Source organism: Palaemon carinicauda, chromosome 11 (genome assembly GCF_036898095.1).
Source record: "Palaemon carinicauda isolate YSFRI2023 chromosome 11, ASM3689809v2, whole genome shotgun sequence".
In the NCBI taxonomy this organism is placed as follows: domain Eukaryota; kingdom Metazoa; phylum Arthropoda; class Malacostraca; order Decapoda; family Palaemonidae; genus Palaemon; species Palaemon carinicauda.
The window spans coordinates 125,000,897-125,055,903 of record NC_090735.1 but is presented as its reverse complement, the minus strand read 5'-3'; the positions used below and the strand labels follow the sequence as shown (position 1 = coordinate 125,055,903).

Sequence of the window (55,007 nt, the reverse complement as noted above, 5' to 3'; positions counted from 1 at the left end):
ACTTGAACGTTAAAGCCCATCACCCCAACGGAGGATGGGTGTCCGGGAGCATTGTCAAGGGTGAGGAGGACTTTAAACTATGTGCCCTTACTCTTAAGGTAGTCCTTCAACTCCTGCAAGAATCAGTACTAGAACCAACTCAAGAAGAGCTCTTTCACCATCCATGCCTTCTTGTGTATCCAATGCACAAGCAGCAAATTAATGTTGTGATGCTGAAGTGCACGGGGCCTTGCGGACTAATAAGCAAAGCTGGATTTAATAAGATGGTCAGCGGCGTTACAGCACATAATCAACGTACACCTGGGGAAGACAGAAAAGGGTACATTTATTAGAATAAGGTGACAATAGAAGAGCAAGAAAGTCAAAATTATATTAGTCATATAAATTTTAAAAATATAGTTCATTTTACAGTACCTGTATAGTATTTAATATTTAAATTAAAGACAGGAAAAATTTAAAGTTAGCCTACCTGTCATTTGGCACCATAAAACAGGGAACAAGGCATTCTCCTCTCCCTCCTACTCTCCTCCCTCCTTCTCCTCTTCCACTACCTCTTACTCCTTTCTTGTCTCCCTCACTCCTTGGCAATGAATGTCTTTTGAGGCATCTTCTTCCAAATCAAACCTGTCAAGAAATCCAAAAAAAAAAGTTTTTAATCAAAATACTGTACAGTAGATTATGTTAAGAAGAGTTTAGGTAAATCACATTTTTAAACATATAAACTTAAGAAAAAGTACATACGCTAATTAACATTTACGTTCAGCGTACATACATTCAAAATGCCAAAATTTAAATATCAAGTATAGCACGGTACAGTATAGAATTGGCAAAATTATAGATTCCTATAATACTGTACGTATCTACGGTAGACACGTGTCTCTACGTTAAGGAAATTAAACAAGATTTAAGCATTAATTACACAAACTGTACTGTATACGTACACTCAAAACTCAAAAATTTAAATTAATAAAATACAGAACAGTACTGGACTGTATCTACTACAGACATGTGTCTCTAAGTTAAGGCAAATTTTAAGCTTATATTAAACAAGATTTTAACAAATCAATTACCGGTATATATACTGTACAGTAACTACAGAACATAAGAATTTTGAATATATATGTCCATAAACTTACCAATTTCATTCATATTCCACACTTGTTCTGGCTTGTGACCCTTCTCCACGATATGCTTTTCAAGCTCGTCTGGGAAACTTTCTGTTACCTCATGGTCCGCAGAGGCTGACTGCCCAGTCATTTTCATATTTTTCAGCACAAAACACTATTTAAACTTATCAAACTAACCTTTGCTGGCTTGGAAAGGCGTCTGCATGGTAGCGGTGTCTCGACCGGTGGACTGCTGGGGATCATCATCGTGAAATTGTGAAGTAAATACTTGGCTTTTTCCCTTATAGTGAATGAGTCGGTGGTGATCACCTTACGATGCTGGTCCTCGATGCACACTAAAAGGGCGTTCTACATCTTTAGCTTGCCCTTTTCCCTCACCCTGAATACAACCTTCACACTGCGTTGGGTACTAGCAGCCATGACAACACAAATCTTAGCTGCATTATTCTCTATGTACCTCATGGTACTATAATTAATCCTAAAAAGTCTTCCTACATCTGTGTATTTCATCCCTTCCTTGCACTTATCAAGGACTTTCAGCTTTCTTGAAGTTTCAAGAACTTCCTCTGCCATTGTGTCAAGAACTTCCTCTGCCATTTAGCAGAACCTTTGGAAGTCAAAGCTACTCTCTTGGTGGCTATGATCTTGAAAAAATGAAAAAGGCAAGGTAAAAGTTGGGCAAAATACGTTTGGATGAAGCAGATGTATACATGAAGACATACGAAGAAAGAGTGAGACAGAGTCAGCAAGAGATGGAGTGTTGTGCTGGGTGGAGAGGCAAGTAAAACTTAGCAAGCCGGGTGTAAAGGAGTGAGGTCGGTTTGAAATCGTCACGCCCCGAGAGTACTTATCGCGAACCTGCACATGTGATTCTTTTATTAGATAGGGTATACAATTTTCTGTGTTGTGAATGAGTAAACTCACAAAGGCTGAACCTGCGAAAAGGGAGGGCCGACTGTATAACCTCGAAGTTTTGTTTTGTTTCATTTGTTGATGTCAGCTACCCCCCAAAATTGGGGGAAGTGCCTTGGTATATGTATGTATGTATGCATAAAATTTTTGGCAACCCTGATTCATAAAAGATCATTGATTGATTACAATAGCCTGTGACATTGACAGAAGGCGGATCTAAGGCCATATATATAAGGGAGAGAGGAAGGAAAAACTGCATCCACAAAACAGACTGTCGCATGTTGATAGCAGTTAATGCATCCATTATATGAACACGTTGTCTTTCTTGGGTTAATCATCAATAAATACACTACAGTATAGTATTTAAAAATAACTTTTTACTATCAAACATGCACAAAATACTTGTCAATGTGCTATATCACATTGTAACTCACCATAATATCAATATAATTGGAGAATTTAGAGATCGCCCAGATTATTTACTAGGAAAGAAATCAGGGCAACTTGTGAAATTACTGTAGAAGCATGAGTGGTCTTTTTTGCAATAACTTCCCCTAACCACCTTTCTAGTCTTCTTGTACTTGTACATTTAGCTTTAATACAGTTCAATGGGTTTCTAAATAAGTCTTTCCTATAAGTACCCTTTTTTATAAAGCCCTTTGAACAGCAATTTCTAAGACATTACTTATTCCCTATCTCTAAATCTGTTGCACGAAACTAATCTCCCAATATCCTCTGTTGGACAACGAAGGCTTACTATTTTTACATTTTTGTTTTTTTGCTTCAAATTGTAACATCTGGACTGTCGACCATTTAATAATTTCCCGTCATTTGCAAGTAAATATGTTTAGCTGATTAACTTTGGATTTGCCTGTGAATTTCTAGAAGTTTCTGTTGATATTCAATCTTGGCTTGTCAGCTATTTTTCTTTCTCAGTCTTCTGATCTTTTGTTCTTTTAAAATAAAATTCAAAATGGCCTCGTGTGGAAGGGGCTTTACTGTAACCTCAGCTTCGACTTGGTCCTCGTTCGAATCCTTGACCGACCAGAATTTATTATCATAGTTAATACAGTGAACCCTCGTTTATCGCGGTAGATAGGTTCCAGACCCGGCCGCGATAGGTGAAAATCCGCGAAGTAGTGATACCATATTTACCTATTTATTTAACATGTATGTTCAGACTTTTAAAACCTTCCCTTGTACGTAGTACTGTTAACAAACTACCTTTTAATGTACAGAACACTTAATGCATGTACTACAGTACCCTAAACTAAAACAGGCACAAATATTAAAGGCGATTTTTTATCATGCGTTTCCTAAACACGCCAAAAAGCACGATAAAAAATGGCAACCAATGTTTTGTTTACGATTCTCTGATCATAATGAAGAAACAAACGCATTTACACATCTGTGTATAGGTTAGTTTTTGCATCGATTATAATGATTATTCAGTACAGTATGTTGATTTTGTTATTACCAATATATTACCATATATATATATGGGTTATGAAAAAAATCCGCGAAGCGGTGAATCCGCGATGGTCGAACCGCAAGTAGCGAGGGTTCACTGTATATACAGTAGTACAGTATACATATACAGTAACTTGTTAATTTCCACTGTACAACATAACTGTCTCTCTATATCGCACTATACAATATAACTCTTTAAATTTTCCCATAGTCACGCCTTCACTGGTCCCATCCCATCTTTACCACTTCTCTTTCGGAAATTATTTTCCCTTTTATAATTTCCATTACCTGTTTCTTTGGATACATGTTGTTTGATTTTAACTTTTGGAATTACTAGTTCTTTTCTTAATGTAGATAAAGAGTGGCAATGTTAGATCTCGGAAAATTTTTCTTGTTATCTCATATTCAAATCTTGAGAGCCTTTTAATTTCCACTCTCTATTGAGTTCACAATATTGAGGGCCTCCAGAGCTCGCAGTGCTTTCTTTTTATGGCTTCACTGTCTTCTAAAAACACTTCTTTTCACATTAAAAAGGCTACTTGGATATATATAGACTAAAACTTTTAAAAATTTGTTCATAAATTGGTGAGATATGGGTTTGAAAATTGCCAATTATCAAAGGATTTTTTACTTGTGATTTTGATTTTTTCTGCTTGGCCCCTGTAGACCCTAGTATTGTGAACACATCTTGACATTGTGAAATACTGTTGGCAGTGCTCTTTGCAATGCCTCACTATTTCTTTATAGCGTTCATTCCGACCTAATTTAGTTTTACTAATGTTCTACGTACTTTTAAAATCTCTTTTGTAAACTTAACGAATAAATATGTTAGTGGAGATAGTAACATATGAAAAGGAATAACTCGTCCTGATTTTCTTGGGCTAGCAAAATGAGTTAGCAGCTAGAGTGGATATGAATGTGTTGAGGTGGTTTGGCCATGTTGAGAGAATGGAAAATGGCTGTCTGCTAAAGAAGGTGATGAATGCAAGAGTTGATGGGAGAAGTACGAGAGGAAGGCCAAGGTTTGGGTGGATGGATGGAGTGAAGGAAACTCTGGGTGATAGGAAGATAGATGTGAGCGAGGCAAGAGAGCGTGCTAGAAACAGGAATGAATGGCGAGCGATTGTGACGCAGTTCCGGTAGGCCCTGCTGCTGCCTCCGATGCCTTAGATGACCGCGGAGGTAGCAGCAGTAGGGGATTCAGCATTATGAAGCTTCATCTGTGGTGGATAATGTGGGAGGGTGGGCTGTGACACCCTAGCAGTACCAGCTGAACTCGGTTGAGTCCCTTGTTAGGCTGTGAGGAATGTAGAGAGTAGAGGTCCCCTTTTTGTTTTTGTTTCTTTGTTGATGTCGGCTACCCCCCAAAATTGGGGTAAATATGTATGTATGTTTTAGGTCTTGGTGAAATTCTTGAATAGAGAATTTACTTAAGTCACATGAAGTGGACAGAGCAGTTGTAAATCCTTCAGACTAAGTTTACATTAACCATTTCCTTTATGGAATTGATTTGATTCATGGAACTAGGGTTACATAACCCCATGCTGGGGTTTAAGGTGGCTCAGCACCCAAGAGCAACTTGGGGAAAGCCTACAGTTGCGGTATGAAATAAACATCGACCAGCTTAACATCAAGAAAGAACTAAAGCAGGAATGGAGGTAAATTAGAAGTGAGCACAGCAAGGTGCCGAGGTAGCACTGCAAAGATCCTTTAGCAACACCTACAAGATTTAAGAATTTAAGCCAGAAGGCCCAGCACAAAGTTCCTGGGAGGCCAATTAATGCCAATGTACAACTGGGGAAAAACTACAAATTTTAAAAACAATCTGTATTTTTTCTAGCTATACAAAATTGAGTCATTTAAATAGGATAGTTCCATTTTCTACAATCTGACAATAATAAAAAGAAGAAAGTTTGGTTGCATTTTAACCCTTTTACCCCCAAAAGACGTACTGGTACGTTTCACAAAACCCATCCCTTTACCCCCATGGACGTACTGGTACGTTCTTGCAAAAAAACTGCTATTTAAATTTTATTTTTTTTGCATATTTTTGATAATTTTTTGAGAAACTTCAGACATTTTCCAAAAGAATGAGACCAACCTGACCTCTCTATGACAAAAATTAAGGCTGTTAGAGCAATTTAAGAACAATATACTGCAAAATGTGCTGGGGGAAAAAATAACCCCCTGGGGGTTAAGGGTTGGAAATTTCCAAAGAGCCTGGGGTTAAAAGGGTTAACTGGTTGCCTATGAGATACCACTACATGGCAATGCTATGCGTTGCTGCGCGGCTTGCGTCACTCTATTCTGGTCAAAGACTTGTGGGGTGGTTAAGGTGGGGCCTTTGTTCAAATGATTCAGGTTTGTATCGCTATGAAAAATACACATTTCAAAATTCGTAGTTTATTACTATGCAGATACAAACTTCCAAGCCATTTAAATGGGAGTCTTCCTTAGGAGGGAGGAAGTCTGTTAACCCTTTTACCCCCAGGCTATTTGGAACTTTCCAACCCTTTACCCCCAGGGGTTATTTTTTTTCAAGCACATTTTGCAATATAATTTATTTAAATTGCTCTAACAGCGTTAATTTTCGTCCTAGAGAGGTCAGGTTGGTCTCATTCTCTTGGAAAATGCCTGAAGTTTCTGAATAAATTCTCAAAAATATGCAAAAAAAAATTCAAATAGCATTTTTTTTGCAAGGACGTACCGGAACGTCCATGGGGGTAAAGGGATGAGTTTTGTGAAACGTACCAGTACGTCCTTTGGGGTTAAAGGGTTAAGAGGTATTCACGGTTTTTGAAAGTTACAAGTACATAAAGGTACAGTATTGGCAAGTCAAAAGAGGATACATAGCGCCAGTTTAACTGGCTTGTTATGAGGCAAAGTTGTCGTGTCCAATCCTTTTAGGTCCAGTCTAAGACAGAGATGAAGCCACATGAACATTAAGCATCAAACAACTTTAGTGTATTGGATATATACATTTATAACTGATAACGTACTCTTACCTGCATTAGGGTGTGGTCCGAGTGACAACTACAGGTCCGTCTTGAGAACAATCAGACTTGATCCACATTTCATACACTTATAATACAGAGAAAAACTGATGCTTTGATCAACAATTAGGCGTCCTGTAAGTTTAAGCTTGAATATTTGTTGAGCTGGAACAATAGGCCATAAAGAAAATGTCTAAAGAACTGTGAGTACAATCTTTCAGGTAGTGATTCATGAGTGTTTTGCCTTCTCCAGACACCAGCTCCGAGAACTTGGGGTACCGAGGGGTTCTTACGGAACGCTAGGGTTGCAGCAAGGACACAGATATCACATGCTCTAGGGGGGTCCTTGGCGGTACTTTCCAAGTACAAGAGGAAGGCCAAGGTTTGGGTGGATGGATGGAGTGAAGGAAGCTCTGGGTGATAGGAGGATAGATGTGAGAGAGGCAAGAGAGCGTGCTAGAAATAGGAATGAATGGCGAGCGATTGTGACGCAGTTCCTGTAGGCCCTGCTGCTTCCTCCGGTGCCTTAGATGACCGCGGAGGTAGCAGCAGTAGGGGATTCAGCATTATGAAGCTTCATCTGTGGTGGATAACAGGGGAGGGTGGGCTGTGGCACCCTACCAGTACCAGCTGAACTCGGTTGAGTCCCTTGTCAGGCTGGGAGGAACGTAGAGAGTAGAGATCCTCTTTTTTTTTTTTTGTCTCATTTATTGATGTCAGCTACCCCCCAAAATTGGGGGAAGTGCCTTGCTATATGTATGTAGGTATAACTGTTTCCTTCAGCCAAAAGGAAATTGGGTTTTTGGACACCTAAAACCTAAGAACCTTTGTCACATTCCAGGAAGGGAGCTGGAGTTCTCATCAATACCAAACGGTAGCCCTTTACCGCAGTGAGTGAAAGGGATTTCGCATTCCTCAGGAACATTAAAGTCAGCAACAAGCAGCCTTGAATGGAGCAATGTTCCCCCTACGATACCAATCACAGAAAGTCTTCCACTTGGCTTAGCGGGATGGGTAGTTAACCCTCGCTAAATTTTAATGGCTCGTCCTTTCAGCTTCGCCGAAAGTAATACCCCTAATAAATAGCGTAGGTTTGTATTCCAGTTACGGAACAAACAATGGAAAAGAAATAAAAGAATTAAAAATGCAGAGTTCTAACCAGCGAGAACGTCTGTCCTCACTGACGGCTAATTTCTAAGTGAGTTATCTATGAGCTAGCGAGGGTTAGTTGCTTCCCGTTATCGGAAGGTAAATATGTGCTGGTTATTACACCTCGTTAAAAGTTTTAAATACCGTGTTCCAGCTTCCAGTTTCTGTCTCCTCTTGTATAGGATGATGGTTTGTGTTATGAGTAGGAAACACATTTTTTAAATATTTTCCTATCCATTCCATTCCACCTCAGTCTGCTTTAATTTGCGAATGTCTGATCTGACAGCCTGCCATGGGATCACTACTGTAGGTAATTCAGTTCAGTTTCCATACGATAACCAGGTAATTCAGTTGTTTCCATAGGATAACTACATAATTCAGTTCAGTTTCCAAAGGATAACCAAGTAATTCAGTTTATTTTCCATATGATAACCAGGTAATTCAGTTTATTTTCCATATGATAACCAGGTAATTCAGTTTATTTTCCATATGATAACCAGGTAATTCAGTTTATTTTCCATATGATAACCAGGTAATTCAGTTTATTTTCCATATGATAACCAGGTAATTCAGTTGTTTCCATAGAATAGCTACATAGTTCAGTTCAGTTTCCACATGATAACCAGGTAATTCAGTTCAGTTTCCATAGGATAGCTACATAATTCAGTTCAGTTTCCAAAGGATAACCAAGTAATTCTGTTCAATTTCCATAGGATAATCAAGTAATTCAGTTTATTTTCCATATGATAACCAGGTAATTCAGTTGTTTCCATAGAATAGCTACATAGTTCAGTTCAGTTTCCACATGATAACCAGGTAATTCAGTTCAGTTTCCATAGGATAGCTACATAATTCAGTTCAGTTTCCAAAGGATAACCAAGTAATTCTGTTCAATTTCCATAGGATAATCAAGTAATTCAGTTTATTTTCCATATGATAACCAGGTAATTCAGTTCAGTTTCCATGGGATACCTAGATAAATTGGTAGTTTCAAAATGGTATATGGAGTAAAGTGTGGTTGGATAGCAAAATAGAGTATCAGGAGAAACCGAAATGAATTGCAAAGATTTAAAGGTGAAATTTGAGGAAAACTACACAGTTGCATTATGAACTAGCAGCTTAACCCTGGATAGGTACGGTGGGTCGTTTGCGACCCCGAGCGTCAAAAAAAAACAGGTTTTTCTCACGTGACTCACCCGTGACTGAATTTGTGGGTGATCGACCTGCAGGAGGTGTCTCCCCTACACGCTCTAGTTGTGTCCAGATGTGCATTGCTGTAGCTGTACTCCTTCCCCGATTTCTGAGACGCGTCGGGGTCGTTCGCGTCCGAGTTTACCCTTCTGAGGTAGTTTGCATAATTATCAAAGTTATTACGTATTATGAAATTTTAATTTTTTTGCCAAATCATTTTTCCGTAAGATATTGCGAAATAGTGTCGTAAAACTTTTGCTTTTTTAATGTTGGAAAGTGTGTCTAGATGATCTGGCTACCCATGCGTGATTTTGTTTTTGTTAGATACGACGTAGTTATTGGTATATTGGGTATTTAACTGCGGTTGCCAATTTCTGTTTTTTTTTCAATATTTGTAAAAATTTACTACGTAGTAAGGAATTGCCGTATATTATTGATTTTTTTTTCATGTTTATGTGTTAGAAAGTGTGCCTTGATGGTTGGGCTAACACGTGCAGGTCTTTTTTTTTTATCTGAGATGCCGTATATTAGAATGTTGGGCATTTTTCCGCGAGTGCCCCTTTTTATTTGTTTTGCATTTTTTTGCTTAGTCATGTTACCGTAAGGAATTGGCAAGTAGTGTCGCAAAACTTATATTTTTATAGTGTTGGAAAGTGTTTCTAGATGATCTGGCAACCCATGCCTATTTTTTTTTAGCCAGATATGGCGTATATATAAGTATGTGTTCGATATTCCTGTGATTGCCATTTTTTCGTTTTTTCCCATTTCTTTCAAAATTACTACGTACTAAGGAACTATCACAGAGTAATATTTCATTTATATGTTTATTTGTCGGAAAATATGCCTTGATGGTTTGCCTAGCACGTGGCTGAAATTTTTTTTTTCTGAAATGCCGTATATTAGAATGGCCATTTTTCCACGAGTGCCCCTTTTTATTTGTTTTGCATTTTTTTGCTTAGTCATGTTACCGTAAGGAATTGGCAAGTAGTGTCGCAAAACTTATATTTTTATAGTGTTGGAAAGTGTTTCTAGATGATCTGGCTACCCATGCCTATCTTTTTTTTAGCCAGATATGGCGTATATATAGGTATGTGTTCGATTTTCCGGTGATTGCCATTTTTTCGTTTTTTCCCAATTCTTTCAAAATTACTACGTACTAAGGAACTATCACAGAGTAATGATTCCTCTAGATGTTTATTTGTCGGAAAATTTTGTTTACTTTTTTTTTGATTGAATATCATCAAATTTTTTTAGCTAAAATATTGTTTTACATTTTTTTTTTCGATTTTATTTCCCTTCAAAAAAAATTTTTTGGGTCAGAATTTCAATTTTATAGTCGTAAAATAATCGACAATTATCCAGCAACCCACCATACAATTTTTATGCATATCCAATAATAATTAGATTAGTAAATAACACCTTGAAATTGACATACCCTTCCTACATTTCAAGTGGCAGATTAGGGAGTCTGAGTCAGTGTGGTTGGCGGCCATTTTGTGGACATATCCGAAGCGTAGGCTGCCCTATCTATATATATTCTTGTTCCCTATAGAATTTGTGATATTTTGGTATATTTATACCTGCATAAATATCATATTATATATTAAATATATGTATTTTTTTACGAAATTTCCAAGTACTCAAAAAATTACCTTTAGATATGGCCCCTGATATAAATGTAATTTACAAAATAATGAAGATTTTTTTACATATTTCTATTTTAGGATAACATATGTTTATTCCCTAAAAAAATTAGCCACTTCCTATTTCATTTGGGTACCCAAAAAAATTCATGAAATTTGGACAATTTTTTTTGGCCAAAAAAAGTTACCCTTTTTTTCTCATTTCAGATCTTCACCTCCATGGGTCTGACTTCATCCAAAATACATCAAGATGTGTCCTAAACATTCAAGAATCAATTCCTAAAAGGATTTGTGTATATATGTATAAACTTTTTTTTTATGAATTTTTATGAAAGGTCTTTTTTTTTTTCTACTTAATTTTTTAAAATATTTATAATAAATAGTTTTTCTGCAGATGAGTAGTATTTATCTTTACAGTTGTTTTAAGCATTCATTGAAGTTTTTTTGGCAAAAGAAAAAAGGAGGTTACTGCAAAAACTGATTTTTCAAGAATTTTTTTTGGCGTCGGGGTCGTTCGCGTCCGAGTATACCCTTAAAGGGGTGTCTGAGGACCGTACCTATCCAGGGTTAAAGAGGTTCCAGCACAGGAAGTGGGGATGAAAGTGAAATAAAATGCTAAAAGGTGGCTTCAACTAGGTGACAAAAGATGCTAGATAAGCCTCTTAGTAATGCTGAGTGTACCATGAAAGTCACAACTCCCATTGGCATTCTTTTCCAATACTTTGTGATTTCCTTCAATACCATGACAATGGCAAGTGATTGTGATGCAGTTTTGATAGGGCCTGCTGCTACCTCGGGTCATCTTGGAGACCGCTGAGGTAATTTCAGTAGGGGTCAGTATATGAAGCTTCATTTATGGTGGAAAAGAGGGGAGGGTGGGCTGTGGCTCCATAGCAGTACCAGCCAAACTCGGCCGAGTTCCTTGTCAGGCAGAGGAACAATGATAAGAAAAATCCCCATTTTTTCTTTTTACTTATGTCGACTACCTTCAGAAATTGGTGGAAATGCAATGGTAGATGCATACATGTGCTATGACAAAGAATGCTAATTAGCTCTGAATCTATCCTTTATGGACGTCAAAATTTATGGTACGAGTAGCTTTTGTTGTCAGTCATGACATAATGTTACGTACATACATACATACATCTACCAAGGCACTTCCCCCAATTTTGGGGGGTAGCCGACATCAACAAATGAAACAAAAACAAAAACGGGGACCTCTACTCTCTACGTTCCTCCCAGCCTGACAAGGGACTCGACTGAGTTCACCTGGTACTGCTAGGGTGCCACAGCCCACCCTCCCCTGTTATCCACCACAGATGAAGCTTCATAATGCTGAATCCCCTACTGCTGCTACCTCCGTGGTCATCTAAGACAAAATCTTAAATGTGCCACAACCTCTTTTACCTTCTTAATTAATTTTCCATACTTTGCAAGAAGACAAATTATGTTATTTTCATTAGTAAAATAAATTTTTGAATATACTTACCCGATAATCATGTAGCTGTCAACTCCGTTGCCCGACAGAATTCTACGGAAGGGATACGCCAGCGATCGCTATACAAGAGGGGGGTGTACTCACAAGCGCCACCTGTGGCCAGGTACTGCAGTACTTCTTGTTGACACCACTTCAATTTTTCCTCGGTCCACTGGTTCTATGGGGAGGAAGGGTGGGTCAATTAAATCATGATTATCGGGTAAGTATATTCAAAAATTTATTTTACTAATGAAAATAACATTTTTCAATATTAAACTTACCCGATAATCATGTAGCTGATTCACACCCAGGGAGGTGGGTGAAAACCAGTGTACATGTATATCAAGAAGCTAAGTATCCCGTATTTCATATTATCAGTTATTCAAAATAACAATGAAATTACAAGTACCTGGTAAGGAAGTCGACTTGAGCCATTACTCTGCCTTAAATAAGTTCGTCTTCCTTACTGAGCGCAGCGTTCCTCTTAGGAGGCTGAACAACTCTAAGGTGCTGAAGTATCAAGGGCTGCAACCCATACTAAAGGACCTCATCACAACCTTTAACCTCGGCGCTTCTCAAGAAAGAATTGACCACCCGCCAAATCAACAAGGATGTGGAAGGCTTCTTAGCCGACCGTACAACCCATAAAAAGTATTCAAGAGAAAGGTTAAAAGGTTATGGGATTATGGGAATGTAGTGGCTGAGCCCTCGCCTACTACTGCATTCGTTGCTACGAATGGTCCCAGGGTGTAGCAGTACTCGTAAAGAGACTGGACATCTTTGAGATAGAATGATGCGAACACTGACTTGCTTCTCCAATAGGTTGCATCCATAACACTCTGCAGAGAATGGCTCTGTTTGAAGGCCACTGAAGTAGCCACAGCTCCCACTTCATGTGTCCTTACCTTCAGCAAAGCAAGGTCTTCTTCCTTCAGATGAGAATGTGCTTCTCTAATCAGAAGCCTGAATAGTAAGAAACTGAGTTCTTAGAACTTGGAAAAGAAGGTTTCTTGATAGCACACCATAAGGCTTCTGATTGTCCTCGTAAAGGTTAAGACCTTTTTAGATAGTACCTAAGAGCTCTAACTGGGCAAAGTACTCTCTCCAGTTCATTCCCCACCAAGTTGGACAGGCTTGGGATCTCGAACGACTTAGGCCAAGGACGTGAAGGAAGCTCGTTTAGCAAAAACCGAGCTGCAAGGAACATGTAGCCGTTTCAGATGTGAAAACAATGATCCTGCTGAAGGTGTGGATCTCACTTACTCTTTTAGCTGTTGTCAAGCACACGAGGAAAAGAGTTTTTAATGTGAGGTCCTAAAAAGAGGCTGATTGGAGAGGTTCAAATCTTGATGACATAAGGAACCTTAGGACCACGTCTAGATTCCAGCCTGGAGTGGACAACCGACGTTCCTTTGAGGTCTCAAAAGACCTAGGGAGGTCCTGTAGATCTTTGTTGGTGGAAAGATCCAAGCCTCTGTGGCGGAAAACCGCTGCCAACATACTTCTGTAACCCTTGATCGTAGGAGCTGAAAGGGATCTTACTTTCCTTAGATATAACAGGAAGTCAGCAATCTGGGTTACAGTGGTACTGGTTGAGGAAACTGCATTGGTCTTGTACCAGCTACGGAAGACTTCCCCTTGAGACTGATAGATTCTGAGAGTGGATGTTCTCCTTGCTTTGGCAATCGCTCTGGCTGCCTCCTTCGAAAAGCCCCTAGCTCTTGAGAGTCTTTCGAAAGTCTGAAGGCAGTCAGACGAAGAGCGTGGAGGTTTGGGTGTACCTTCTTTACGTGAGGTAGACGTAGAAGGTTCACTCCTAGAGGAAGAGCCCTGGGAATGTCGACCAGCCATTGCAGTACCTCTAAGAACCATTCTCTCGCGGGCCAGAGCGGAGCCAACCAACGTCAGCCGTGTCCCTTTGCGAGAGGAGAACTTCTGAAGTACCCTGTTGACAATCTTGAACGGCGGGAATGCATACAGGTCGAGATGGAACCAATCCAGCAGAAAAGCATCCACGTGAACTGCTGCTGGGTCTGGAATCGGAGAACAATACAACAGGAGTCTCTAGGTTATCGAGGTAGCGAACAGATCTATGGTTGGCTGACCCCACAGGGCCCAAAGTCTGCTGCAAACATTCTTGTGAAGGGTCCACTCTGTGGGGATGACCTGACCCTTCCGGCTGAGGTGATCTGCCATGACATTCATACCGCCCTGAATGAACCTCGTTACCAGCGTGAGCTTTCGATCTTTAGACCAGATGAGGAGGTCCCTTGCGATCTAGAACAACTTCACGAAAGAGTCCCTCCCTGCTTGAAGATGTAAGCCAGGGCTGTGGTGTTGTCAGAGGCCACCTCCACCACTTTGTTAAGCTGGAGGGACTTGAAGTTTATCAAGGCCAGAAGAACCGCCAACAACTCCTTGCAATTGATGTGAAGTGTCCTTTGTTCCTGATTCCATGTTCCCGAGCATTCCTGTCCGTCCAAAGTCGCACCCCAGCCCGTGTCTGATGCGTCCGAGAGGAGAAGGCGGTCGGGTTTCTGAACAGCCAAAGGTAGACTTCCTTGAGAAGAAAGCTGTTCTTACACCACGCGAGAGAAGACCTCCTCTCTTCGGAAACAGGAACTGAGACCGTCTCTAGCGTCATGTCCTTTATCCAGTGAGCAGCTAGATGATACTGAAGGGGGGGAGGTGGAGTCTCCCTAACACGATGAACAGGGCCAGCGATGAAAGTGTCCCTGTTAGACTCATCCACTACCTGACTGAGCATCGGTTCCTTCTCAGCATGCTCTGGATGCATTCTAGGGCTTGGAAGATCCTTGGGGCCGACGGAAAAGCCCGAAAAGCTCGACTCTGAAGATCCATACCCAGGGAGACAATGGTCGGGGATGGGACGAGCTGAGACTCCTCAAAATTGACCAGGAGGCCCAGTTCCTTGGTCAGATCCATAGTCCATCTGAGAATCTCCAGACAGCGACGACTTGTGGGAGCTCTTAAAAGCCAGTCGTCTGACGGAGCCGGACACAAGATCATGGTACTGCTGCACAGTCTGTGAACTGTCAACCATGGGGAAGCGAGGAAGTACAGTGACAACCCGAAGCTGTCTAGACTGTCTGGGTCGTACAGACAACTCCTTATCGGGTTGCTGAGGTTGCCGCACTGCGTCACAACAAGTCACTTCTGCTGGTTGTTGAACGTCTTCCCAGTGACACACTGACTCCGTAAACAAAAAAATCCTCTAACAAGGACTAAGCTTGGACTGCATGTCTTGCAACACAGCTCAAGGTCTATGGGAGCAGGTGTGGTAACAGACGGGGTTAGTGACTGAAGTGGAACCATTACCTTCCCTGGGAGCATGTTATGCTTAAATAAAAGTCCATAGGAGGCTACGCAGCTAAAGGCTCCTCTCCAAATGACAGAGTCCTCAAGGGAATATCAGAAGGAGGGAGAAAAGCACTTTCTCATCTACAGGGACCATATCCGAGAAAAGTTAAGTTCTCTCAGTGAGGGTTTCACTGGTGCAAAAGCAGCAGACTAGAAGGCAACGTTATGAAACTGCTTGACAGTCTAGTGAGTTGGCAACAACCAAAGATGTGTGACTGAGAAGCATGCGGTAAGGTATGCAGAGCATGTTGTATGCAGAGCATGCTGTATGCAGAGCATGCTGTATGCAGAGCATGCTGTATGTAGAGCATGCTGTAAGGTAAGCAGAGCGTGTTGCATGGCGTGTAACATTTCTCAGAAAATCCATGACCAGTGCTAGAGTGAGTAATATCGCATTACCGTCCATTGAAAGTGCACGTGCCGAGGGAATTGATTTAGACTGTTTTGTTGATGAATTTGATAGCCGGCATGATAATCGTAGAATTAAGCTACACTAAATGTACTATAATCTACTTCACCTCAGGAAAGGGAAACTCGCCCTGTTGGCAACACTGCATTACTTCATGCATGCTTGCATGGGGTTTTAATATCAGCATAATATTTACCTTACATTCATAACTCATGATTCATTTTTGTTTTGAAGATATTTTTGCCATATTTTGCGATATTGTTAAAAATATATTGCAAGGAATACATATATATTTTTATATAAGTAATACAAATAACCTCCATTATCATAATGTTTGTGTAGGCATACATGTATATGATTACAAATGCAAGTTATGAAAGTAATGAGGTGTTATTATTGTCATTTGTTATTTCCAAGTTGAATGGGAAGAGGCTCAAGTTGAGGAGAAAGTGGCAGATGCATGCGTTGAGGTGGCTGACTCATAGCATGAGGTTGCTGCCTCAAGAGTTGCGCTTGCTGTAAGGGTTGCGGATGCGCAGTAGCAGGTTCCTGAGGAACGAGTTAAGGTTCCTGAGGTGTGAGCTGCGAGAGTTGAGGTAGCGGCTGCGCAGAACGCAGTTCTTGTCTCGCGAGTTGAGGTTCCTGAGGTGCTAGCCTAAGGAGTTGAGGCTCTCGCCTTGAGGAGGGTTGAGGTCGCTGCAGCGAGTGCTGAGGTGGCTGCCTCATTGATGGAAGATGTTGACGTACCTCAAGAGATTGTTGCCTCGCTGGTGGAACCGCAAGCGGAAGCGGAGGAAGTAATGCATAAGATTCCTGCTCCCATTGCTGAGGTTGCCTTAAGGAAGGCGGAGGTTGCTGCACACCGCTGGTAACTGGCAACTCAGTACGCGGTAAGGTATCCTGAGGAACCTCAACATCGTACGCCTGGCAGACTGGACTGCGGTGAGGCGGAGCGATCGCAGGATGAGGTGTATCCTTCTCAGCCTGACACTCACGCATTAAGACCGCAAGCTGTGACTGCATGGACTGCAGCAAAGTCATCTTGGGGTCGGCAGACGCTAAGGTCTGCTGAGGCAAAGCCTTAACAGAAGATGAGGTCTGTTGCGGCATCACCTTACCTCTCTTAGGAGGTGTGCAGTCACCTGATGACTGCGGAGAGTCAGAGCTAACCCAATGACTGCATCCGGGTTGTTGAACTCTAGAGGTCTGGACTTTACGTTTAAGAGGTCTTGAGACCTGAGTCCAGCGTTATCTCCCCGAAATTTCTTCTGCAGACGAGTAAAATAAGGGCTCAATCGTCTGCGGGTGGGAGTGACGGTCTCTGTAAGACACGCCCGCAACCACCGAGGATACTTCTGTGCGCCGATCAAGGCCTGCCGAACCCTTTTGCCCTTCGACATTGCTTCTCCCCTGGGCTTGGGAGCTTGCAAGAGGTCCCGGACTGGGAGGACGACTGGCACGCAAGAAGTACCCTCACGCACAACACTGACACACTTTGCGCTAATCACTTATCACTTTTGAATTTCTGTTTGCACTTATTTCACTGAACTCGAAACTTTAAGTGGTTTGTACCTGAAACACGCAATTCTATCCTTCTTTAAAAGTTAGTAATTGCGAAAACAGAATTACAATGTAACAGAAAAATCTAATGAAAGATAAATAATTCAGTGGCTGGAAAGAGACTAAACACTAGATCAAATAAACTACGTTTAAAATCTCTCACCGCATAAAGCTTGAGAACAAGAATAAACTCTAGAAACGTTTACCTTCTTCCCCTAAAGAGACTAGGGAGAAGAGCAAAAACGATAACAACGTTACTCGCTTGAACGAAACGTTTATCCAGCTCTCTCTCCCTCCGTCTCTATCTCTCTCTCTCTCTAGACTTAGAACCTGAGAGAAGAGCCCAATCATATATACTCGTTAAAACATATTATTGTTAAAGGAAAAAAACTGAAAGATTTCCCAAATAAAAAGTTCCTTTATTAGAATTAAAACCATTAAGCTAAGAAAGAATGAACAAAACGTTATAAACGGTTTACTCTTACTGCAACGTGACACCGTGAAAATTCTCTCTCTATCGTAACGATAGAGCGCAAGTTGAACGTTCTGAACGTCAACAACTGCAGAGACAAAACAAAACGTTAGTTCAACTTTGAAACAGTACGAGACTATCAAAGAAATTCTTTCAAAAACATTAAAATAGCATAATATGTTAACAGGTAAAACCGAAATGACGGCCTCAATGTTAATTAACTTCGGTACAAGAAAAGACCGCCTACTATTAGGAAAGGTCGAAAATAAACAAATATAAAAATTAATTTTAATAATTTTATAAAAAAGGAAGTTAATCGAAGAGGCCTATAAAAGGCGGAGAGATATAAAATAAATCTATAACTTTTGTTAAGCAAAATTAAGAAAGAGAGTCTATACTCTCTTAGACACCAACACTTCCGTCTAAGGGAAGGGTCGGCCATTTAAAGGTGAAAGAGAGTTCATACTCTCTTCGTCACCATAATTAATCAAATTAATTCCAAAAGCTAGCTAAGCTAATAATAAAACTTCCTGAATAGCGAAAGCTGAAATCTTAGAGAAATACTTCACCAAAAACCGTGAACAAGACTCCAAAATTATAAGCGTATCCATGAACGTCTTGCCGGAAGCACGACAGAGGAAAAATTGAAGTGGTGTCAACAAGAAGTACTGCAGTACCTGGCCACAGGTGGCGCTTGTGAGTACACCCCCCTCTTGTATAGCGATCGCTGGCGTATCCCTTCCGTAGAATTCTGTCGGGCAACGGAGTTGACAGCTACATGATTATCGGGTAAGTTTAATATTGAAAAAATAATTTTTCAAAGCTTCTCTTTTGCATCTGTAACTGATTTAAAGTACCCAAACCTTATTTCTCCTCCATTATTTCCAAATTACAAAGCTTCCCATTTTTCTCTGCATACAATTAGTGTAATGATTTTTTCCACACTTGAAGTCCTATTTCTTTTCTTAGGTAAAGTATTCTGGAGAACTCATGGATGACCAGGTTCCTTGTGCATTTAGATCCCAAATTAAACAGAAAAGTCTAAAATTCAAAAAAATTACTTTATTAGTTACAAAAAGAAAAATTACAGGTACACAGTAACTACTAATGAAGCCTTACTTGTAATTAAGGCTGACTTACTCTATCCCACCGCCAAATTGTAGCGTCATCACACACTGTTATTAGAATACTGCCGTCCCTTGAGAATGCAGTTTGTCTTATTGGAGCTACACATTTCGGGTGAGTGAGAGTTGAACACCGCGCTTGTGACGGATCCGGTATGTCTAGATCCCAAACATAGGTGCGGCCTAATTGATTCCCAACTGCTAATACCTGAGAAAAGAAAATAATGAGTTACATCTATGAAACAAACAAATGTACAACTAAATGCAGAGTCTCATGATTGTCGGTGCTGTTATTATTATTATTAAAAGAAGGAGTTTTACCAGCCCAATGAGTCAAGCTTGACTCTCACAGGGCTGGCCCGAAAAAAAATCGGGATAATGAATTATAAGATTATCAAAATTCAATAAAGAAAAAAAATAAATAAATGAAAAAAAAAAATTATATATATGTATATACTTATAATTTTTAAATATTCTAAATATGGGTGAATAGATGGATGAATAGATAAGGCTGACTAGGCTGAAGCCTAGGGGCCCACCAAAAGCTGAAGCCTATGCAACTCTTTTCTTCTTTTCATGTTATAGGTTAAAAAAATCTATGGATTATTTACTTTATTTGTAATAACATTGCCTTAATATCACAAATACTATTCTATATCGGCTACCCACCCAAAATTGGGAGAAGTGCCTTGGTAGATAGACGGAAATACTGTATTATTGTAAGGAAAAAAAAAAATTTTACTTGGGGGGGAATCGAGTGATGTCAAGGGGCTCAAAGAAGCTTGAAACCTGGGGGCTCTGACACCGGTTAATACTGCACTGATGATCGTCCATCATATTTCTCTGTTCAGCAGGACAGTATTTAGTGTTAAAGATGAAACATGGAGCAAATCAATAATATGTCAGTGACTGGCAGGCAGCGTATTAACCCTTCTACCCCCAAAGGACGTACTGGTACGTTTCACAAAACCCATCCCTTTACCCCCGTGGACGTACCGGTACGTCCTTGTAAAAAACTGCTATATAAATTTTTTTTTTTTTGCATATTTTTGATAATTTTTCAGAAACTTCAGGCATTTTCCAAGAGAATGAGACCAACCTGACCTCTCTATGACGAAAAATTAAGGCTGTTAGAGCAATTTAAATAAATTATATTAAAAAATGTGCTTGAAAAAAAAAATAACCCCTGGGGGTAAGGGGTTGGAAAGTTCCAAATAGCCTGGGGGTAAAAGGTTAAGCTGACGTGGCGGGTGAAATTTATTAGAATGTCTAAAGAGTAAAAAAAAGCCAGAATGTTAAAAAAATAAACAAAGCACAGTGGGAGATCAAGATGAATACAGGTTGTCATGACACATGCTTCAATGCAGAGAATAGTAAGAGAGAAGTATGATGACAGTCTATCATATTCACCGCCTTTATTTCCTATCTGTGCCATAACTGAATGAAGGCAAATGTGAACTTAGTCCAGCATGTAAGAACTCATGATTATTTGGACAGCTTTCTCCTACCTTCGTACCTTTGAGGCATCTCTTTGATATGATTTCTCTCTAAAAAATACTTGTACCTTCATTAATAGTCAGAAGCTAGTTTACTTCCAAATCAATGTTGATGCATTCTACCAAAAAAAAAAAAAATAGTAAAAAACCAATGCACAGTACTGTAATTTATAAAGAAAAACTCTTACCTTTTGCCAGAAATCTAAAGCAAATCTCATGAACCAGATTTCACATTCCTTGTAGTCAAACTTGTGTATTATTGTAACATTTGTATCATTATGTTTCAGTTCTGGCTGGTTCAAGAGCCCTGGTTTCCAACACACAATTGTGTTCTCACAACTCTGTAAATAGCATGTTAAAATTAAAAACCATCGCGAAACCTAATAGATTATATATATGTGAAAAATTATACATGTGAAACTTCAATAGCATTAAAAACTTTAATAAACTCTGGAGTGAATATACATGGAAAATATTCACTGGCCAAATTTTGATGTTGAAAGTAAGGACGAATTATAAAAACAGGTCTATAACATGTTTGCAAACTTCATAATTACTCACCTTTGAAAGAATAAATCTGCCAAGCCAACGAACACAATCAACATAATTTCGGTGGATATCCCTCGTTGAAAAATCTGGGAAGTTCTGCTGTAAGGTCGGAAAAGGACGCACTGACCGACTAGGATTGAAGGTATAAGATTGTGATATGGTTGATGACATAGCATCTGTTGTGAGTTTCCAAATTTTTAGGGAATGATCCATGCCACAAGACGCTATGCAAGTGCCTTCTATGTCAATGTCCTAAAAACAAAAACAAAAGCACATGAAAATAAATCACGGTAACATTTTAAAACATTTTGGATATATTACTCCGGATTTCCTTATAATACTACTTATGTTTTAACCCTTTTACCCCCAAAAGAACGTACTGGTACGTTTCACAAAAGCCATCCCTTTACACCCATGGACGTACCGGTACGTCCTTGCAAAAAAAATGCTATAAAAATTTTGTTTTTCATATTTTTGATAATTTTCTGAGAAAATTCAGGCATTTTCCAAGAGAATGAGACCAACCTGACCTCTCTATGACAAAAATTAAGGCTGTTAGAACAATTTAAAAAAAATATACTGCAAAATGTGCTGGGAAAAAAATAACCCCCTGGGGGTTAAGGGTTGGAAATTTCCAAATAGCCTGGGGGTAAAATTCGGCAAGAGCCCGTGTCTTACATAGGGTAAGGCGATCTACACACACACACGGGGGTAAAAGGGTTAAGACATTGTAACAGCATCTTAAATACATTTTTGAAAAATAAATCACTAGGAATTTTTCTTAATTTTTCACATATTTGAGACTGAAGCAGTGTTTAACAGTTTGATTATACAGCTTCACAAAGCAAAGTCCATAGATGAAACATGACTAATTTGGAACTAATTTGCATTTTTCCTAGCAATACAAAGCTGGAGCTCTTTACTGTGGGGTATTATTTCGGCGAAGCTGACACCAGCCGATAAGTTTTTTTGTCATGGTGTAACTACCCACCGTTAGTTAGAGGGGAGGAGGGCAGGTTATCCCTCCCGTTCATACCAGCAATAGTGACTAACCTTCACTTTGGTAATTGCGGCAAAACTTTCATGCAATACTGAGACGCATTTTCAATCTATTGTTGAACAGGTAATGTATGTAAATTACACAGATAAGTTAGCAGTTCACCTGGTTGATACTTACAGCACTCAAGACTTCGTCTCTATGAGCTTCTACTCCCCCAAAAGTAGCCACAAGGATGTCTGTTCGGATGTTCCACATCCTCAGGGCGTGGTCCTTACTCACAGACAGCAGGAGGTTGGGATCACGTGGATGGAATTTCAATTCGTTTATTGCATTTCCATGACCTTTGAATGAAAAGAATAAAGACCAACCTTAGTTTTAAGAATGGATTCAAGTGATTAGCTATACAATTACAAAGTGGTACATACATATACCAAGGCCCTTCCCCCAATTTTTGGGGGTAGCCGACATCAACAAATGAAACAAAAACAAAAAAGGGGACCTCTACTCTCTACGTTCCTCCCAGCCTAACAAGGGACTCAACCGAGTTCAGCTGGTACTGCTAGGGTGCCACAGCCCACCCTCCCACATTATCCACCACAGATGAAGCTTTATAATGCTGAATCCCCTACTGCTGCTACCTCCGCGGTCATCTAAGGCATCGGAGGCAGCAGCAGGGCCTACCGGAACTGCGTCACAATCGCTCGCCATTCATTTCTATTTCTAGCACGCTCTCTTGCCTCTCTCACATCTATCCTCCTATCACCCAGTGGTACAATCACAAAATTATATATAAAATAAGACAAAACAATACTGTAGCTATAATGCAAAATAAGTCTTTCATTAGTATTTTTCGACAAAAAAAAGTGAATACAAAAATTTCTTTTGGTTGCAGATTGCAACAATGCATGGTATAACATCAGGATGCCAGAGAACTTCAAATCAATTAATCAATTCAATGCATGGTATAACAAAAGGAAATTTCACAGACGTATAGCAAAATAAACATATTCCAAGTTGCTTGTAAACCGAGGTACTATATACACTGTATGCTTTTGGGTATGGTATTTTTTGTTTTAAATATCAATGGTATTTTCATATTTGAGGTAAAGGGTATAAATAATTTTGTGTATATATACTGTAGTTTATAATTATATGTTCATGTATATATACACACTCATAATGCTGTATGTATGTTCCATTTTTGTATGGTACTAGTTTTAGTATAAGTTTAAGGATGCCATTTTGTTTAAATATCTTTTCCTGCTGCTTCCTCCGATGCCTTAGATGATCGCGGAGGTAGCAGCAGTAGGGGATTCAGCATTATGAAGCTTCATCTGTGGTGGATAATGTGGGAGGGTGGGCTGTGGCACCCTAGCAGTACCAGCTGAACTCGGTTGAGTCCCTTGTTAGGCTGGGAGGAATGTAGAGAGTAGAGGTCCCCTTTTTAGTTTTTGTTTCATTTGTTGATGTCGGCTACCCCCCAAAATTAAGGAAGTGCCTTGGTATATGTATGTATGTATGATTACCACTGCCAACTAAGTTGGAGAGGAGGTTATGTTTTGGCCATTGTTTGAGTGTGAACAACTTCCTGACCACAATGCTACTCATAAAGTAGTGAAACTTTCAAGGATTAATTGCTATGTTTGAGATGTGGAAGTGATTCAATTTTGACCTAGTCAATGACGAGCTAAAGGTTATTTATGTATGAACAGCAGCTTAGCCACAATTTTACTCATAGAGTAGCGATACTTTCAGGGATTAATCTTTACGTTGAGACGCAGAAGTGATTCAATTTTGAAAGCCCTAGGTCAAAGGTCAAGGTCAAGCAAAGGGTCGAGAAATAAACTGCCGTGATGGAGGTCTGCGCTCTACTGATTGCCCCCTTTAGTTTCATACGTGTTGATAATTTTCTGGAGAATAAAGTTTTTCTGAAAATGACAAATTCGAAGATAATTTGTATTTTTCCTAACCATACAAACCTTAGCTATTTACAAAGGGTTATTACTTTTAGCGTAGCTGAAATGGCGAGCCATTAGAATTTAACGAGGGTGTATTACCCCCGCGCTAGTTAGCGGGGGGGTAGGGGAGTGGTAGCTAGCTACCCCTCCTCCCCCTCACACACAGGTGAATACTCACTTTCACTTAGAGGTAGGACTTGTCTTGGGGGACAGGGCTGGCGGGCAAATATGTGTAAATAGCTAAGGTTTGTATGGTTAGGAAAAATACAAATTATCTTCGAATTTGTCATTTGTTCCGTAACCGAAATACAAACCACGCTATTTACAAAGGGTGACTTATCCCTTAGGAAGGGTGGAAAGTCCCCAGCCATACTGGCTTTGGCTTTACCCGGGGACTCAGAATCCGAGTGAGTCGCACTCGAGAAAGGGAGTCCCTGCACCTCACAAGTTCCTTGCACCGCAAGGAACCATGTGGCCTACGTAAGCTTGTGTGTGAAAGAAGAAGTGTGACCCGTCTTAGGCAGTTGACCTGGAGTTCCAGAAGGAACTCTGGGTTAAGACGTTCCCAATACCACCTCGTCAGGGTATGGGGGACGCGACAGTATTGACTCAATACTCGGAACACAAGGAAGCATGGTTTACCTGCAGAGGTTCGAGGTCAGCTATGCAGAGACCAGGATGCTGCTTCCCCGTAGAGGGGATGATGAAGAAAGAAGTAAGGGCCAGACATACTTCTTTCGTTCATGCAGACTAAAACCTGATAACAATGCCCTCAACCTTCTGCTACCTGTCCAAAAAGGAGCCTGAGGTTAGACCAGCTGTTGTGTAGCCACCACAGAGCGATAGAAAACGTATCGAGACTCCTGTGGGTCACGCCCTGCAGGAAGCGGGCTGCGAAGGTCATCAGACGCTTCCAGACTCCAGCTTGTAGCACCTGCGTCACAGAGTAGTATTACTCGAAGGCGAGGGACGTTGCGATGTATTTGACATCGTGCTGTAGGGCGACGTGACGGGGGAGGGTCTGAAGACAGGTCGAGATGAATGTCCTTGAGTCCGGGCTGAAGAGGTATACTGGTGACTCTCCCCCCATGTCCTCCTTGTGTTCCCAAATCGGCTGCAACTGAGGCCAAACTGCAGCTGTTCCCAGCGCTAACCTCTCGATTCCTGTACTGGCAAGAAAGAGAAGGTCTTGGGACATCAGACACAGAATGGAGACTCAAAATCTTGAATGAATCGGACCGAAGGGTCGGGACCCTCAGATTCTGAGTCTAGCCAACAACTCAGGAGCGAGCCTGAATGTTGCCTTCCCCTCTTCCTTAGAAAGGGGGGGAGTAGTAAGAGACCAAGAAGATTGCTTACACACTGGCCGTGGCCAGAGTGAGCAGAAGACCCAGGGCGGAATACAATCCGAGGCCTGTCGTAAAAGGGTCTTGAGAAGATCTCTTAAAGGACTAAAAGTCCGAGCCATGCTCCAAGTTGGAGGTCTTCCTCCGACTAGGGCAGGGACGATCGTAGCTTCGCATGAGCGAGGATAGATCCAGCGGGCAGGAAAAAGTTATTCCTTTAAGCCTGAAGGTCAGGGAAAGGCTGAGCGACAGGCTTCATTGCCAAGAGCAGAAAGGAGTTTCCTCCCGCCGAAAGGCAATAAGACCGTTATTGCTGGAGAAGAGGCCTCACGGGAAGAGGTATATCTCCCACGGCACCAACCACCTTAGACTCTTCACTTTGCCTGGGAGACCCCTGTGGATGACTATCGCAGATGACGCGACCTCCGTACCGCGACTGTAGCGGGTTGTCTCTTCTAGAGGAGGAAGCGTAGTGTCTCCAGGCATGAAGCCGAAGCGACGCCCCGGTTCGGGAGAGATGTCGCAGTGTGGTTGCTTGAGTAGTCTGCGCCGTGGGAGAAGCTCTCCCGGGAGTTCCGTCAGGGGAAGCAGAGGGTCCAGAAACCGTTCTGCACATAGTCCCAGTGGAGCTCTCCCATTGAAAGGTTGACAGACAACCTGGTTTTGTTGAGACCCATTGTCCGCAGACAAAAAGGAGGGAAGACGCAGGCGTCGAAGTTGTCCCACCATCACCGGAATGCATCTTGCCAGAGTCTCGGGGTCTGAGACTGGGGGGAAAACTAGCGGAAGCTTGAGGTTCCAAGCTGTCGCGATCAGGTCCCCCAGACCAGCACTTGCTGGTTACCCAAGGTCAAAGACCCCTAGGTACACTCTCTCTATGAGGCTCTGCTCGGATAGTCTGAGAGACACATTCCCCTGCCTGGAATGAGAGAGCCGATGGTGGAATTGAGAGAATCTCAATCATCCCGATATCTCTACTGCAAGATGTGAAGGTGTGAAAATGCGTCCCCTGCTGGTTAGCATGAAGTCGATGCTCAACAGGGGGACTTGGCAGGAGCGGTAGGATCTGAAGAGGGGCCAGACTAAGGCCCTTAAGCCTGCCTGAATGATGGAGAGGTATCCTTCAGGTCTTGACCATAGGCCTGGACCGGAACATGCCCCCCCCCCCCCTTTCCTTTGACGAGTCCGAGAACCGCATCAAGAATGTGGGGAAAGGACGAGAATATCCACTACCATCAAGAGGCTCCATAGGTCAACACCCATTGCAGGTTTAATAGTTCCGCTGGTCCCATAGGGCCAGGGAGTCCGGTTAAACATTGCCTGAAGCCACCGGAACTTGGATCGCCCCACATGGAACTTATCCTGAGGCGACCGTTCGGACTATAAACGGGTCAATGAGGAAAGAAGAACTAGGAAACGTTCCAAGGTAGGGCTGAAAACTCTGCTTGACTGAGAACAGGTACTGCGACTCTCCTCAGTCTTGCCACGGTGAACCGAAAGGAAGGCTCGGAGGATGTGGTAACAGAATCTGGCGTCCCCAGGTGGTCACCCATCCAAGTACCGACGTTGCTTAACCTCGCTGGACGGACGAGAAGCGGGGTTTCCAACGTGGTAAGGCGGTTGACTCAATATCATGGCCAGATACTCCAGATGTTGAGGCAGAGGAAGAGAAGGCTCCAAGCAAAATACCATGAGCCCACACTCATGGTCAGCATTCGGAAGCTTTTCCCGGCGCTGAGGAAGGTCGAAACCCGAGCCTACCGGAGTTGACCAGCCCTCCAAACAGCAGAGGAGGCGGAAGTCTGCACCTGAGCGGCCAAGAGGAAGGCAGGGAGAGTTCTCTGGGGAAACAAACCTGCTATGCCACGGCGGGATAGCCACACTGCATCATAAGCAGGAATACTTGCAGTTTAGGCTGAATTCGACGAGCACCCTGGAAGATGGATGGAATGGAAACTGAAAGTACCCGTCCTTCCGATCCAGGGTTAAAGGAGTCCTGTCGGCTCGTTACCAGTCTGATCGATTCTGCTGGTCTACGCTGGCCGAAGTTTGTTCGACAAACTTGATCAGGGCTGAGAGGTCGACTATGGACATCCCCTCTCAGATCCTTCCTTACAAGAAAGGATCGACTGAGGGGGCCGGGGGTGAAGCCGTCGATGATCCTAAGGAAGACCTTCGCCTAAGGTATGGATCATTTTGCCCAACCGGGCAACTCTGCTGATGCTATGGCATAGAGGTTCAGAGACACTGAATTCGCTGACAGAGACGGCAGGCGCGATATCCTTGGCTACTCACAGAGATTGTGCGGGAATGGGCATCGGGAAGCAGTCATTCGGATGAGTAACCTTAAGCATCCTCCCAGCGAAAAAACCTGCAATCCTAGAGTTCGTGAACTCCTTTTAAGACTATGCCCCCCCGGGGGAGTCTCCCGTGCCATCTGTTCCTGACAGGAGGAAACTGCAATTGGACACCTTGTCCCAGTTGTCGTAGCCGATAACTTAGGCCGACGTGGTTGAAAGAAAAGGGAGCTGGAGCCCTGCAGAGTCTGGAAGAAAGCGCCTTGGAGGAGTGAAACCGGAAGTCGATTTACTCCGCACAGCAGATGTTTAAGTCTCTGTCCTTGGGCAAAGACAAAACTCTTCTCAAGGATGGAAGGGTGTCTGAGGTCGTTGACCTCCACAGATGAGACACCCGAAGGAAGCCTTCAGTCAGTGCGTCCAGATGGTACAACATCGAGCTTGTCCGCAAGTAGATACTTAACGACGAAAGGCCAAGGTGCCTGAGCTCGAGAGGAGGAAAGTACCCTTGATCTTCCTGTAGCTTCCTTGAACCAAACCTCGGGCCGTAACCGAGGAGGGAAAGAACCTGGTAAGCTCCCAGAGGAAGAGGTAAGCAGTCACCCCTTGTCCGATGGAGAAATCTTCAACGGAAAGCCCCCCCGCCAAAAATCCTTCCAGGGCGGGAGAAGGAGAGAGTACTCGTGCAGGAGAGGGGACCCTCGAGACCGACCTCTTGGGAACCAACTTCGCCCTGGGGGAAGTCACCACGAAGTCCACTCCTCTCTTTCTCTTCAGCGTAGGAGAGACAGCCGCTGGTTTGTTACCCTGGCCGGTGAGTGCTGGTTTCATAAACCTCATTAACGCCCGTGCCAGCGGATCAAACCATGTCTGCTGCTCCAAGGACACAGAGTCCGAAATCCTCGCTAAGGTGAAAGGGATCGGGCGATCCTTTGGAGAGGACACGACGGTTCCTGCCTGAAAAGAAGGTGGGAAGAATGCTGTACTGACCTGTCTTCGTCCTGCACTACCAACCTGTGCTTGGAAGGAGGTGATCCCGAGTGCCGCCTAGGAGCACGCGTCCCTGCTGCTACCACCGGCTGTGGAATTCGCCGCGAACTATGGTCGCGCGAGGGCGAACGGTCGCGCGAGGGCGAACGGTCGCGCAAAGGCGAATGGTCGCGCGGGCGCGCAGGCGAGTGGTCGCGCGGGCGCGCAGGCGAGCGATCGCGCGGGCGCGCAGGCGAGCGATCGCGCGGGCGAGCGATCGCGGTGGCGAGCGATCGCGCGGGCGCGCAGGCGAGCGATCGCGCGGGCGCGCAGGCGAATGGGCGTGACGGCGAGGGATCGTGCTGCCGCGTAGGTGAAGAAGATCGCTGGCGGTAAGCGATGGCGAGCAGCATGTGTAGGTGAATGATCGCGTGATAGGGTGCGATGGTGATCAGCATCCGCAAGAGGGCGATCGTTCAGGGTTGTGCGATGAGGAGCAGCATGCGTAAGCGGGCAATCGTGCAGGGTTGTGCGATGGCGAGCAGCATGCGCAGGTGAATGATCGCGTGAAAGGGTGCGATGGTGATCAGCATCCGCAAGAGGGCGATCGTTCAGGGTGGTGCGATGAGGAGCAGCATGCGTAAGCGGGCAATCGTTCAGGGTTGTGCGATGGCGAGCAGCATGCGCAGGTGAATGATCGCGTGAAAGGGTGCGATGGTGATCAGCATCCGCAAGAGGGCGATCGTTCAGGGTTGTGCGATGAGGAGCAGCATGCGTAAGCGGGCAATCGTTCAGGGTTGTGCGATGGCGAGCAGCATCCGCAGTTGAGGGTTGTGCGATGGCGATCAGCATCCGCAGTTGAGGGTCGCGCGATGGCGATCAGCATCCGCAGTTGAGGGTCGCGCGATGGCGATCAGCATCCGCAGTTGAGGGTCGCGCGATGGCGATCAGCATCCGCAGTTGAGGGTCGCGCGATGGCGATCAGCATCCGCAGTTGAGGGTCGCGCGATGGCGATCAGCATCCGCAGTTGAGGGTCGCGCGATGGCGATCAGCATCCGCAGTTGAGGGTCGCGCGATGGCGATCAGCATCCGCAGTTGAGGGTCGCGCGATGGCGATCAGCATCCGCAGTTGAGGGTCGCGCGATGGCGATCAGCATCCGCAGTTGAGCTAGTAGCTGGCGAACCATATTCCTTCAGAAGTGTTGGAGAACGTTGGCGTGCCAGCTGTAACACACGTGGGCGATCCGGAGATCGCTGGCGAGCTGATGATCGCTGACGAGCTGACGATCGCTGGCGAGCTGATGATCGCTGACGAGCTGATGATCGCTGACGAGCTGATGATCGCTGACGAGCAGAAGGCTACGCGTGGAAGCCTGCGCAAAGAAGAAGAGTCCTTGACCCCGACCTGAACCGAAGTTCTAGATCGCGAGGGCGAACGTGGGCGCACAGGGAACGTAACAGGAACCGCAGGGAAGATCATCTTGAAAGCGCTGACGAACAGGAGAGCGCTGACGAACAGAAGGGCGCGCAGGGAAACCCTGACACGCAAGGGAAGAACCCCCGTGGGGGCAACCCTTTGCCCCGAAGGGATCGTTGTCCGCCGGGAGACTGATGTCCGTCGGAAGACCGCTGTCCGTCGGGAAGACCGTTGTCCGTCGGGAAGACCGTTGCCCGTCGGAAGACGAGATTAGACTGCTGTCCATCTGCACCAAGACGGAAGATCGAGAAAAAGAAGTTGTAGGCTGCAAACGGAGATTCAAAAAGGCGCCTCAAGCACCCTTATAGGGAGATGAGAGGCCCTTACGACGAGGCGGACGGAGGGCCTTACGGCGAGGGAGGCCAACAGCAACAGCAACAGAAGAAACCTCCGAAGAGGAGTCTCTATGAGTGTACTCTCTCGCGAACGAAAGAGAAACACTTCGTGGAAGAGACTGGTCAGCCAGTGACCTAAAAGGGGCAATCCTCCGAAGAGGAGCTCCTGCAGTTGCCCAGCCCCTTGAGCGAAACTGCAGGTGCGACCGCTCAGCACCAAGAGCATAGTCGCACGAAAAAAAGGCAAGAGAAGAACCCCCCAAAAGAGGAAAAGCTCAAGCCTGGACAGGAAAAAACTTCCCTCGGAAGGAAAGTTATCCGCCCAAGGAGGCAAGCCTCCTGACTGTTCTAAAATGAACTGGAGAGCTGTCCGTCGACACGGGAGTACTACCAGTAGGAGACACGCCCCTGACGACAATACAAGGGGGGAGGCAGCAACAGCCGAATCCCCAGGACTCAACCAGACAGCTCACACCGTTGCTATATTACAGAAACGAACTAGATCGGTAACTGTAAAAAAATAAAACAAATAATATTAGTACACATTCATTCCCCCGGGAAGGCTCCGAAGAGGAATCCCGAGGAAAAGGAACAAGAATTACACAACAGGCACGTGCCCTCACAACCACTTACACTCGCGGAAGGAGAGCTGTAACCAAAACAGAATTATAACAATTATAATTATGTAACTATGTAATTATGTAATTTAAAAATGAATGAACACTAAAGAAAAAACGAAAACCCCGAAAGGAATCGTTCTACAAGCTGAAAAATTAACAACTACAATTAGATTCATAAACTAATTGAGACAAAATGTACGGCGTAGCAACCCCACCCACACGGGAAGGAAGCTACAAGGGCGTAGTAAAACATAGTAAAAGGGTGAACGACCTCAAGAGAGAGAGAGAGAGAGAAAGACCGAAGTCAAACTCGATCGCAACCCATAAAATTAGGCCGTGGTGGCCTAACTGCCGAGGCCTCCACGTAGATATCGTACACTACACACACACATCTGAAAAGGAAACTTACTTATTTCTATACTCAAATATATATACAAACATGAAAACATGTTTACATATATATTGAGTAAAAGAAAAGTAAGCGATTAAGTAAAGACAAAACAGACAATGGCTGCCAAGCGAGGACCAAGACAGAGACGTCTGTCACAGTCCGAGCCAAAAGTGAAAGTGAGTATTCACCTGTGTGTGAGGGGGAGGAGGGGTAGCTAGCTACCACTCCCCTACCCCCCCGCTAACTAGCGCGGGGGTAATACACCCTCGTTAAATTCTAATGGCTCGCCATTTCAGCTACGCTAAAAGTAATAACCCTTTGTAAATAGCGTGGTTTGTATTTCGGTTACGGAACAAAGTAGTTTTATACTTACTGAGTTGCAGAGATTATTCATCAGTAAGTCAGATTCATGAGTGTGTAGTTTGCTTTAGGCATCGTGCCACAATAACTTAGCTTTTGAAGGTTTGCATCCTCATAGGAACCCAATTCACTTCATCATGTGCATACCTATCAGCGTGTTTCTATTTACAAGAGAGTGTGCTCAGAAAAAAAAGGTAATTTTGAATATAAAATTAGTTTTCTGATACTCACTTGCAGAAGCAACATTTTTTTGCAATAAGATCAATTGGCAAATGTTAATTGTGCAGCTGAGTATTAGACAAATAAAAACATAACAAAGCAGTATTTGTCACGTAAGACTGCGAAAACAGATCTAACTGCAACAAATGTGCGATAATGAATGTGTCCCTGTTACATCCAAAGAAAAAAGTGGCTATTCTGTGGCAAACAATGATGCTTCCCCTCACAGCACCTGTCATTAACCACCTATCGTGTTAATGATTTCATGGCCGTTCCAGCGCAGTTGAAGACATATTCCTATTTCAAAGGGCGGAAGGTTTACAAAATAGTAGAAAACAAAATAATAATAATAATACAGTACATTGTGACGCAGTTCCGGTAGGCCCTACTGGTTCCTCCGGTGCCTTAAATGACCGCGGAGGTAGCAGCAGTAGGGGATTCAGCATTATGAAGCTTCATCTGTGGTGGATAACGGGGGAGGGTGGGCTGTGACACATTAGCAGTACCAGCTGAACTCGGTTGAGTCCCTTGTCAGGCTGGGAGGAACGTAGAGAGTAGAGGTCCCCTTTTCGTTTTGTTTCATTGTTAATGCCGGCTACCCCCCAAAATTGGAGAAAGTGCCTTGGTATATGTATGTATGTACATGTTTGATTGAAAGTAGGAGCTGCCTAATTAAGAAATAATAATCATGTTATAATGTTACTGTCATGTCCAGTTTGGTAATGAAAATTCTGTCCATTCCTGTACAGTATATCGGTGGATTTCCTCAATTGTGTTTCTGGACCTTGAATTACAAGTACATTCGCTCTCTGTTCTATCTCCATGGAAGAGCTGATGAGGGTAGAAAATTAAAGCTATTGTTGACACAGAACAAAGAAAAGAAGGAAGTGATTATTAATTCCAAATGAAGAACACATAATCCACACTTCAAAATAGCAAATACATGTTAGTGTACATACATACATACATATACCAAGGCACTTCCCCAAATTTTGGGGGTAGCCGACATCAACAAATGAAACAAAACAACAAGGGGACCTCTACTCTCTACGTTCCTCCCACCCTGACAACGGACTCAATCGAGTTCAGCTGGTACTGCTAGGGTGCCACAGCCCACCCTCCCACATTATCCACCACAGATGAAGCTTCATAATGCTGAATCCTCTACTGCTGCTACCTCCGCGGTCATCTAAGGCACCGGAGGAAGCAGCAGGGCCTACCGTAACTGCGTCACAATCGCTCGCCATTCATTCCTATTTCTAGCACGCTCTCTTGCCTCTCTCACATCTATCCTCCTATCACCCAGAGCTTCCTTCACTTCATCCATCCACCCAAACCTTGGCCTTCCTCTTGTACTTCTCCCATCAACTCTTGCATTCATCACCTTCTTTAGCAGACAACCATTTTCCATTCTCTCAACATGGCCAAACCACCTCAACACATTCATATCCACTCTAGCTGCTAACTCATTTCTTACACCCGTTTTCACCCTTACCACTTCGTTCCTAACCCTATCTACTCGAGATACACCAGCCATACTCTTTAGACACTTCATCTCAAACACATTCAGTTTCTGTCTCTTCATCACTTAGTGTAATCCATGTAAAACTAGAATGTTCACTCAGTAGAGCACATACCTTTACCTATATCATGTATATCACAAGACAGGTAATTGAATTATGAACATTTTGGCATTAGTTTCATGCAAATCATAACAAAATTGACCATGATATAGCAAAAAAGATGTTTTTCACCTTTTCATGGCCTTGACCTTTGACCCAATCACTTCCAAAAATCTAATTAAATTGTCCTTGGATCATGACCAATCACAAACAAACATGAATTATTATTATTATTATTATTACTATCCAAGCTACAACCCTAGTTGGAAAAGCAAGATGCTATAAGCCCAGGGGCTCGAATAGGGAAAGATAGCCCAGTGAGGAAAGGAAAAAAGGAAATAAATAAATGAAGAGAACAAATTAACAATATATCATTCTAAAAAAGTAACAACGTCAAAACAGATATGTCATAATATATATAAACTATAACAACGTCAAAAACAAATACGTCATATATAAACTATAAAAAGTCTATCAAAACATAACCTTTGCAAAGAAGTCGGCGAGGATAAAAATTCCTTACCAATAAAATGTTTGACACACTGCATGGTAGCAAGTGAAAAGATACGAATGACCCCTCGTGACCCGGCCGCTGCTAAGATTGGTCTTCCCGTTTCCGTGTCATAACTCCATGCAGCTGTGTAGAAGTTTTCTTCTGTCTGAAAAACAATATACAATAAATGTATTTTGTATGATACAGACCCAATTCAATGCATAAATATTCTAGCTTAAATTACTGTACAAAATCAAACCCTTGTTCTCTACTTTTGGGTAGTGCCCTAGCCTCTGTACCATGGTCTTCCACTGTCTTGAGGTAGAGTTCTCTTGCTTGAGGGTACACTCGGGGACAATATTCTATCTTATTTCTCTTCCTCTTGTTTTGTTAAGTCTTTATAGTTAATATAGAAAATATTTATATCAATTTTGTCACTGTTCTTGAAAAATGTTATTTTCCTTAGTAAAATAAATTTTTGAATATACTTACCCGATGATCATATAGCTGCATCCCTGCTGCCCGACAGAAAAAATCTACGGGCGGAATACGCCAGCGATCGCTATACAGGTGGGGGTGTACATCAACAGCGCCATCTGTCAAGTAGGTACTCAAGTACTCGATGTCAACATAGAACCAATTTTCTCCTCAGTCCCACTGGTTCTCTATTGGGGAGGAAGGGTGGGTCCTTTAATTTATGATCATCGGGTAAGTATATTCAAAAATTTATTTTACTAAGGAAAATAACATTTTTCAATATCAAACTTACCCGATGATCATATAGCTGATTCACACCCAGGGGGGTGGGTAGAGACCAGCATTACAAGTTGACATTATGAGCTAAGTATTCCGTATTTCATTTTAGCAGTTATTCAAAATAACAAGCATAAAATAAATAAGTACCTGGTAAGGAAGACGACTTGAACAATTACTCTGCCTTTTTAAGTACGTCTTCCTTACTGAGCCTCGCGATCCTCATAGGATGCTGAGCGACTCCTAGGAGCTGAAGTATGAAGGGTTGCAACCCATACTAAAGGTCCTCATCAAAACCTCTAATCTAGGCGCTTCTCAAGAAATGATTTTGACCACCCGCCAAATCAAGTAGGATGCGAAAGGCTTCTTAGCCTTCCGGACAACCCAAAAAATATTTCAAGAGAAAGATTAAAAAGGTTCTGGAATTAGGGAATTGTAGTGGTGGAGCCCCCACCACTACTGCACTCGTTGCTACGAATGGTCCCAGAGTGTAGCAGTTCTCGTAAAGAGACTGGACATTCTTAAGATAAAAGACGCGAACACTGATTTGCTTTTCCAATAGGTTGCGTCGAATATATTTTGCAGAGATCTATTAGTTTAAAGGCCACGGAAGTTGTGACAGCTCTAACTTCGTGTGTCCTTACCTTCAGCCAAGCTTGGTCTTCCTCATTCAGAAGGGAATGAGCTTCTCGTATTAACAGTCTGATAAAATAGGAAAAAGAATTCTCTGACATAGGCAAAGATGGATTCTTAACTGAACACCATAAAGCTTCAGACGGGCCTCGTAAAGGTTTTAAAATAGAACTTAAGAGCTCTTACAGGACATAATACTCTTTCTAGTTCATTTCCAACCATACGATAAGTTTGGAATATCGAACGATATTGGTCAAGGCCGAGAAGGCAGCTCGTGTTTGGCTAGAAAACCAAGATGTAGAACATGTAGCCGTTTCGGATGAGAATCCGATGTTCTTGCTGAAGGCATGAATCTCACTGACTCTTTTAGCTGTGGTTAAGCATATCAGGAAAAGAGTCTTAAAGGTGAGATCTTTCAGGGAGGCTGATTGAAGTGGTTCGAACCTGTCTGACATAAGGAATCTTAGAACCACGTCTAAATTCCAACCAGGTGTAACCAAACGACGCTCCTTCGTGGTCTCAAAAGACTTAAGGAGGTCCTGTAGATCTTTATTGTTGGAAAGATCTAAGCCTCTGTGACGGAAGACTGATGCCAACATGCTTCTGTAACCCTTGATAGTGGGAGCTGAAAGAGATCGCTCTTTCCTCAGATATAAGAGGAAGTCAGCTATTTGAGTTACAGAGGTACTGGTCGAGGATATGGATACTGACTTGCACCAGTTTCGGAAGATTTCCCACTTCGATTGGTAGACTCTAAGGGTGGATGTTCTCCTTGCCCTAGCAATCGCTCTGGTTGCCTCCTTCGAAAAACCTCTAGTTCTCGAGAGACTTTCGATATTCTGAAGGCAGTCAGACGAAGAGCGTGGAGGCCTTGGAGTACCTTCTTTACGCGTGGCAGACGTAGCAGGTCCACCCTTAGGGGAAGTGTTATGGGAACGTCTACTAGCCATCGAAGTACCTCGGTAAGTTATTCTCTCGCGGGCCAGAGGGAAGCAACTAGAGTCAACTTTGTCCCTTCGTGAGAGGCGAACTTCTGCAGTACCTTGTTGACAATCTAGAACAGAGGGAATGCATATAGATCTAGATGAGACTAATCTAGTAGAAAGGCATCTATAAGAACTACTGCTGGGTCCGGGATAGGTGAGCAAAGTATTGAGAGCCTCTTGGACATCGAGGTTGCGAAGAGATCTATGGTTGGCTGGCCCCAGGTGACCCAAAGTCTCTTGCATACATCCTTGTGGAGGGTCCAATGTGTTGGAATTATTGTCCCTTCCTACTGAGACAATCTGCTAAGACATTCAAGTTGCCTTGGATGAAACTCGTTACTAGTGAAAAGTCTAGACCTGTTGAACAGGAGAGGAGGTCACTTGCGAACTCGTACCATGTCAGAGAGTAGGTCCCTCCTTGCTAGGAGATGTACATCAAAGCACGGAGTTGACCGCGTTCACCTCCACCACTTTGCCTTGAAGGAGAGACCTGAAGCTTTTCCAGGTCAGACGTACTGCCAGAAGCTTCTTGCAGTAGAAATGCATTGTCCTTTGACTCGAGTTCCATAATCCCGAGCATTCCCTACCGCCTAAGGACGCACCCCAGCCTACGTCCGATGCGTCTGAGAAGAGAACGTGGTTGGGAGTCTGAACAGTCAGGGGAAGACCCTTTCGAAGGTTGATAAAGTCCTTTCATCAAGTCAGACCAGACTATCTTTCCGGAAACCGGGATCGAGACCGCTTCTAGCGTCTTGTCCTTTTCCAGTGAAGAGCTAGATGATACCGAAGAGGGCGGAGGTGTAGTCTTCCAAGAGACACCAATTGAACCACGGATGACAGTGTCCTAACCAGACTCATCCACAGCCTGACAGGGCCGTGTTCCTTCTTCAGCATCTGGATGGATAGCATGGCTGGGGGATGATCGTCTTGTTCAGCCATGTCCCCATCAGAGGGTTCCTCATCCGAAACTGATGAGGAAACGGCAACGGAGTGGGCAACGTCTGACTCGCTGAATCCGGTCGCACTGGTGGATGCGTGACGGAGCCGGACACAAGATCATGGTACTGCTGCACAGTCTGTGAACTGTCAACCATGGGGACGCGAGGAAGTACAGCGACAACCCGAAACTGTCTAGACTGTCTGGGTTGTGCAGACAACCCCCTACCGGGTTGCTGAGGTTGCCGCACTGCGTCACAACAAGTCACCTCTGCTGGTTGTTGAACGTCTTCCTAGTGACACACTGAACGTCCACAACCACCTCCGAGAGTCGCTTAACGTCAACGTGCGACTGGCAACCCACACTGGGTCGCACCGGTGGAGGAACCATCTCAACTGGCGGACGTGAGTAGGATACCTCAGCGTCAACAGGGCGTACAACCAACCGGTAGGAAGGTTGTTGGCTAGAAGGTTCTTCTCCGTAAAAAATCCTCTAACAAGGACTAAGCTTGGACTGCATGTCTTGCAACAAAGCCCATTAGGGTCTATGGGAGCAGGTGTGGCAACAGACGGGATTAGCGACTGAAGCGGAACCATTACCATCCCTGGAAGCATGTTATGCTTTAATTAAAGTCCATAGGAGGCTAAGCAGCTTAAGGCTCCTCTCCAAATGACAGAGTCCTCAAGGGAATATCAGAAGGAGGGAGAACAGCACTTTCTCATCTACAGGAACCATGTCCGAGAAAAGCTAGGTTATCTCAGTGAGGGTTTCACTGGTGCATAAGCAGCAGACCAGAAGGCAACGTTATGTAACTGCTTGACAGTCTGTGAACTGTCAAAAACTGAACTGCCAACCACAACAGGTGCGTGAGGACATACAGCACTGGAGCATAGTAGCAGACCAGAAGGCAACGTCATGTAACTGCTTGACAGTCTGTGAGCTGGCAAACAACCAAAGCTGTGTGGGGAAGCCTCAACTCCTGACTGACTAGTCTGCTGCGGGCGAGTGGCGGTAACCACAGTGGGTTGCGGAGGCTGACACACCGTGTCAAAACACGGCAGCTTGTGGTAGCTCACGCACGGCAACGGAGTGCTCCGTGTGTCTGTGGGAGTCAGCATGCGTCTGGCAGGGTCGACTGCGCATGGGTGGAGGAGCTCTCACAACAAGAGTGTGGGAGCAGGCAGCCATGCTGGGCGCACAACCGTGGCAGGCTGTAGGCCAACGGGTGCATCGTCAACCTTCTCCGCAGTCGGAGTGTGGGAGCTGGCAACAACAAAAGCGGAGTGCTGGTGCGTGGGAGGGACTGCCGTGGGTTGCGGAGCATGCCGCATTGCGGCAAAACACGGCAGCTTTACAGCACCTTCCCACTGCTGATGCGGTAGCTCACGCATGTCAACGGAGGGTGCAGCATGAACATGCGTCTGGCAGGGTCGACTGCGCATCGGTGGTGGAGCTCTCACAGGTGGAGTGTGGGAGCAGGCAGCCGCAGTATCTGCTGAGCGCACAACCGTGGCAGGTTGTAGGTTAACAGGTGCAGAGTCAACCTTCTCAGCACGATACTCCTGCATGAAGGAAGCAAGCTGAGACTGCATAGTCTGCAGCATGGACCACTAGGGTCTATAAAAGACGGCATCAAACGGAGCTACTGTCCGTTGTGACTGAGGGTCTAAAACAGCTGGTGCGGCAACAGACGGAGTTACTGCCTGTTGCGGTACCACCTTGCCTCTCTTGGGAGGTGTGCAGTCGTCGGATGACTGCAGCGAGTCCGAACTGACCCAGTGGCTACACCTAGGCCGTTGGACTTGTGCGGAAGGGACCGACTTGCACTAAAAAGCTGCAAGATTTGGTCCATGGTTTCTGCGAGAAACCTCTTCCGCAGACGAGGAATAAATGGGCTCTCTCGTCTTTGTGTGGGTGGGGCGATCACGTCGGCAACGTGTGTAGATACACCCGAAACCACCGAGGGAAACGTCTGTTCGTCGATCAAGGCCTGTGGAACCCATAAGTCGTTCGACATTACTTCTCCCCTGGGCTTGGGAGCTTGTAAGAGGTCCCGGACTAGGTGAACAACTGGCACGAACAGACGAACCCTCGAACGCAACACTGTAACACTTTGCGCATATCACTTTATCACTTGATTTTCTGTTAGCACTATTTCACTGAAATCGAAACTTTAACTGATTTCTACCTGAAACACGCAATCCTATCCTTCATTAAAAGGTAGTAATTGCGAAAACATTTTACAATGCAACAGAAAAACATAATTAAAGATAAAGAATTCAGTGGCTGGAAAAGAGACTAAACACTAGATCAAATAAACTACGTTTAAAATCTCTCACCGCATAAAGCCTGGGAACAAGAATAAAACTCTAGAAACGTTTTACCTTCTTCCCCTACAGCGACTAGGGAGAAGAGTAAAAAACGAGAACAACGTTACCCGCTTGAACGAAACGTTTATTCTCCTCTCTCTCCCTCCGTCTCTATCTCTCTCTCTCTTCTCTCTCGACTTAGAACCTGAGAGAAGAGCCCAATTATATATCGTTAAAACATATTATTCGCTAAAGGAAAAAACTGAAAGGTTTCCCAAATAAAAAGTTCCTTTATTAGAATTTAAACCATTTAAGCTAAGAAAGAATGAACGAAACGCTAGAATCGGTTTACTCTTACTGCAACGTGAAACCGTGAAATACTCTCTCTCTATCGTAACGATAGAGCGCATGTTGAACGTTCTGAACGTCACCAACTGCGGAGACTAAACTAAACGTTAGTTCATCTTTGAAAACAGTACGAGACTATCAAAGAAATTCTTTCAAAAACATTAAAATTAAAAAAGTATAAATTCTTAAAAGGTAAATACGAAATGACGGGCTCAATGTTAATTAACTTCGGTTCCAAGTAAGGACCGCCTACTATTAGGAAAGGTCGCATATAAACAAACATAAAAATTAATTTTTATAAGTTTATAATAAATGGAAAGTTAATCGAAGAGGCCTATAAAGGCGGAGAGATATAAAATAAATAGATCTATAACTTGTTAAGCAAAATTACCAAAAACCTAAACACACTTCCGTCTAAGGGAAGGGTCGGCCATTTAAAAGTGAATGAGAGTCCATACTCTCTTCGTCACCAACACTTCCGTCTAAGGGAAGGGTCGGCCATAATTAAATCTATCCAAAACGAGTTCAAGTTTTGAAATGAAGATAAAACCCCTGCATAGCGAAAGCTCAAAACTGGAATAGTGTACTTCACCAATTCGTTGTGAAAACAAATCCAGTTAGGGACGGCGTATTTAGTAGGTCTTGCCTGTGGCACGACAGAGGGAAAATTGGTTCTATGTTGACATCGAGTACTTATGTACCTACTTGACAGATGGCGCTGTTGATGTACACCCCCACCTGTATAGCGATCGCTGGCGTATTCCGCCCGTAGATTTTTTCTGTCGGGCAGCAGGGATGCAGCTATATGATCATCGGGTAAGTTTGATATTGAAAATGTTATTTTTCCTTGTTTCCTTTCCTCACTGGGCTATTTTTCCAGTTGGGGTCCCTGGGCTTATAGCACCCAATTAGGTTGTAGCTTAGCAAGTACAGTAATAATAATAATAATAATAATAATATGATCAAAGAATAGTTTAATTAGACTATTTAGATATATTCTAAGCAGTCATAAGCATGGACCAATGACTATTGTTTTGCTAACATGTTAGAATTTAAACAATAAATAGCAACTCCTTAAAACCATAAATATTGCGGACTGAAATTTTGAAGCATCTGACAAAATTCCTTTCAGAACCGAGTCAAGCTTTTTCAAATCTGTTATCGTGAATGCAAAGAAAATTTATATGATATGAAATCAATATGCTTTATCAAAAACCATTCAAAACATTTTGATAAACAATGCAGTACAGTACTTGAATGTTTGTTATGTTTTTCACATTATTTTCACAAATCTTTTTAGTCAATTCATTACCATAAACTAGAATACTGTAATGTACTAATAAGTCAAGAAAAAATGTAATTTAAATTGATTTCATATTAACCCTTTTACCCCCAAAGGACGTACTGGTACGTTTCACAAAAGCCATCCCTTTACCCCCATGGACGTACCGGTACGTCCTTGCAAAAAAATGCTATAAAAATTTGTTTTTCATATTTTTTGATAATTTATAGAGAAAATTCAGGCATTTTCCAAGAGAATGAGACCAACCTGACCTCTCTATGACAAAAATTAAGGCTGTTAGAGCAATTTAAAAAAAATATACTGCAAAATGTGCTGGGAAAAAAAATAACCCCCTGGGGGTTAAGGGTTGGAAATTTCCAAAAACCCCGGGGGTAAAAGGGTTAAGAAGATATTAGCCTTACATCAGGGTCACTGTAGCACTGAAGTAACTTCATTGATCCATCTTCTATACACTGATAAACCGAGATACGATTGTTTCCTGCCGTCGCAAAGACGAGAGGTTGTCCCTCTCGCAGGTGTTGGTTGAACTGCACTCCAAATATTGGCTGTCCATGGTCTTCCTTCAGATAACATCTGTGAATGAACAAAATGTAATTCAAGCCATTTCATGTAGATAAATTACCAACACAACTGAGAATAAATTTCTTTTATAATAACACAGAATTAACCGTTTCCTTAACCCTTTCACCCCCAAAGGACGTACTGGTACGTTTCACAAAACTCATCCCTTTACCCCCATGGACGTACCGGTACGTCCTTGCAAAAAAATGCTATTTAAAATTTTTTTTGCATATTTTTGATAATTTTTGGAGAAAATTCAGGCATTTTCCAAGAGAATGAGACCAACCTGACCTATCTATGACAAAAATTAAGGCTGTTAGAGCAATTTTAAAAAAATATACTGCAAAATGTGCTTGAAAAAAAAATAACCCCTGGGGGTTAAGGGTTGGAAATTTCCAAAAACCCTGGGGGTAAAAGGGTTAACTAGATGCTCAAGTAAATTTAATTTACATAAAACCATAGTAAAATAGGATCGGTCACAATTAGAATGGTGACACTTCTTTGAGGATCTGTAACAGTTAAGAAAATTCCCTATGCCAAGCAGGATATTCTTTACCTATATTCCAGGTTGTATGCATACCCCTTAAATTTACACCTACTGTACTGCACTGCACATATCTCAATAATTCAAATCATGATCTTTCAGTAAGGTAAAACATCACAAATCTGGGAAATGGCCTGATTGGTAACGTCTCTGCCTGGTGTTTGCCGGTCGGGGGTTCGAGTCCCGCTCAGACTCGTTAGTGCCATTAGTGTCTGCAACCTTACCATCCTTGTGAGCTAAGGTTGGGGGGTTTGGGGGAGCCTATAGGTCTATCTGCTGAGTCATCAGCAGCCACTGCCTGGCCCTCCCTGGTCCTAGCTTGGGTAGACAGGAGGCTTGGGCGCTGATCATATAACATATGGTCAGTCTCTAGGGCACTGTCCTGATTGCTAGGGCAATGTCACTGCCCCTTGCCTCTGCCATTCATGAGCGACCTTTAAACCTTTAAAGGAAAATATTGAGAATATTTAATCAAACAACAATTACGTAGACATAAGGACAAGATCTTTTTTTTTGCCAATCCCCAGATCATGGCAAAATGTGAAAATCTGATCTCGATCCTGAAACAACTGCCTCTCCAAGGAAGCCAACCCAAGAGCAACCAATTGCCGAGATACACCAGAAGATACATCCCTCGTGAGTGGGCCCAGGCGTCTACCTAGGTAAAAACCAGTGTGAACACCTGGGAAGCCGTACACAGTCCAAAGAGTTTTGAACTGGTACATCGTACCATAGAGAGAGAAGCGGAGGTGCTTTCAAGAGGACTGATAAACCAGCACTTAGAAATACTAGTCATTCAGGTCTATCAAAAGCATGATGTCTCCCTCTCTGACTGAATACAGCACAAACTGTACTGTCTCCATCCTGAATTTCATTTGATGAACAAATTTGTTCAAGGAAGAGAAGTCGATGACTGATTTCCAGGTCCCAGTCGCATTCTCCACTAGGAAGTCGACATTCCTTTCACCTCTCTCCGCATGGCCAGGGCCTTCATGGATGTTGGCTGCTCCATTGGGAAAGAGGCTGGTGGTTTAGGAATGGTAGCAAGTAACTGTCCCAAAGAACACTCACCACCCAAGACTAGGAACTATGTCTCTGCCAAGTTGCCCAATAGCAAGACAAGTAACCCCTGGTTCTCACCAGTGGTGGAGGGGGAATCCCAGCATTATCATTTCCCTCTCCCTCCTCTTCTCCCCTACTGTCACTCCTCCTAATAGGGGCAGGTTGGTGTGCTTGATAAGGCAGAGCATGCACGAATCTTTTCGTGAAGAGGTAAAAGGAGATGTGGAACGGGATCTCAAGAGTTGGCGCAGGGGCCTTCCTTGATCACAATCCTACACCATAAAACAAAGTCATGGATGGTCTACCAAAAAGATCGAAGGAAGACCAAGCATTCTTTTGGCCAAACTTATTATCAGCAGTCCGCATAGTCTCAAATGATGAGTCTCGAGCCTCTGAAGGGGAACAACAAACACAAGGGGTTTCCCAGACACCCGAGAACCTGAAAACTCAACAGATGTAGATCAAAGTCCTCTTGACACCTGCAGCGTGGATCAACCCAGGGTTGTATGTACATGTGCAACAGCAGCAGTAGCACCCTCTGAAGCTAGAAGCAGTGAAGGACTTACCAAAAGTCTTCTTGAGCATTGTCCAGTCCAAACCTGATGAACGCTTCGCTCCTTTCATTGCACCAGAGGTAATAACCTACACTCTAAACATGGGGATGACTGCAAACAATCATACCCATTAAAAGAGGCGCAGAGAAAGTGAGGTTCAACAGCTGGCTTAGGCATAAACCGGTGGCAACGTCCTCCCTTCATCCGGCAAACACAAACTTATTGCTTCCACTCCATCACAAATAACCATTCACTTCCTGCAAAAAAAAGAGAAATGAGACAGTTTTTTCAGGTGATGTCTGCGCATAAGTACACAATAGTAGTCAAAACAAAAGTGGGAAATCTCAGATTGGAAAGGGAGTGGGGCTGCTCACCTCATTCCCCAAACCAGTTGGATAACCATTTGTAATCCAACTTTAACGACCGATTCCAACTTGCACTGAAATGATATCCTCCTTATTAAAGGATGAGTTTGTATGATGTGTAGAAACAAGTAAAAGATGTCATTCCATCCTTCAGAATGACTGGCGACATACGAGATACCACGAAGCTTGCCAACTTGCTTCACTAACGCTAAGACCAAAAGAAAGACAATCTTGAGTCTAATCTCTGTCTGACAATCTTATCAAAGGCTGGTATAAGGCACACCCCCAGAGAATTGAAACCGTTGGTCACATACCACTCAGGGGGCCCCGAGGTCAGGAGATGAACAAGACTGCTTGAAGCTGAGCACAGACAATTCCCACAAGGAGGAGAGGTATATGACTCTTAGTCGGACACTTGTACTAAGGCTGAGCGCTGACATTTCAGAGCTGCAACCAAGAAGTATTTCTCTTAGTGAAGAGGATAGAGAAGTCCACGATCTGCTAGAGATGGTACGACCAGAGAAGTACCCTTCTACATCACCAATGGCAAAAAAATGGACTACTTTTTGTGGTAGAAAGCTGTAAAGGACTGTAATAGATACTCAGACATCTAATGAGAAGATTTCAAAAATCCTTTCTCTCAGAGATGCTGTATACTTTCCAAAAGAGAAGTGCAAATGACTCCACTGGTCAGTGGTACCCCTGAAGGTGCAGGTGACAGAGAAGAATGTTCCATGGGGGTAGTTCCCTCCGTACAGGCGGCCCTGACTTATACTCTTAACTATGGTATGACTGCAAACAGTCATGGACCCTGCAAAAGGCACAAAGATGATGCGGATCAGTGGCCTGTTTGGACATAAACTTGCCACACTTCTTACCAGCTTTACCCGGAAACGACCACATATCCCTGCACTTTTCTATCTATTCTGAAATTAGAAATAAAAAGAATTAACAGCCTAAGATTGAGAGGCTGCAAGAGTACTGTACAAAAGTGCTTGTCTTGATGACTAAAAGGTGGGCAGGCCTTCCCCGCACCATGCAGTTATAACTACCTTGTCAAGTTTTCATGGCCTGTCTGGCTCCACGCTGAAGTCACACTCATATGGAAGAACAACGGTTTGTATTCATGGAGTAACAAATACCTCATACTGCATTTCTCTGGGATAGAAAATTATAAATAATAATAATACTCTACACACATGACAAAATAAAAAAAAAAAACTAGTTATGCAATGGACCACATACCCAAACTTGTAGCCCATTTTACTTGGTCCCACGACTTTTTTCCTTCCACGTTTATTGGCACGACCTTTGCGACGCTGTGTGGGGGTTCCACTTCTGGAATTGTCTGCGTTTGACCCACTCTCTACACTTGAGCAATCATCCTAAAATATGTAAAACAAATGGGCGTTAATTTTCCTTTCAATAAAAATAAAGCGGATAATGAATACTCCATGATTACTGTACATGGTGAAGTAGTGAAGCAACTACTTTATTGTATATAACTTACTATTTTTAAAGGGCAATCATAAAATATGGAGGTACCTCAGTTTATGAGTTTAATTCATTTTAGAGCAAGCTCACAAATTTAAAGGCTTGTACTAAACTAAAACAATTTTTCCCATGAGAAATAAAAGAAATACACTCGATGCCTTCCACACTTCCATAAATACACACACTTATTTTAAAATTATTTTATTGGAATTTGAGGGGAGAGAGACGTGAGAAGAGGAGGAGGGGCAGTTACTACTTAGAGGAAGAATCTTCCTACATTCACTATCAGAAACTGAATACTGAATAAGTTATTTACATTTTTTTTTTTAATTTGATCCCCTTTTCCTATACCCTTAGGTTCAGCTTTCACAAGGAACATATCTAGAGACAAATGTTTTCATCTTTTCTTTAAAATCATGGGAAAAGCAACATCGCACTATCAGTAAATAGAATCACTGCTCATCCTGCCCAAACCTTGTCTGGGTAAAGGGATTTTTTCAAAACGTTACGGTTTCTCACATTTTCAGCACCTCCCTTAATCTATTTGAAGAGAGAGGTTTTTTGCTATGTCCCTCCTCCTCCTCCAATGAAATCTCCGCAACATCTTATTCCTGCTCCTTATGCAACCCCACCAGCTCCTCAGTCATCACTTGCTCATTATACTCGTCTAGAAGATTGCTGATGTCACCAATATCACCTACAATCCCACTGTCTCGTCCAAGGCCATGATTTCATTATCAACGGCCTCCGGGATTGGTTTGAATCCATAGAAATTATGTCCAGAAATGCATTTAGGCCCGTTTCCTCCATCCAGAATTCAGGATTCTGTTGTGGTGAGACATTCCCAGACTTTGTAAATTATTTTATGGAAGCTGATTGGTAATGTCTCTGCTTGATGTTTGCCAGACGTGGGTTCGAGTCCCGCTCAGACTCGTTAGTGCCATTAGGGTCTGCAACCTTACCATCCTTGTGAGCTAAGGTTGGGGGGTTTGGGGGAGCCTATAGGTCTATCTGCTGAGTCATCAGCAGCCACTCCTTGGCCCTTCCTGGTCCTAGCTTGGGTGGAGAGGAGGCTTGGGCGCTGATCATATAATATATGGTCCGTCTCTAGGGCATTGCTAGGGCAATGTCACTGTCCCTTGCCTCTGCCATTCATGAGCGACCTTTAAACCTCTGTGGGTGAGGTTGGTCCCTTCAGTGACCTAAAAGCATCACTGGAACATTGCTTATGTACAAACTTTGCCCCTAAAGGTTACTGCTTGATGGATAAGGGAGTAGTGACTCACTTTCCAACATTTCTAGACCACTGCCTTGACCTCTTGCTGTGGAAACAGCGAAGTCGTACCAACACTTATGAGTTCCTAGGGGCTAGGGCAGCTTTCCGTTCCATCGGTTGAAGAAGCATCCCTACGCTTTAGGACCTCACTAACTCACTGATAGGCTTTCTAAGAACGTGAAAGTCGTGAACTTTTTCTACAGATCATACAAGGGAAGATGGGACATAGAGAAGAGGGCTACTGTTCCTGACCAATGTTTATCCACAAATTAGCAAGAAAGCTCGCCATCAATACCGGCTCCACCGCTGTGAATTCAGAGGCCGAAAAGGAAGTTCCCTCCAATTTCAGTCTCCAGCGATGACCACTTTGTCAACTCCTCTATCACGTCGTCAACTGACAAATGAGCGGGTGGAGCCTTTTCCAGGACGCAGTCTCTCCTCTATCTACGGCCCGCATTCTGAAGATCAACCTTGGTTAAGGCTTCCCTTACTACCCTGAATCAAGGAAATTCAAGGCTCGTCAGAGCACCTTGTGGAACTCTATTGCACGAATCTCTTGAAATTAGACCTCCCTCTATGGCAGGGGTGTCCAACCTTTTGTTTCCCATGCACCAATATTTTTCACTTCTAATTCAGATGCACCACACAAACGTTAACCCCCTTTCAATCCTTTAAAACTCTACTTACTTTATTGACACTGAATTTGCGTTGATAATATTCATTAGCTATTCTTGGAAGTACTAATGAAAATATATGAACATAATTAGCAGTTTTAAAGAAAAGTAATTCAATTAATTATCTCTGGGGTATATTGCGCCACTTGTAATCGTGCAATGCGTCACTGTTGGCGCATGCGCCATAGGTTGGCCACCCCTGCTCTATGGGCTCGGATGACGCTTCGCCAAGTCATCTAATTCACGAATTAGAACTAAGACCTTCAGAAAAGTTAATTCTGTATCAGTCTTATCCGTCTCGGTGGGCACTGGACCCTGGTTGGGAATGGGAGAATCTGAAGGGTCTGTAATTCCTCCTCCCGGAAGAGAACTCGGCTTGAAAGAAAGGAATGTCAACTGATTTTGTGTATGGCCAAACAGGGCCTAGAACTGATCTTGGTCAGTAGCCCCCTGATCTAGTGGCATAACCGCAATACGTTTCTTTGACAGTTACTCTGCATATCTTGACAATTGGTCCTCCTCCTCAAAGGATGACCTTCAAGAATTTGAACAATATTCGGTCTCCTTTTCCGCAGCCAATTTTTAGGACACAATCCGTTCATTCAGACCAAGAGTCCGATACAGTTCAATCCGAGACCAAGAAGACGACCGGAGAAGGGCACAGAGGTATCCTGGTCTACAAGCACCCTCAACACAATCTTGGGGGGGGCCTAAATAAAGTAGCCCAAGACGTCAAGCTCATTGTCAGCTGTCTGCACGGAGACAAGTGAAGAGTTTCCAGCCTCCAAAAGGGTACAGCAAACACTGACGGTGCTCCAACAACCACCAAAACAATGGAAAGCCCCCGAAGCAGATCATAGGGCTCCTTACTCCTCACCATCCTCCAGGGAGACCAAACAAGGGGAGGCGACAGCAGATGCACCCATTGGGAAGACCAAAGCAGCAAATGGGTTTTCTTTTCCAGGGCGTTTTTTTTTTTTTTTTTTTTTTTTTTTTGTAACATTTCCAACCAGGAACTTTCAATATGTACAAGAGACGGTGAAAGGGCAATGCTCTGTCCCAATTCATTAGGTTGAAAACTATTAAATTCTTTATAAACAGAATCATAGAAAATATAAATTTTCTGAATCATAGAAATTAAGTTTCTGTAAAGAATATGCATACGGCTAAAAATACACCTTTATCACAACTTCTTGTGTAGGTTAGGTCTAGACAAAGCAGTCATTTGTTACCCGTACAGAAGGGGTATATGTACGATAGCGGCCACCTGTATGTATTATGTTTAACTTAGAATACTGCAGTGTAAGGGGAGTCGCAGGGGGGCGTTAGCACCCCTCATTAGGTAAGTAGGTAAGGATACGGCTTGTAGGTTAGGTTGGGGGGAAAAGTTTAGGTTAGTTGATGGCCGCTGATATACAAAGGCTCCCACCGTCAATAGAGAATATAAAAATCCTTACATTTGTACTAACCTAACCTAAGTTACCCATTGTGGTCCCACACAATCATTACAGTTATCACAAGATCTGCTTATTATTATCATAATAATTTCTAGCAAAACTGGAATTCGCTATAAGAAATGTACGAGTACTGGATAACTTGGAATTTTTCTGGATATGGTAAATGGGGGCTGGTGCATAATAACTGTTGTATCGGTTGATTGAAATGTGAAGACTAATTCTTACTCTAACTCCATTGTTTACATTTGGGAGGCTATAAATAACCTGACTGAAGTTAACCCTAACCTGATTGAGGCTATAAATAACCTGATTGAGGCTATATATAACCTGATTGAGGCTATAAATAACCTGACTTAAGCTAATAATAACCTGACTTGAGCTAATACCAATCTGATTGAGGCTATAAATAACCTGATTGAGGCTATATATAACCTGATTGAGGCTATAAATAACCTGACTTAAGCTAATAATAACCTGACTTGAGCTAATACCAATCTGATTGAGGCTATAAATAACCTGATTGAGGCTATATATAACCTGATTGAGGCTATAAATAACCTGACTTAAGCTAATAATAACCTGACTTGAGCTAATACCAATCTGATTGAGGCTATAAATAACCTGACTGAGGCTAATACTAATCTGATTGAGGCTATAAATAATCTGATTGAGGCTATAAATAATCTGATTGAGGCTATAAATAATCTGATTTAGGCTATAAATAATCTGACTGAGGCTATAAATAACCTGATATAAGCTAATATTAACCTGACTGAGGCTAAAAACAAACCTAACAGGCTAATACTGACCAGATTGAGGCCATAAATAACCAGATTTAAACTAATATTAACCTGAGGCTAATAATAACATGACGGAGGCTATAAATAACCTGACTGAGGCTAGCACGGACATGACCGAGACTAAATAACCTGACCGAGGCTAATACTAAAATGATTGAGGCTATAAATAACCTGACTGAGGCTAATACTAACCTGATTGAAGCTATAAAACCTGATTGAGGCTATAAATAACCTGACTGAGACTAGCACTAACCTGACCGAGACTACATAACCTGACTGAGGCTAATACTTAGCTGATTGAGGCTATAAATGACCTGACAGGCTAATACTAACCTGATTGAGGCTATAAACCTGACTGAAGCTAATACTAACCTGACCGTGATTAAATAACCTGACTGAGTGTAATACTAACCTGATTGAGGCTATAAATAACCAGACTGAGACTTGCACTAACCTCACCGAGACTACATAACCTGACTGAGGCTAATAATTAGCTGATTGAGGCTATAAATGACCTGACAGGCTAACACTAACCTGATTGAGGCTATACACCTGACTGAAGATAATACTAACCTGACCGAGACTAAATAACCTGACTGAGGCTAATACTAACCTGATTGAGACTAAAACTAACCTGACTGAGGCTAATACTAACCTGATAGAGACTAAATAACCTGACTGAGGCTAATACTTAGCTGATTGAGGCTTTAATGACCTGACAGGCTAATACTAACCTGATTGAGGCTATGAACCTGACAGAAGCTAATACTAACCTGACCAAGATTAAACAACCTGACCGAGGCTAATACTAACCCGATTGAGACTAAAAATAACCTGAGGCTAATACTAACCTGACTGAGGCTAGAATTAACTTGCCTGAGTATGGCAGTAACCTGATTAAGGCTAGCAGTAACCTGAATGCGAGTAACTGAACCAAACAGAAGTGGCATTCAAGGCATAGGATTCGGACCAACAAAATCCTATGTTTTTTCATAGAAATTTACTCATCCATCCTTCTACACATGTAGGAATTAACTTTCAAAATAATACAACCAGATAAACAATTAAAAGACAATTGATATATAAAATTGATAAGACAATTGATATATATTGATAACTATACAGTTAGCGTACCGGTTTAAATCAGATTATGCCCAAAATGGGCATTAATGCCTCAAGTTTACGGGCATAAATAAAGAAATCCTTTTGATATAAATAAATAAAACAAATAATATACTTTAATGGGTGATGAATCACACCTAAAACTCCCCAATTCATCCAGAAACGAGAGAATCATAGCCATTGGGAGTCATGATTCGTTCAAGTTTAAGGACATAAACTAAAAAATCCTTTTAATACAAATAAATAAAATCCCCAATATCCTTCAATAGGTGATGAATCACAGCTAAAACTCACCAATTCATCTCCCGATTCATCCAGGAACGAGAGAGAATCATCGCCATTGGGAGTCATGATTCGTTCAAGTTTTAGGACATAAACTAAAAAATCCTTTTAATATAAATAAATAAAATACCCAATATCCTTCAATGGGTGATGAATCACAGCTAAAACTCACCAATTCATCTCCCGATTCATCCAGGAACGAGAGAGAATCATCCCCATTGGGAGTCATGATTCGTTCAACGTCCGGTTAGGGAACCAAGAGCAACTGCAAATGTTGTTGTTTCCGGTGGGAAAATGTTTGTGTTTGGAGTCAAAACAAACTTCAAACTGGAGGAAGATGTTTCCCGCGCTTTTGAAGGGTAAATAAATGGCCCCCAAAAAAACATCTGCCATTTCTTCCTACCAAAATGCAACTGGCGTTTCCTTTCTCTCTAGTCGAACTATGGCCTAATTTGGTATATAATCTCCATAAATACATTTATTATTTATCCTTAATCATATATATCTCTTTAAAATTGAGTTTAATCGTTTATTATTTCAATAAAATATTCATTTTGGCAACTATACTGACCTGCCAATTCGCGTGTTGACTTGGAGCAATGTTTATGTTTACATGCGGGGCTGTTTCGGATGACGTCATGGATTGGTAGGCAAAAGAAATAATATAGATCAACTAGAAGAAAATGCCATTGCGAGTCTAAAATATGATGCATTAAAAATCGAAAATCCTATATATGTATTTATTGATCTGGAGTAATGTTTATGTTTACATACGAGATTGTTTCGGATGACGTCATGGATTGGTAGGCAAAAGAAATAATATAGATTAACTAGAAGAAAATGCCATTACGTGTCAAAAATATTATTCATTGAAAATCAACAATCATATATATGTATATATAACGATTTATGAAAATCCTCAATTACAAACATATAGACTACATAATGAAGAGGCTGTTTCGGATGACGTCATGGATTGGTAGGCAGAAAATAAATAAAATAGATCAATTAGAAGAAAATCACATTGCAAGTCTTGAATATTATGCATTAAAAATCAACAATCAAATTTATGCAAATACAACGATCTATGAAGAACATCAATTACAAACCTATACAGAATAATAAAATTTAGTATAGTAGTTTAGAAGGAACAATTGAGATATCCTCTGTTATATACTGTAGCAGAGTGATTGATTGCTTTAAAAAGAAAGCAAAAATGCTGGACAAAAATATGATAGCATTGGAGAACACAGGATCTTCAATACACAAAAACATGCATACATAAATCTTCTTCTGTCCCACGTTATCTCTACATTAAAGGGGTCAATTGCCTGATGCGGCTCTCCAATGCCTTCTATTAAAGGCATCCTCTTCCACCAAACTTCTTCTCTCCATATCATCCTTCACCTTACCTCATCATCTAATTTTCTGCCTCCCTCTCGATCTTCTTCCCTCACATAATAGGTTCCTTCTAAGCCCTCCTCCCTCCCTCCCTACCATCCAACCTCAAAACATGACTGCACCATCTTAGTTGTGAAACTCTTATCACACAGTAATTTTTACTATGCCTGCCATTCTTCTAATATCCTCATTTTCCAATCTATCAAAAAGTGGTATTCCCATGATCCACCTCACCATTCTCTCAAGTTATAAGAGCCCAAGTTTCCAATCCATAAATTAACGCAGGTCGTACTTCTATTCTTTAGATCTTAACTTAAACTTGAGAGGATATGTAAAAACTCCTCACTTATCCTTTCCCTTAGTGGGTTAGAATGGGTAAAGTCTATTGGGGGGTGCAGATATCTATGGTTATCTTAGGATACGTCCCTGATTATACACGATATCTACGGATAGTCGTTCCGGGAGTTGGAACCCCGTAATACCTGACGGTAATTCTCTAATAATATCACTCGCAGAAATATTATACGGTAGGAAGCAGCCGAAGGGAACTTCCATCAGGACGACATGGCTCGAGCCCCAAAATAGATTTTTTTTTTGACGTCAAAATCCCTTTTACTTACCACATAACAACCCTGTTAATTTCCCCCACTTCTCCCAACCTGCCTTTTTCCTATTCTCAGGTTTAGCCATACAGTATATATATATATATATATATATATATATATATATATATATATATATATATATAAATGTGTGTAAGCGAACCTGGACTGATTCCTTTCCTTAACCATAACTCACTCTCTCTCTCTCTCTCTCTCTCTCTCTCTCTCTCTCTCTCTCTCTCTCTCTCTCTCATAGTCTAAACTAGTACAGTACTCATGAATATGATTTCATAAGTGCATACAAGTAAGCTTGAGAACTACGGGTTAATAAGGTTTAGCTATGGACACATCCTAGGTTATGTGCTAAATATATTTTCAAGACAATTTACTTATTAATGACCCCCCAGTGGTAAAGATTTACCCTGAGATTATTAAAAAAAAAGCAACCAAGTCCAATATGAATAAATTATACCTCCCATTTACAAGTTGGACAATAAATAAATAGGCCCATGACCTAAAACATGTATCCAAATGCTTAACTTGTAAAACAACAAGCAGGAGAATCAAAGATGGTGTCACTTGCCCCTATATTTCAAGACTCGAATTTAGACCATAAGGGCTCGGCCAGACCAAGCGCGGCAAATTGAAACCTTAGGTATCTTATGTAGGTGGCCAGATAGGAGGCGCGGCCTCGCGCCTCCTATCTGGCCACCTACATAAGATACCTAAGGTTTCAATTTGCCGCCATTACCTCTTGTCGCTAACCACGCTGCTAGCCGCGCTTGGTCTGGCCGGGCCCTATGGACTGGCATGGGGGTTTGGGAGGTTATTCAGCATCCATGTGCAACAAGGGGAAAACTGCAGCTGCAGTATTAAGTAAATGTCTTGGGTTAGAGCTCTCTTGTCTGATGGTACACTATTCTATATATTTTCCTTCCTCTTGTTATATTGAAGTTTTTATAGTTTATCTATGAAAGATTTATTTTAATGTTGTTACTGCTCTTGAAATATCTTATTTCAATTGTTCATTACATTTCTTGTAGCTTATCTATTTCCTTTCCTCACTGGGCTACTTTCCTGTTGGAGGTTGGTACCCTTAGACTTATAGTATTCTGCTTCTTCAACTAGGGTTGCAGCTTGGCAAATGATAATAATAATAATAATAATAATAATAATAATAGTAAACCATTGAACAGCAACGATGGAAGAAAGGAAGTGGGAACTGAGGTATAGTAAAAGGCTAGTGCAGCTGGGGGCTGTAGGGCTCTACAAATGTTTACAGTCCACCATCTGAGGTTTACTAAACGTTCTAATCTCCTATTAGGGTATCAAAATAGCCTGAATTTTAATCTATACATAGCAAGGTGATCTTAACGTGATACTATATAACAATATGCTCTAGTATCAACAATTACATCCTATTTAGTTCCTGTATCAAAAGGGATCCACCACAGATGAAGCTTCAGCCTTGTTAGGCTGGGAGGAACGTAGAGAGTAGAGGTC

The 55,007-nt window shown here is 42.5% G+C and overlaps 1 protein-coding gene across 2 annotated transcripts; it reads right to left on the bottom strand.

Annotated features, from left to right (window-relative positions):
- Nucleotides 1-18,826: 18,826 nt before the first annotated feature.
- On the bottom strand, nucleotides 18,827-51,901 carry LOC137649771 (polycomb protein EED-like). Of its 2 annotated transcripts, none has more exons than XM_068382719.1 (8): nucleotides 51,674-51,901; nucleotides 45,642-45,781; nucleotides 41,712-41,883; nucleotides 34,072-34,207; nucleotides 22,131-22,294; nucleotides 20,966-21,205; nucleotides 20,593-20,745; nucleotides 18,827-19,116 (listed from the first exon to the last, which is right to left on the bottom strand). In XM_068382719.1, exons 1-8 carry the CDS (start codon nucleotides 51,728-51,730, stop codon nucleotides 18,910-18,912), a joined length of 1,269 nt encoding a protein of 422 aa, XP_068238820.1. In that variant the 5' UTR covers nucleotides 51,731-51,901; the 3' UTR covers nucleotides 18,827-18,909. The 2 variants fall into 2 exon arrangements, with proteins under 2 accessions (XP_068238820.1, XP_068238822.1); XM_068382721.1 differs by lacking the exon at nucleotides 51,674-51,901 and adding an exon at nucleotides 51,514-51,586.
- Nucleotides 51,902-55,007: the final 3,106 nt, after the last annotated feature.

Bases quoted from the DNA above. Each gene is read 5' to 3' on its own strand.
- LOC137649771 (XM_068382719.1), bottom strand. From the start codon at position 51,730: ATGACTCCCAATGGGGATGATTCTCTCTCGTTCCTGGATGAATCGGGA. The intron at 22,295-34,071 runs GTAAGGAATTTT...TTTCATTCAAAG, and splicing joins GTGTGTCAAACATTTTATTG to GTCATGGAAATGCAATAAAC. The intron at 19,117-20,592 runs GTAAGAGTTTTT...TTCTTTTCTCAG, and splicing joins CTTTAGATTTCTGGCAAAAG to GTATTAGCAGTTGGGAATCA.